The sequence below is a fragment of the Apus apus genome, chromosome 4, assembly GCF_020740795.1.
Source record: "Apus apus isolate bApuApu2 chromosome 4, bApuApu2.pri.cur, whole genome shotgun sequence".
Classification (NCBI taxonomy): domain Eukaryota; kingdom Metazoa; phylum Chordata; class Aves; order Apodiformes; family Apodidae; genus Apus; species Apus apus.
Genome location: NC_067285.1, coordinates 19,719,183 through 19,780,130, shown reverse-complemented (window position 1 = coordinate 19,780,130; position 60,948 = coordinate 19,719,183). Strand labels below are relative to the sequence as shown.

Here is a 60,948-nt window from a genome sequence, read left to right as displayed (position 1 = left end):
ATGATTAAAATAATACCTTAGGATAATGTGGTAAGACATCGATTGCAATCTTCTCTCATGTTTAAAAGGATGCTGAAGTCTTACAATTTCCAAGGCTTAGAAGTTAAAGCTTTCTTTAAGATTTAAATCTAGGTAATGAAGATATGAGTAAGAGTTCATGTATAGGGATTTCATATTTCTTACCCTTCCTCTGAGTCTGGCACGGTGTTCCTTTCTCTCAACCTCTTGAGGAGTAACTACTCCAGCAGGCATCCACACTGGAGGGAGAAAAGGTCTAGTGCATCTCCAAGGGAAAGCATAGAGGAGTCTCTCCGATCAAAGATGGGACCAGGCTTTTATAGAATAAAGTGAGCAGCTGCTGTCATTTAACTACTTAGGCATACCTCCGAAATCCCCTATAGGAGAACGAAAGAGAAACGGCGGGGGGGGGGAAAGCCTTTTTCTCGCCAAGCACACTGTTTTGTTTGTCTACCCGTTTTTGTTTTGTCTCCATTTGGCCCCGCTGTGCCTAAGCTGAGCTCCGTGTTCTTCAACACAGAGCAGCTGGTGTCACAGACATCAATTGAGGCTTTTATTTGTACTTTCAAGGTTGTTACCAGTTCAGTTTGTTATTCCCTTAGAAGCCCTCCAAGTCCAGGCTAGGGGCAGTGCAACTGAGAGACAAAGCAACCGAATCACAAAGGGAAACTGAGGCAGGCACACTGAGGCAGAGCGCTCTGCTATACACAAACTGACCTGTTTCCCGGGCTAGGTGGGTGACTCTTTCAACACAGAAGCCCAGAGCTCCCCGTGCCACCTACTCTGTGCCCTAGCCGGTAAGAAGGCAGACCTGCAATCTGGCTTGGCCTTGAAGGATGCAACGGGATGCGAAGTGTTGCTGGCATGTGGCTTTCACTTCCTGAAGCGTTCGCAGTGCTAACTGCACTGCCTCCGGACCCGAGTGGGGCAGCTGCCCGGGCCCAGCTGCCAGCGTCGCTCGGTGTGTCCCCTCCGCAAGCTCCGCGCTGCCGCCGCTCACTGGTACTTTCCGTCTTTCGGCGTTCCGCGGGAATGTCGAGACTTCCCCTGGCCCCGGAGCGAAGGCTCCCGCCCTGCCCACCTCCCCAGCGGCGCTTGCATGGGGCCCCACCGCGGCATCGCTGGAGCCTCACCTGGCGCTGACCCGGGCTGCAGGCAGCCTGGGGGTCCAGTTAATCCCAGCTGCCTCCTCCTCTTGTCCGTTCTCCCGCCCTGCCCGCCCCCTCCCCAACTCAGGCAGTCTCCTAGCAGCTTCCTCTTCCCACGACGGCAGCTGGGTCCGTTGGGAAGCAAAGAAGGTCTCCTGGACGCGCCCATGTTCCCAGGACTGCTGGAATAATAGGACTGATAGTGGATCCTAACAACGGGTAGTGCCACCCCTCTAAGAGGTGTCACAAGCTGAGCTGGTATAAAAAGAGAGGGAGGATGCATGTTGTCTGTGGGAAGCTAGTGGTGCACCCTCTCTTGGGCTGCTGAGGTGGATGAGCTATTTGGCATTGATTCTCTCTCTGCTAGCCTGCAACTCCAGCTTGGGCAGGCAATCTTCACAATTCCAGTTTAGAAGTACTTCTGCTGACAGTGACTAACCATGAGCTCGTCTTACCTAAACAACAAAGCTAAGAGCCACTTTCAAGCCTCAGAGGACCATGAACTGGAGGCAGTAGGGAAGAAAGCTTGGGATAATCCTGTTTACAGTGGCTCTCCCTCTCCCTCACTGAAGATTCGAGCCATCTACAACCCCAAATCCATCCTGGAGAATCCCTATGAGAACTTTGAAGAGGTGAGAGTTCCACTGCCCTACCAGAAAAAGCAGAGCAAGTCTGTGGATGGGAAGACAAGTCCTTTCCTCAAGTGCTGTTTCTACATCTTCAGAGGCATCCGAGGTAAAGCTCTGGTATCTCACTAGAAAGGATTTACTGGCCCTTAGGAAGACAAATGGTATGGGAGGGGGAAGTGGTGATGTGGGGATGCAGAAGGTAGAAACTCTATAGTATTTGCATAGCCCAGGAGCCTGCTAGCATTACCCCAGAGATCACCTGGCCTGGAGGGAGCATCCTCATTCTGTGTGCCTTGCTCCAGGGTCTGTCCTGTTACATTTACTACAAGGCAGGGCACACAAGGCAGTTAACACAGTGAATTTGGTGGTAGAGCTTTAGACAGAGCTGTGCTATCACTCTGAAGATGAGATTATTCTACCTCTGTGTGCATTTTCTAGATGGTGTGGTACAGGTATATAATTATAACAGGCTTGAAGACAGCTGGAAGAAAGAAGTGCCAGTTTCCAGTTTAGATGACAAAAGGGAATGAAACATAATGTAGGTTTATTCAGAGGTAATAAAAAAACTGAGCAAGTTAGGTCTCCTGTAAGGATACAGCCCTGGACAAGGGTATTTGCTGAACAGTTTCTTATAGAAGGCATAAATTCCTAGTGCTGTAAAAATGGGGAAGAAAAAGCAATAAGCTATTTCTCAGGGAAACTAGTATTTTCTTACTATTGTGTCTTTCTTCACCACTTAGGAAAAAAAAAACAACACCAAAAAAACCAAAACTTTTCTTAGAGCTGTAACCTCTAACAGTACATGCGAGTGAATAACAAAATAGCCTGGTCCTGAATTGCAAACCCCCTCTATGATCAATTCTTTCTTACTTGTTATTGCAGTTATTGTCTAACCCTATTAATCCATGTGGAAGTTAGAGCTGAGGCTTTAGAGGTTCCTCCTGGCCAAGGAACAGTGCTGGGTAGGGTTTGGGGGATAATTACAGATTGCTCAGAGGCAATGTATTATTTACGGGTTTTATTCTGATCTCCTCCCTTCTAGGCATTGTTTGAGACTTAAAAAGGGAAAACAAACCCCTACTTTAACATCAAAATTCCATTTGTGAGATGCTGGGTTTGGAATTGGAGCACGCAAATACCTGTCAGGACACTACAGCATTTGCTGCTTCTGTGACTGTTGCAGCAGTTTGTCCTGCCAATAAGGGTGGTAAATAGGGTTGTGAAACAGACCGTATCTGGGAAGATGAGATCCAAAAGCCAGTGCAGCCAGAGGAAATGCCTCTATCAGCCTCACAGAAGTGGTGCCTGCTTCCTTGGAATTACGTGTTCATAGGTCTTTGATTGCATTTCTGATCTTGTCCTTATCAGCTACTGGGCTGGACTGCCAGTGAGTAGCTGCTGCTCCTAGTGCTGCTCAGGACTGTTTCTGAACTGTGTCCAAGCAACTCTGTGCCCTCTGGATCCTGCCTGCCTCCTGCCACCTCAGCTGTTCTTGGCCAGCCTATGCAAAAACTTTGCTGGGTATGTTGGTGGCACAGTGGCTGGTGAGGGCACGCAGCTTCCTGCTGCCTTTGGAAAGCTTTAGCTAAGGCTGTGAGCTAGTGACTCACCTGGGTCACAAGTCTGGTTTAAAGGCAGCCTCGGAAGATAAAGTAGATGTTGCTGTTAATTTTTACCAGTAACTTCTTACTAGCAGGAAGGCAAGAATTACAAACAAACTGCAGTGATTGCCTGTTTTCTAGATTCTGAAGTTCTTTTCTTTGCTGTGCCTTGTGAGTGCTGGACTGTCATGCAAGATGCCCTAAGGAAGTCTTCTATTCTTGAGTATCCTTCCACTCCAAATGTCACGTCCAAAATATCTGCATCCCCAAGAGGGTAGGTGGCGTCAAAGGAGCCACAGATGAGGACACGCTTCATTTGTGATAGGGTATATTTCTATTGCATATTTTCTAAACAAACAGCTGAAACCAAACCTCAACTAGTAATAGTTTGACAATTATTGAATGCAGTCTGAAAGGGTACTAGGCCAGCCTCATGGTCCTCCAGGTATAATTTTTGGACAAGGCTCTGAACCAAGTTATCAAAGATTTTGAGTGTCCCTGAATTTAGGTGTTCCCAAGTACACTTCTACTGCCAATGCAAAGGAAGATTTCTGTAAAACACATCCTACTCTCTCCTACACACGAGTTAATCCAGATCTTCTCCAGGCTCTCATTTCTGTTGCTGGTCTGGTATGTTCTGGACAAGCTACTTGTTTGTCCAGGCGTGAGGGTGGTTGCTGCAAGAGGTACTATGGCAGCTGATGGTGCAAAAAGCTCTCTACCATATTGAGATGCCAAAGAGCTATTGAAAGGACAGGAGTGCTTGCTCCAAAGAAAGAAAGCACTTTGTCCTCTGCCAAAGGTGACTTCAAACATGTCGCCTTTGATCAGCTTTGATCCTGACATGCAGTAAGATGATACTACTGGGGATGAGCATTGGAACTTAGCTCTCTAGGAGCTGCAAAAGCATCAAGACTATAGGTATTGACATGGCTTCCATCACTAGGCTTTCAAGTGAAAGTTCTTATGCCTTTCAACTTCAGGAGCATTTCAGAAATCACAATGGAAAGCCATTACAGGAAGAAAAAACAAATACACTAATGGTATCAGGCGGATCATCAAACCCAGAATATCAAGGCTCCTTTTAAAGGAAGAGTTTGTCTGGTTTTGATCAACCCTGGTGATGTTTCAGGAGTTGCTTTCACTGTGTAAAAAAATAGATCACTAGCTGGTGCAATTTGTATAACTGTATTAAAGCCAGCAGATCTCCATTGGCAGACAACCTGATGATAATTTGGCTCTACGTTTTATCCTGAAAATGCTGAGTTGGGTTATTTGATTGAGTTTTATGACTTACAAGAAGTCTGTGAGATTTTTTAGGAAAGCAAAGGACAAATATTTGGGGCTGATGGCTTGATCTAAGAGGTCCACACTAAGAGGACTAATAGTTACAAAGCTAACATCAGATGCAGTTCTGCTATCAAAGTCCTATCAGAAGGTCAGCTGTTGGCACATGGATGACTGAGATGAAATTTGGTGGTTTCAGGAGTACCTGTGACAAAGATGGAATTTCTGCAAAGAGCAGGCTGCAAAGCAGGCAGGAAATGATGAGTCCATATTGAATGCAAACAGAAAACTGGTGAGTGACTTAGCAAAATAAGAAAGCAAATATATTTTGGTTTCCGTCAGCCCAAAATCTTTTGTTCATGCTGGAATGGTTTGGTTATGGGGTTATTTAATTAATTTCTGCAGCTCTTAGTCAAGTTTTGAAGAGAAAAGTGGCTTTGCTTTGAAAAGCAATAAAAATGCAGCTCCTGACAGTCTTCTTTGGGAACAGGACTTCAGGTCCTCACATGGCCTTTGACAACGGCCATTGAAACTCTCCAACTTCTTCTTCCCACCCAATAGGGCTGTGGGGCACTACACTGACTGAGAACACAGCTGAAAACAGAGAGCTTTATGTGAAGACCACACTGCGAGAGCTGCTAGTCTATATTGTGTTCCTGGTGGACATCTGTTTATGTAAGTAGCTGTCACATCCCATAGGTGTCTTTTCTGTGTGCAGCATGAGAGGAATAATATGAGGTTTTATTATTAGACTTCCCCACTCTGATGTAGGTGCTAAATTTCTTATACATGCACTCACTTGCAGCAAGCAGTTGTGCTACTTACCTACAGAACAGCTGCTGCACACACAAGTAAAACGGCTATGTATATCTATAGACCTAAATGATATTGGTGAAGTTTAAGCAGTATTTCTGATCTGTGTTCTCAGTTCTAGCCATCAGCTCCACATTCCTGGGAGAATCTGTCCAGGGCATTGTCTTAGTTTCACAGCAAATGTTCAAACCCCAGAGAGCAGCTCTAGAAACTTGCTGGGATCAAAGACATAGTGTTCAGTGAGATTGTTCCCCCTCTGGGACTGGAGAGGTGGCTGAGATGATAAAGCAGATGGCAGCTCACACTGTTGTTCTTGGGTGGATTTAATGCATCCCTTTACTGAATGCTGCTGGGCTTTGTGGGGGTAGAACAATGGCTGTTTGATTTTTGGGAAGGTTCATTCATTATCACAAATGAGCACCTGTGGCATGGGGCTTTGAAGAGGATTATTTTTCATGGATTCTATGGCAGGAGAGATAAACAGACAATACCAACCTGAGTTACTATCACACTGGCCCAGGGAGACAGTGCTTCAGTCACTCTTCTGAAAGAACCAAGACATACACACAGATGTGCGTGTGGTCACACGCTGACTCATGCAGAAGAGGGGGGGGTCTTGAATGTCAGCTGCTTTATTTTCACGGTACCCTTTCAACAATAGGACATATTCTTAGTGATCACCATGATGGATGCTTTTCTGCAGGGAGGAGCTCTGCAGAGAAGAAACAACATGTTCAGGGAAGTTGGAGCTTGCTCCTCTTTGAGATGAGAACATAACTGCAGCTTTCCACTTGGGAAAGTTGGGTGGTCTCTATACCTTTATGGATTCAGATCAGAGCTTCTAAATACAGATCATTTGTTCTGAGAAATAAAATTTCTTCCAGAAATTTTGTCTGAGGAAAAACATGTTGCCCAGGATGTTCAGTTGTGTCATCCAACAGCCTTCTCTGGCTTTTAAAATCTTACAGTCTGTCAGTCTAAGAGTTTAATTCTAGAACATTCAGCAGATAAGTTTGTAAATTCCTCAGAAAGCAGAACGTAATATGATTAGAGTTCCCAAGATTTCTTCTCTTGTGCCTAGCTCTGCTTAACTGTGATAGTATAAGCTGTGCAGAAAGTGACTATGTGCGTATATTTATGTCAGGCTCCAATATTCATGTATAAAGGTGGACCCTGCTCTTGTCTCTTCCCTTAGTGACATATGGAATGACAAGTTCCAATGCCTATTACTACACCAAAGTGATGTCTGAGCTCTTCCTACAGACCTCTGCGGATGGCCGTGTCTCTTTCCAGTCCATCGGCAGCATGGCTGACTTCTGGGTGGTGAGTACAGATCTGGCCTGACATGGGGAGCCCTGAAAACCTCAGCTAGACCGCGATATTCGGTTCCCTCTGAATGTGCCACTTCGTGCTTTCAGAAAGGCATGTTGCTGCCACAAGCTTTTGCCAGCTACTAGCAGTAGTTATAATGCAGTTTGCATTCAAAACATCCACTGATTTAAAATATAATTTATCCCTGTGAGCACTGTGGCTGGAATACTGGCTAGGTGAAGTGTTGTGTGTGCCCAGAAGAGTCCATTCCCTAGAAACTTACCAGGTAGACAGGCAGGACATGACAAAAAGAAGTTGCTGTAATATGATGCTCATCGCACAGATGGGGAGTGCTGGCCCAGAGAGGCTGAGTGACTTACTCCAGGTTTCTCAGTGATAGAAATGTCTTTGAATCCTACAATCTAATGTCTTCACACTGGTGTCTAAGTAGCAATAAGCCCATGTCCACTTTCATGGGCAATTATAGGAACAGCATACTTAACCTGCCTGTAACTCATGCCTGGGCTGGTCTGATGTATAGATTGTTTATGAAGAAGCCGGATTAAAAGTTGCACTGGCTTTGATAAAAGAGAATAAAGATAAGAAAAGCTGTCTAGAGCATAACACGTCTCTGTGAAATAACTGGTGAAGGAATAGTATGAGGCATAGTGAATGTTGTTGAGATCCTGCAACCACTTATCTCTGACACTCAGCTGGAAATCATTTGTTAGTGAGCTTTGTCTTAGCCAAGAAAATTCCTCTGATAATGTGGACCATGAAGAAGTTGTTCTCCTCTCCTCTTGCAGTATGCACAAGGTCCCCTTCTGGATAATCTTTACTGGACAAAGTGGTACAACAACGAGTCCCTGGCAGCTCATGGCACTCAGTCATACATCTATTACGAGAACCTGCTCCTGGGTGTGCCACGCATGCGACAACTGAAGGTGAAGAACAATTCCTGTGTGGTCCATGAGGACTTTAAAGAGGAAATCTCAGGCTGCTATGATGCATACTCGGAAGACAAGGAGGAAAGGGTCTCGTTTGGGCTCATCAATGGAACCGCGTAAGTACATTTTCTGCTGTTCAGGATTAGAAAATCTGTGTTTTCTATGATTATTTTTCTTTTCTATAGTTGCCCCAAATTAGTTTCTTCTCGTTAAAATAAGAGCTACTGAGCCACAGGATGCCATGGTTGAGTTTTTCAAATAAAGCTGGAATTCCCCTTATAGCCAGTGGCAGCAAGTCCTTTTTGTCTGTCAGTAAGGCCACGTGTCTCTTTGAGGAAAAGCACAACAGAATTGTTGTGTGGCAGAGTGGGACCTGTTGGGAAAGCTATGGAAAATCCAGTGGAGAAATAGGTAGAGATTGTTGTCTGGTTTTAAGAGAATAAGGAGATATCCGGCCTTTGGAAACAGATCTATAAAAATCAGTGGTGCTATCTGCTTTCCTCCTGGATGTCAGGAGCCAGAGATAAAGGAGAGCATCTCTTTCATCTTGAAAACCTATTTCTCTGTAATAATGTGAGGTCGTTGCAATTTAATAACTCTTTGCTTGCTGCATGAATCTTGATCTGTTAATGAGAAAGTATTGTTCATAAAGAAATATGAGAACAAGCATGTTCTAAGCAGAAGGTTGTGTGAAGCATGGTAGAAGGCAATGCAGCAGATCCTGGGAGAAAACTCCACGCAAATAAGACTGTGCAAACAGTCAACGAAGCTGCAGAATTTGACCTCCATAGTATTGCAAGTCATGTTGTGTTTCTGCTGGGAAGCATTGGATCAGAAATCTATCAGTAATGAAGAGCTGTGTAGGCTCAGATCTGGAATAGGAATTAAGTGCCAACTCTTTTATTAAAAACTGCTCTGTCCCTTGAAGATATAGTCTAATTTCTCCTGGCTACCAGGTCGTATCCAAGCCTGGGCTGGTGATGCTTCTGCTTAGGGCTTGTCTGTTGCAGGTGGAGGTACCATTCTGAGGAGGAGCTGGGTGGCTCATCTCACTGGGGAAGATTAACCAGTTACAGCGGGGGAGGATATTACATAGATCTCAAGTTGACCAGAGAAGAAAGTGCTGAAGCACTGCAAGCCTTGAAGGAGAATTTGTGGCTGGATCGGGGGACGAGAGTTGTCTTCACTGATTTCACTGTGTATAATGCAAATATCAATCTGTTCTGTGTTCTGAGGTAAGCCAAGTCGCACTGGATATTCTTCTGTCTCTTGCTTCTTCCTCAATGCCACAGTTTCTTAAAATGCAAATATTTTAATATGGTCCACCAGAGGGGTAGGAGTGACTGGTGTCAGTAGATATTGCATAGATTAGTAAGAAGACTTGGTCTTCCTGACACAACCAGTCAAACTTCTCTTCAGTGTTTACCCTTCCTTATCATGGGCAGTGAAGCAGCAGAGATAAGGCTGGGTAAACACATGCACAAGTCTTCTGCTCATGGTTTGGTGGATAGCTCACACTCAGGCTTGATGCCTCTCAAAATTATCTGAGTCTCCTTTTTCCTGCTTGCAATTGCCAGAGTTTCCTTATTCCCTTCAAGGTTAGTGGTTGAGTTTCCAGCCACGGGTGGTGCCATTCCCTCCTGGCAAATCAGGACGGTCAAGCTTATACGTTATGTCAGTGCCTGGGACTTCTTCATTGTTGCCTGTGAAACTGTCTTCTGTGTCTTCATCTTCTACTATGTGGTGGAGGAGATTTTGGAGCTGCGTATACACAAGTTTCGGTATTTCACCAGCATCTGGAACATCCTGGATGTGGTTGTCATTCTGGTGAGGATCCTGGCACGCTGCTTTGGGGGGAGCAATGGCAGAAAGCAATGAGAACCAATACAAAAGAAGGAATAAGGGAACTGGTCTAGATAAGACAAAAGCTGGCACATGTTTTGTTCCAACAGCAAAATGAACTAGTAGAGTAAATGCACCCATGTGCTTCTAACAGCTGTTAGGAGAAAATTATTTCCTTAAAATATACTTGAGAGTCTGTGAAGTCAGGGCCTCATTCAGTGTATGAAGACCTTCTTTCCATCCCGCACCAGTAGACTGCAGTTGTGGAGTGTGATACCAAGGAATTCTGTGGCACTTTAGTTTCTGCAGAAAGGATGGGCACAGAGGTCACTGCAGACTCTTCCTCTTTGCAGCTCTCCATCGTTGCTATTGGGTTTCACATCTTTCGCACCATTGAGGTGAACAGACTGTTGGGAGAGTTGCTGAAACACCCCGACACCTACGCAGACTTCGAGTTCCTGGCATTCTGGCAGACACAGTACAACAATATGAATGCAATGAACTTATTCTTTGCCTGGATCAAGGTATTGTAGGGAGGTGCCTATTGTAGGTCTGGGAGGTGTCAGGCCCGCAGTCTCAGACTTCTTCCTCTAGATAGTTTGGGCGTTGAGTTTTCCATCCCTCTGAGTGAATGAGGGTAACAGCTGTATAACAGAGAAGGATTTTCCTCAGTCATATGCCCTATTTTGCAATAAATCCAGAAAACCTTTCACCCTCTATTCTGAGGCCAGTTATTTGGAGATAACGGACAGGGAGATGAGCTCAGGTGTTGCAGTGTAAGAGTGGTTTTAGAAAATGCTGAGTACAATATAACTTTGTACAATACAACTCCTGTACTATTTTAGTATTCTGGAAGATAAACTGGCAAACTGTGTTTTCCTTTATACTGGCCATGGAACAACTGGAAATGTCTCATCTGTTGACATTTCAAATGAAGAATCTTGGCATGGTGGAGAGCCACACTGTACCTGGGGTTCCTCATCAGCCTCAAGACATTTGTCCTTATTGCTGTCTTGCTCTATTTTCCTTTGATACAGAGAACAAAGGGTTTATATGTTTATAATCCCACAGGAAGATGGTGGCACACCTGACACAAATATCTGGAACATTAAGACACTGTTCCCCTAGCCCAGCTGTCCTCTTGGTGCTTTGGTACTGTAGTGAACCTCTTGTCTTAGTAAGCCTAACTAACCTAGGTGATGGTTTGACCTAACTTTGTCCCTGTTCTTTCTTCTTGCAGATATTTAAATATATTAGCTTTAACAAAACAATGACTCAGCTCTCCTCCACACTGGCACGTTGTGCCAAGGACATCCTGGGATTTGCCATTATGTTCTTCATTGTGTTCTTTGCCTATGCCCAGCTGGGTTACCTTCTTTTTGGGACACAAGTGGAAAACTTCAGCACCTTTGTTAAATGCATGTAAGTGTAGAAGTCAGAACCATGTTTCCATAATTTCTCAAAAGAATTTTAGCTACTTGCCATCCTCTCCTTGTGTAACTCCCCAGTCAGACTGAGTGACTTAGACTCTGCTCTGGCTTGTGCCTGCGACCATCAGGACTACAGGCATGTTAAGGGTTCACCTCAGGACTGCCTGAGGAGATAGCATAAATGTATGTGGCCTTTGTGTAATCCTGTGTTCTTCCTCTCCTCCAGCTTCACCCAGTTTCGCATCATTCTTGGTGATTTTGACTACAATTCCATTGACAATGCCAACAGGGTCCTTGGGCCAATTTACTTTGTCACTTATGTGTTCTTTGTTTTCTTTGTGCTCCTGGTAAGTAAGAAAGCCCTCCTTGCCCCTTTATTGACAGCAGTGCTTGAGAGATCCCTCCAATAATCGCTGAATTAGGTGCAGCACAAACGATTTGACAATCAGGGTAATTAAGGGCCATGTTCACATTCTTTCAGGTGAAGACTAAAACTGACTGTGAGTGCCACTCAAGTGGTAGCTGAATTCAGGGGGAGCAGCTCAGCTGCTCTGTAGCAGACAGTTAACAAAGCATGGGAGGCAGTCTCTGGCTTCCTAGGCAATGGATGCAGGGGAATGCTCATAATGACCAGGTTTAATGCCCAGTGCTAGGCATCCAGACATAACTTAGGATCTTGCAAGGAAAGGCTACCAAAGATGGTATTTGAGCTGGGAACAAATGTACCTTTGGCCACTGCTTTAACTGCAAGGATCTCCTCCCCACTGAGAAAGCATGATATGGTTGAAGTGCACCTTTCCTTCACCTACTTTAATTTGCCAAAGGAATACCCCATATGCAAATAGCTCTTTGTTTAGCTAAGTCCTGCACAGTTATGACTGTCTCTTACAGCTTTAGCCACTGCAGCATGCAAGATGTCCCTTGCTTTTTCATCTCTTTTCTTCCCCTTTTTCTAGAACATGTTTCTGGCCATCATCAATGACACCTACTCAGAAGTCAAGGAGGAGCTTTCAAGCCAGAAGGATGAGCTGCAGCTCTCAGACATTTTGAAGCAGGTGATGAATAGTGAAAGCTATGCTACTCCCTAACTAAATCCTGAAGCACTTTCTGGAGGTCCCTGACTTATATGGAGTTTACTAGAGAGAAACTATTGTTGCCAACACCTGATCCACCTTCTTAGTGCACACAGGAGTCCCGCTTCCTTTCTGGGATAAATCAAGTTCCTAGATCCTTTGGCAATGGGAAGATGAGAAAGGATGGGTTGGGGGAATCCTGTTACTTGACTGTGTCGGTAGTGTTTCTGAAGTCAGCGTTTCCCAAGTCAGCCTCTGGACAAAGCTCTTTCAGTCCTTGATAGAGTGCACTTATATCAATAAAATGGCAAGTCCTATTTTGCTAAGCTGAAGATGTTACAGTGGTACAAATGTAGTGAGTTACATCTGGATTTCCCAGAGATAAATTCCATAAAAGGTCCCAGAAGTCTGTAGGACAAATATTCTGCAAAAAAATGGTATTTGAGACTATATCTTAAACAGCTGGTGACTGAGAGCTCAAAGGGAGAGTCAAGAGGAGAAAAGCAGAGCAAGCTTTGTCATGGAGACCCTTGCTACCATGTTGGTCTCGCTTTGAAAGCATGATCTGAGTTCAGAGGTGGGGCTCATTCAGCAGTGTTGTATTTTGAGTTCTAGAAAGCTTTAAATCTCCCTGTATTACTTAGCATCTGCTCACCCATACTCACCCATATTGCATTGTCCGCTCTGTCCTATTTTTCACTGCTCTGCCTGCATGATTCCGTATCTGTTTGCACCTTTGGTAACAGAGCTACAGTCGGACACTCATGAGGCTGAAGCTGAAGAAGGAGCGGATTTCTGATGTGCAGAAAGCACTGCAGAATGGCACAAAGGAACTGGACTTTGAAGACTTCAAAAACAGCTTGAAGGAGTAAGTGAGCCGGCTTAAGCAGTACCCACTTATCCTTTTCTCTTGGTCATACAGGTAATTTAAATTATCTGGTTTTCAAAGCTAGGTGAGCAGTTTGCTTAGATCTGGGCAATGTAAGATTCAGAAATAAATATCATCTCTCCTCATGTTTAATCTGTTGTTCTAAATGGGTTTGTCTTGCTATCTCTTTCTCATTTGGGTTGTTTAGGTTTTGTCACTGGCAGGGGGAAACAATACACTGGTTGCAAAAGGCTTGGTCCTGCACTGTTACAGCCTATCAGTGTAATTCAGTGCCTTGAGCTTTCTCTTTCTATTATTTTGCAGACTGGGACATGCAGACCATGAGATCACAGCAGCCTTCTCCACATTTGACAAAGATGGCAACCACGTCCTTGATGAAGAGGAGCAACAGCAGATGAAGCATGACCTAGAGGCAAAAAAGGTAAAAAAGGGCAAGGAACCCTACCCTCTGTTCAGTAGACATCACTCCAAAGTGGCCTCAGGAACCTTTGGGTTTGTGGTATAAACTAAGCAGGCAACTCAAATACAGCTCCAACCATCTGAGTATTCACTGCCTGTGAAGCCCTGTGTTATTCACAGTGAAGCTGAAACAGAGTTAGTATCCAAATTTGCAGGAGTTTCTTTATATATCTTCTAGGTTGCTCTGAATACAGAGATTGAAAATTTGGGGAAATCCTATGGTGACAACCTGGATGAGAATCTGACCTGTGTGGAAGCAAGGAATAACCAATCCAACAAGGCCATCTGGGTCTCCAAAGAAGAGTTCCAAGTGTATGTTTGTGCAGTACTTTAATCCCTTTGCAAATGGGGGGTCTGAATCCCTTCTGCTTCCTTCCCTGATATAACTGCTTACATTGCTGCTGAGCAGTATCAGTAAGATTTTGTCCCTTATTGACTTGCACACATGTAAATGATCATGTCAGGAGAGAACTGAGACAGTTCTTGTGATGTAGTTTGCTTGTTCCTGTAGAAGTTTAGGTTAAGAAATGTTGGGTTTTGCCTCTTGAATAACCTCTGCAGCTGTCAGTTAAACACAGACGATATGCTGTCATGTTCCAGGTCTGAAGGTAGTCTGGATAACTGGGCCAGGGGAAGTTAGTAGCTTTACAGAAGGTCCTATGGGGATACATATTCTTGATTTATAGCCTAGCTGACCTCCATCCTCCAGGTCTGAGAATAACACTTTGCTGTCTCTTCCATAGGAAGAGCATGGGATTAATACAGCATAGAGAATCAGGAGATCCTGATTCTGCTACTGAAAAACACTGAGCAATCCACATAGGGCCAAATCAAAGGAGAGGCAGGTGCCATATTTAATAATGGGATTATATTGTGATCCCAGTTGGGATCCATCCTACACAGAATCACTGATTACAGATGAAAATACAATGTAGCAGGGAGTTACGTCTTCACTGGGTATGAATCGGTTCTCTGACGTGGAGCTTTCAATCCTGTTTGAGGTTTGGCCCATTGTCCATAAGATTTCTGCTACAAATCCTGCTGTTCATCACAACAAAAAGTTTGCAAATGCTCTCCGTTTCTTTCTCAGCCTCTTACAACGTGTGCTGCAGCTGGAACAGTCTATAAACAGCATTGGCTCCAAGATTGATGCAGTGGCAAGCAAGCTAGACATGCTGGAAAGAAACAAGCTGAAGAGGATGGAATTGTTGGACAAGCCACTGGATAACGTTAGCAAGGTTCGTAGCCCTCCACCATGGATTTGAACCAACTTCAGAATAGGTGACCAGACTTGCTATGTGAATGGACCTGGTATCATCTTTGCTTTCCCAGTCTCGATTGACATAAGAAAAAAAGGGTTGGGCAGGGTCAGCATTTTATATGCCCAAGCCTCTTTGGTTCAAGCACAGTGACAAAAAGCTTCTTGCTTTCATGCCCTGCCCCCCGCCCCAAGTTAACCATTAAATCCACCTTCCCTTAAACCTTAACACACCTTCCAGCTCCTTTGAAGCCAAGCTTATTCCTATGGCAGGGGACAAAATTCACTTGTATTCAGTTTCTACTTATCCTCAGATGTCAAAAGAAATCATACCGTCCTTCCCAGCAAGAGCAGCTCATGATAGTGCTGTGGAGTGTGATCTTCACATCTGGGCTGTGGATTCTTTATCACACATGAGGCAGAAGATTGTTAGTGGTGTGCCCATAGCTCCTCATGGCAGGCTTGTGACTTTTGCTAAAGATTGCCTGTATTCAGTCAACCAGCATATTTTGGGTCATCAGCTTTGAAGTCAAAGGCAGAACGGCATGTGGGAGCCATGTCATTACTTGAAGTCTTCATGGCTTTCATAATGAGAATGGTCCAACACCATACAGTGGCCTAGCTGAGTCTGAAAGAAGCCTCTCTCTTTTGCAGAGTAGTTTTGTGATCCCTTGCAGATTCACTTCATTCTGGGATTTTTTTGAATGTTGTTTAGTGGGTGAAAAGGGACATTCCTGTCTAATGCTTGAATGCACATTCATCAGTGTATTGTAGCAAACAGCATATTGGATCTTTAATAGGCAGGCTGTACTAATTTCTGGAAGAATGTGGAAAGATAAATTTAAGTATCATGCACATCTCGTCTCTCTCCTGGCGTGTTGCTAGACTTCTTGGTAGCTTGCTAACAATGCAGGTCACTCTTTTTTCTGGTTCATAGGAGGAAGAACTCAGTCAGGAAGAGCTGCTCCCCCAGAGCCTTGACCAGCTGGGGACAGAAGAAGCAGAAAGCTGGAGGATGGAACGTGTCCAGGGAAACAACCTGAGTGGCAACTCTTCTCAAAATGGGGGCTACCCCATCTTGCCCACGTCAAGTGTGCTGGGATCTCAGGTGCCCAAGAACATCCAGCCTCAGTCTGATGTCCACTTCTAGCAAATAGCCCTGTGCTCCCAGTCTGCCTCCCACAGCACTAAGTCACTGTCTGTTGTTTCCCCCCTGCTAGAAAAATTAGGACAGCTGGACTCAGATACCATGGTTGCTAGGACCTGGTAACATGAAAAATCAGGGATGCTCTTTTCCAGCATAACGATATGTGATGTCACAGAGCTAGAACTTCTGCCCCCTGTATCTCTGGAGTAAGCTGAAATTTGGAACCAAGTATTTGCATTAGTTTTCTGCCTCTGAACAGGCCAATGTAAAGTCTTTTGTCTATCCTTTCCCAAAAAGTAGAGGCCCCAGAAATCTTGGGACATGTATGTGCAATGTTGCTTCTTGTTCCAACACACACGATTATCTGCAGGACAGAGACATGGTAAACATGTAAACAAGAGTGTAATAATTAGTGTGAGATGGAAAGGAGAAAGTTAGTTATATGTGCCTACCTGATTCCTAGCAGTTTTTTTCTGTTGTAAACTGTTTCCAGAACCCTTTGGTAACCCTCTCTGTACCTCAGATTCAGATGCTGAGAAAGAGGAAACTAATACCTTATTCTGGATAATTAAAATGAGAGCTGGGAGGAGATTTCAAATATCATAAAAAGAGAAGCAGTTGCTACTAGTAAGATTCTGAGGTCTGAGTGTTAGAGAACAGATCTCTGGTTATATAGTTTCTAACACAGCTATTTACACTAAGAAATATCTCTCTCTCACCATTTTTCACTTTGCTGAGAGTTCTCTTTCCTCATAGTTGGTTCACACTATTGCAGCTATTACAGGACCACTCTAATGTATTTAAAATACCGTAAATGCTGGTGTTCTACAATAGTTAACCTCAAATAGGCTCTGTAGGCTTAAAGCCAATGGAAATGAGTGCCCCAGACCACTGCTAAAAACTCATAGTAATGCTTCACTGTTCAGTGTCCTATGCAGTGCAGTGATAGGTTTAGTTGGGACATTGTGGAGTGGCATTTTCTATTGCCACCTTTTCAAGACGGATGTATCACTGTTTTGTGGGGGAAAGTGTCCCTGGGAATGTCTGAAGGACCTAGAGATCTGGGCTGTCCCCAGGTGTTCCATGCTCCAGGACTGTCCCAGCTACAAGATATCATTGATAAACTGAAGCAGAGAGTAATTTAACTGCCAGAGCCTAGAAGGAGCTGTGAGACCCTGCAACTCCTACATCCACAGCTCTTGGCTGAAATCTAAGCTCCCTATGGGCTGCATGACAAGGTCTCACAGCTCCCTTCCCACCAGCTGCTTCTGCTGTTGGGGATAAGACTTGGCTGTGAGATACTGCCATGGCTCTTGACTTCCAGTTCCACTGAATTCAGAATTGAGTGGGAGCTTCTTCAGATTTTTCAGCTTTCAGAACAAGAACATTGCTTATTTCTTCCTTTAATAGCATTAAAGCTGTTGGCTTATTCAGAAGAAAATGGCCTGTCAGGAGAACTTCCTGGAATAGGCCTTCCCCCCTCAAATTTTAATTAAAAGAAAATCCGTATGTTAAATTGTAATTGAACAGAGCAGCTACATGCTCTCTAGAAGGCTTGAAGAGTGCACACAGCCCTTGCTCTGCATGTTGAAAGGCACAGAGTAAGGTTCTTCCTTAAATTCGTATGTAAACCTTGCTTTAGAATCCTGGCCTAATAGCAGACTCTGGTTATTAAGGCCTAACTGCAAAATCAAAAATACAGGCTGCTCTTTTGAAGTCTCTTGAAGGAATACCTGACTTTTCCAGAGACTCAGAATATTGGATGAGATTCCTGAGTCTAAGTTACTGCATAGATATCAAATACTTGGGGTACTGATCTGTGAAAAACTACGTCTAGCACCGTAGGAGAGATCCCAACAGGGGGTAGACTCTGTGCTGGCAGAGTCAGTGGAAGATATGTTGCTCGCTGAGGCTCAGCTTCTTAACGTAGCAACAACTACTGTCATTGCAACAGGATCCTGACTTTGAGACCTGCCAAGAAAATGGAGGCAATAGTGATTATCTGTAAAGCCTGGCTTTATAAAGCCTCAGATTTCTCACAGGGAGAGTGTTGCTTGGTTGTTCTGCTCAACTGAAAAGGTGACACAAAACGCCCCTCTTTGCATTGCCTGGTGTTTATGTGCCAAACATCTGCAGGACCAGTGCCACGGATAACTCACCCAATTAGGCACGGATGCTGCAGCCACGCAGTGCAGCACAAGAACACCAGGAGGCAACCTCCATCACTCTGCTGCTTTCTGCACAGGGAGCTTCGTAAGCCCCTTGGAAAGTAGGTGAGGCAAGAGGACAATGTTGCAGCAGCTGGGCTCAGATCCATGAGACAGTGACCATTACCCTCAGGCTGCCAGTCTGGGATGCTCTTTAGACCGGCAGGACAAGCAAAACAGTTGTTTGTGCTGCAGGGCTTGCTCATGCCTGAATCCTGAGAAGCCACTTTTCCTCAGCAAAGGGAGAGCATGGAGTCCCCACGAGGCTGCTGCAGCTAGGAGAAGTGTCTGTCCCTCATTCTGCCTGTCTGTGGCAACCACAATAGCAGCAAGCCCAGCTTCCCAGCTCTTCCCACTGACAAGAAGAGCCTGGAAGCCTCTTTGGGCAAGATGCAGCAGCCAGCCTGCCCTGTTGAGGAGCCCTGAACCAGCTCTGGCTGGGATCAGACAAGAACCACAGGATGCAGGGGAATTCTGGGTATCATCAGCAGCCTGGTCAGCGAGTTCTTTTCCCTCTTTCTGGCAAAAAGAGCAGTCCCTTCACTCTGTGCTGTGTTTTGGTGATGCCAGTGCCGCTCAGTGTAAAAAAGTTCTGTCACCTGTATATGCCTGTGCCTGCATTGGTGTCTGCTCTTACTTGTACATCTCCATGCAACTGTGTCTTGTCTGTTCCTTATTAACATGCTGTCCTGTATATGATGTGTCCTAGAGCAGGGCAAGGCAATTACTTGTCCCCAGCAGTTGCTTGTGTGTAGTTGTCAATCGTGTGTTCTAGCTGGTTGAGAAATAACATCAATACACTCATGGTAAGTTCATACCGCTTCTCTTATCAGATGTGTGTTGTCAGGCCTCCTGTCAGGAGTTGGCATTACTTAGATGATATATGTCTCCTGGGGAAAGTAAAGTATTTTTTCCTCAATAGCAGGTGCATGGCTGTGTTTTGTTCCAATTTGGAGAGGGTCACCTTCCAAACTGCCATGTCTGGCTGGGAAGCCCGTGTCCTGTAGAAGACAGCTGTGCCCTGAGGTGGTTAAAAATCCTCAGGAGGAGGTTTGGAAAAGTACAAGGTGCTCTGAAGAGATATCACCACCATGGTTCTTTGTGTTGGCAGTCACAGTGGCCAGGATTCAATCCCCAAGGTAGCAGGTGTTGTGCATGCTCTGAAGGAGAGGCAGTTTTAAGGTGCTCTTGGATCCAGCCAAGGGGGAAGACAGCAATGCCCTAAAAAAGGTGTCAAAGCCCAAGTGAGGCATGGGGAGACTCTGGGAACAGGGAGGGGCATGGCAGGGATGCCTGAAAGCAGGTTCAGGGAGCCAGCAAGGGGCAGCCACAACCAGCCATGGCCAGGAACATGAAAAGGTGCTAGCAGAGTCTCTTCTCTGTGTCTCTCCAAGAGTGTGATACATTTTTCTCAACAATGAGCAAGCCTAACTTTTCATGTTTAAAAGGAACATGTAAATCCCCAAACCACCCCATAAATACAGTCCAGTTTCTGAGGTTACCTTATCAACCCTGTTCAGTTTACAACCACTCACAATCCTCCACACCTACAGAGACTTCTCTGTTCCGTTTTCAAAATAGGTGAGTAGTAAATTTCCTGTTTGTTTTACTAACAGAAGCTGACACAAATTACTTTTTCAGTGGCAAAAAGAAGCAGAATCCACTTTTCCAAAACACACTTTTTAAACTAGATCCTCCCACTCGAGTATTTGTTGCTAACTTCGCTGATCTTTGGCAGGTTGCAGTTCTCTCTCCAGCCTTTCAACAGGGTTAGTACAGGTTTTGCTCCTTTTTTTTGCAGGCTTGTGAAGAGTCCTTAATAAGTGCTAGTATTAGCTTACAGCTGCTGGTGACTGGTCAGCCTTTAGCAGATGAGATTGCTGGGTGGAGACTGCTGTGCTCCTGCCTGTTTTACAAACACAGGGTAGCAGGAGTCACTTAAAAAGTATAGTGCAACATCAGGGAACAACTATCAGTATTCATAGAGTTTATTGGTAACTAGGAGAAAGGGAGGAATCATCCAGCATCATATGATGAGCCAGCTCAGGGCTTTCACGTTTGGAAGAGCCCAGCACTGGGAGAGCAGTAGGAGGAATTTCAGTGGGTGCCAGGTCCAGATCCTCTCCTGAGCTCAGAGGTCAAAGGATACATTAAAAAGAATATGTCAGGCTTTGGAAAGGTAGCAGAATTAGGTGCTTGAGGAACTGATTAAGAAGTCTTGCTCACGGGCCAGTTTCAGAGGTGGCAAATACCAGGCGTAGTGGATTGCCAGCCAGCCATGCTGTGGGTGGCAGAAAGGTGCCAGCCCCAGGGTGTGGTGAGCTAGGGCTGAGAAGTGTGGAAGAAGGAATGCAAATGCTCAGCTGACAAAATAAAGTGGGTGTCTGGTGATGGGTCTCCAGCCTGAAGTCACCCCAGGCTTTGCTGAGGCATGCCACAGCAAGTCACTAAGAGAGCCCATGTGCCTGGTAGTGACAGGGCTCTGTGGCTCAGGATGTCCCAAACCAGCTCTAGATGGTGCTGTATCCTGACCGCTACTGTCCCCGGAAGAGATCAGTCATTTCTCTGCTGGCATGCTCACCTCTAGGTGCAAGAAGTCACAGCAACCTAAGAAACAGCTCATCAGAGCAACATCCAAGGTAGCAGCTTGAAGCCAGCTGTGCTTGTGCTGACTAAGAAAGGGCTGAGGATCCATCCCAAGCCATCATTTCTATTGGCTGTGACTACCTCTGCGGTCCCCTTCTGCAAAACACAGCAGAAATAACAGCAAACGGCTAGCTCAGACGTAGGAAAAGTCCATATATGTGTATGCACACATATTCCTGTCGTATGCCAAACCAACCAGGTTGTTCAGATATATGTGGAGTTCACAAAGCCAAGCAAGCTTTGAAATCACGTACCAAGATTCCTGGGACAAATGAAAGAGCAGAGCTTTTTCTCACTTTCCTACAGAACAGACAACTGTTAGGGCAAAGCGAGATGTCAAGTCTTTCTGAATCCTTTCAGGAACACAGCCTCTTCTGTCTGAAAGGGTATTATCCTATACAAGCCCAGAAGAGGCCATGCCACCACTCTGCAGTCTACAATATGTGGATATGCAGGCAAAGGCAGTGAAAGTCCTGTAGCACCAGAGTCTGATTCCTGAGCTGCTCACTAGATCACATTTAGATATGTGACTGGGAGTTTGCCTTCAAAAGAGGCAAACAGAGATGGAAGGAGATTAGTAACGTTGAGCCCATGTTTAGGCTTTGCAAGAACAGCAAAAGTAGAGGGGAAGTGCACAGAACAGAACTGAAAGTGCCACCTTGCCTACCTTATCTATATGCTGGACATGCTTGTTAAAAGGCCTTTCCAGCTCTGATTTTGCCATGTAAATTTGGCAGGACTTGTGAGAGAGGGCTCTCAGGAATGAAAATCTCAGGATCTATGTTGCATGCCACTCTGGTATTCCACACCCAGATTCTCATTTATTCTCCATTTAGACCTATCTTAGCTTTTCTGTTAAGATTCTCTACTCCCCTGCCTCTCCAGAATTACTGCCAACTGTCTCCTGTCCTAGGATACCTGGATGCCTTTCAGTGGTTCCTGGGTAGCTCTGGACATCCTCTGCCCCTTTTTGCATACTATAGTAGTCATCTCTGTTTACACAGCAGTTTTCAAACCAGGAGAGAAAAAATAGGTCAGGAGAGGAGCAGAGCAGCACTGTCAAAAAAACCTGAGACACCCCAGGCAAGAGAAACACCACATAGAGGCTCCACTAAAAGAGATGGCTAAGTACTGAGAGGCACATGGAACCTGTGGAGCATGACCAGTTGGGCAAGCTGGAAGGTGAGTACAAAGACCTCTGGCATAAGTAACTTAGGAGTGTGGAGTTTCTTCCTGGGGGTGAGCTATGCAACCAAGAACTTCCTTCTTTCTGTTCTTCCCTTTGTCTGTGTTACTGCCTTCATCTCTAAGTCAAACATCTGGTGTCACCTACTGGTTTGTGTTCTCTTTGATAACACTTGCTACTTGGTGATCCCCTGACTTTCTGCCTCAGTTTCCCTACTGGTGAATGTGATTTTCCCACAGTCTACATCAGAGTAGGGGACAGCCAAAATTACTGAACCTTTGCCCTTTGCCTTGTTCTTTCACCTAATGTGATGAGCTGCCCTGTCTTGGAAGGACATGGCATGGTAGTTCTCTGTCAAGATCATATAGCACCACTAGGCATCTAGGAAGGCAAAAAAAAAGGGGGAAGTTACAGATGAGACCGAACTAGCTTCTCACCTGTCCTGTTTACTGTCCCACTCTCTCACCGCCTGCTGTCGTGCAGTGTCACCCTGGGGAAGCACACTCTGCACCTCTGGGCATAAAGCACCTACTGCAAAAAAAGTCTGAATCTGTTCAGGGCTACCACAACAAATACTAATGGCAGCAGCTCAGGCTTTGGGAGTGGATAAAAGTTAAACAGTTTGTAGGAATGGCTGGTGAAGCAGTCTGGACTTTGCTCCTGCAGAAGGAGGCAAAATGTCTATATAACATTGTGTATGTCAACATTCACGTTGAGGGAGGGAGCTGACCTCTGGAAAGCTGAGTTGGGACAGTTAAAACACACTTTAATCCTGTTAAACTCCTGTGAGCATTGAGGCCCTCAAAAGGAAAACAGAAGGATGGAATCCCCATTCCTGGCTTGCAAATACTGATACAAACTGTACATGAGGGAGTTCTGTCCCAGGACCTTGGGCTGAGTGTGAGAGATCTTCCACTGGGGAACTTGTGTTGCTGCCTTAGCTTAGCTTGGTGCTGCTTCTTAGTCTGCAGTACCAGGCTTTGTCCTAGAGGTCTAAGAACATGGGGCAGTCATGACTGGTGTCTTTCTAGATCTGCTTTAGATCTAGCTGCCATACAGAGAGGCTAAGATAGCTCTCTGGTCTAGCTCTCTATTCCCAGCATTCTCATTGCCATTTCTGCTCCCTCTACCTGTGTTATCTCCCTCTCTTCATCTCTCTAGACTATGAGGGAAAGAAGTACCTGTATTTTTGTTGTATATCTCATGATAGTCCTACCCTAGGTTCTCTGTAACGTTACTAACAGCAGCAAGTTGGAGCTATAAATATCTGAGCACACTTAATAGCCACTGAGTAATTGCAACAGTGGTTTAGATGCATGAGGTACTTTAGAGTACAGATACATCCTTGTCTTACTTGCTCTACCCAGATAACACCCATGTGTAGTTCTGTTGATTCTATAGTTTAGCTATTTGTGATTTCTGTCAGAGTCATGCCCACAATCTAACTAAATATTTATTTCCTTTACTCTTAGATTTGCTTGAATCCTTTCCTATCTTTAATCAATTAAGGATTTTTTGGTGCTATGAATTTAGATAATGCACTAAAAGATTAACAAAATTTGACATAGTCAGACCTCATCTACTTAATCTGCAAGTATTGCAAAAGCCAACTTCCCCAAGGCAAGCAGCACTTTAAGTAAGGGAGGCCAGTCAGCACTAGCTTTGACATGATAAGCATTCAGAATGGAAAAGGCAAGATGAGATTATTTTTTTTTTTGCCTAGGATGGTGAATTTGTATATGCAGCACATTCAGCACATGTACACATCTGTCCAGGGTGTGTCTTTTAGAACAGTGTATTGGGGTTTTTGGAAAATAAGAGCTAGGATATATCTGTCATGCACCGTGACTGATATTGCTATTGTCTGCATTGATCTTACAGCTGCTTTTGTACAGAGAGCATTGGGATCTGTTTCTTGCTGTATTCCGTAGAGAAAGCAATAGTACTGATCAGAATGTAATTTGTCCTGCACATATTTCTCATGCACTCTCTTGCTGGCTCAAGTCCCTGAAATATTTCACAAACTTCATGAAATTCAGCATGAGGCAGGATTTAAAAACAACCTGGATTCTCAGGGCAATGAAAACAGCATCCTAAGGAAAGCAGTGGAGAAACAAATCTGAAATTTTTGTGTCCAGCAGTTCTGCTAGACAAAGCCACATCTGAGATGATCAAGTGCTGGCAAGTCAGCCCATGTGAAAAGCTGGGACTAAGGCGGAACCCTCAGCATCCCCTTCATACAGATGTTTTTGTGATGTTGTTGCTCAGGTTGTAGGAAGATGGGAAGAAGAAACCAGGACCTCCAGTAGAGGGTGGAACTCATAGTTCTCAGCAAACTCTTATTCACTCTGTGTGCTGGGGCACATGCGGGACATGTCTAGTCTGACCAAAACCCGTAGGAAAGGAACAATGTTCAAATCAGCTGCAAATGAGAATTACGCTTTTCAACAGGGCTCCTCAAAGCCTAACTTTCTTCTATGTCCTTTTCCCCATGCCCAGGACAGTGTCATTGCCTCTCCTGTTCTTCAACACTATAGTAACAGATGGATCAGAGGCTCCAAGGCAGCAGGGGTTCAGGAGCAAGAGCAAAGACCCCAAACCTGTGCTAAATCCTGCGTAAGATCTGAAATATGACCTGGTTTGCTCTTGTCTTCCTATCACAGTGTACCAAGGCAAGGCCTATAGCATTATTTGTTTAATGTCACCTAGGAAAAGCAATAGGGCTTCATAGCTTGGTGCCTGATGAAGCTTTATGCTGGGGTAATGCTTTTGTTGTCTTTCTGTGAAGACCATGTGCTTTAATCAGGAGCAAAGGCTGACAGTTTACAAGGCAAATGCTGCCCTGTCGACCGGCAGCAGAAAGCCCTGCTGGCACCCATGGACCTGCAGAGCAGTGCAGTGAGACAAAAATACTGTGCGTAACGCCAGGCTCCCCTCAGGTTTGCTATCAGTATCTGTCTTTAAAAACCAAGCCCCTGGCCACTGTTTTCTACCCCTGTACTGTCAGAAATCTACTTCAGTAACAGTATGATCTAGACCAACTGGATCAGTGAAATTACGCCATTAAAAAATACTCCCAGCTGGGGGAGGGGATACAACAGGCTGAGGTTCAAAAAGGCCCAGAAGGAGCCCAGAAGACTTGCTTCAGGAATGGGCTAGAGGAAAGCCAGAGCCTCCAGTCACATGCTGTAGTTGGCAGATGTGGTTCCTCCCCGTAACTCGAGTCGGTGTCTTATTTCTGTGTTGTAGGGATGTGCTTAGGCACAGGGGGCAGAGAAGTGATTTTCCATTTCATTAAGTTTGGGAGGAGCAGCAACGTTTCCCAAAATCACCAGCATGAAGCCATCTATCACCTCTGTCTGAGGAGCAGCTGAGCAACTGAAACTAACTGCCAGGAGTAACCTGAACCTTTGTGTTCCTTTAGCAAGTGCACCTCCTGCATCACTGTGCAGGCACTATGTGGAGCAGCAAGTTCATGACTCAGAAAATGCTCACCTCTGCCCCTAAGCACAACAACTTTTTTTTCTCACTTGTCCCAGGCACATGATGAGAGGGTTGTCACTGCAGCACATTGGGGGACAGTGAGCATTCAGGTTTGAAATACACTCAGAAACAGGCACGTGTGTGCTTGTTGAAATACTAGGGCAAAAGTCTTAAATGTAGGCAGATTTTCCTCAGAAAAGGAAGTTAAATCACAAATGAAACATGAACTCAAGTCTGCCTCTGACCCTTAGAGTGACTAAAGATAACATCCTTATTCAGCAAGCCTGATCCTTGGACATAGCTATGGCAAAACTTGCTCTCCTGAAGGATCTCGAAGGCTATTTAATTTCCTTCATAAACCCACCTGCTCTGGATTCCTCTCAGCCCTTTAGGGCAATGCAGCTGCATGAGATGAGTGCCTTCTGTCCAGTGCCTGGGGGGAGGTGGGTATCAAAAAAGGGACAGGTGAACCTTAGGAGTTTTTATTACTGCTATTGATTGAGTAGCTAGAGGTATGCTTTGGCTTAGCTGAGCCTCAAATAGATCTAGCAAGACTTGTTGCTAGAAAACAGCAATGCTGTACAGAACAGGTCTGTGACTGGTGGAGTCCCTCAGGGGTCGGTACTGGGACCAGTACTATTCAGTATTTTCATCAACGACCTGGATGAGGGAACAGAGTGTGCCCTCAGCAAGTTTGCTGGTGACACTAAAATGGGAGGAGTGGCTGACACACCAGAAGGCTGTGCTGCCATTCAGTGAGACCTGGACAGGCTGGAGAGTTGGGCAGGGAGAAACTTGATGAAATCCAACAAAGGCAAGTGTAGAGTCTTGCATCTGGGGAAGAACAACCCCATGTACCAGTACAGGTTGGGGGCTGACCTGCTGCAGAGCAGTGTAGGAGAAAGGGACCTGGGAGTCATGGTAGACAGGAGGATGACCATGAGCCAGCAGTGTGCCCTTGTAGCCAAGAAGGCCAATGGCATCCTGGGGTGTATTAGAAAGGGTGTGGTTAGTAGGTCAAGGGAGGTTCTCCTCCCCCTCTATTCTGCCTTGGTGAGGCCACATCTGGAATACTGTGTCCAGTTCTGGGCCCCTCAATTCAAGGACAGGGAACTGCTTGAAAGAGTCCAGCACAGAGCCACAGCGATGATGAAGGGAGTGGAACATCTCCCTTATGAGGAAAGGCTGAGGGAGCTGGGTCTCTTTAGCTTGGAGGAGACTGAGGGGCGACCTCATCAATGTTTACAAATATGTTAAGGGTGAGTGTCTGGAGGACACAGCCAGGCTTTTTTCAGTGATGTCCAGTGATAGGACAAGGAGCAATGGGTGCAAACTGGAACACAGAAGGTTCCGCGTAAACATCAGAAAAAGCTTCTTTCCTGTGAGAGTGACAGAGCACTGGAACAGGCTGCCCAGAGAGGCTGTGGAGTCTCCTTCACTGGAGACATTCAAAACCCGTCTGGACACCTTCCTGTGTGATATGCTCTGGGTGACCCTGCTCTGGCAGGGGGGTTGGACTGCATGATCTTTCAAGGTCCCTTCCAACCCCAAAGATTCTGTGATTCTGTGAACTGCAGAGTAGTCAAACTGGAGGCAGTTAATATGGTGACTTGACTGCACTTATATAAATCATGTTTATAAACTACAGAAGCAGGCCTTTCCTGCATTCACAACACCATAGGAGTCAGGGGAGAGCAAGCTTATTTATAAAGACAATAGTGCTTGGAAACAGGAGGCTGAGAAGAAACCTTGACAACAAGCTGAAGGAAATCCGATCTTCCTGCTTTCACACATTCTCCTAGCTGGGAACACATGGCAGTGCAGAGAGGCAGCCCAATGGACAACGGGCAACTCCAGTGGGCTGCTGGGACCCCTTGGACCCAGTGCGGAAACACCTGAGGAGCACACAGCCTTTGAAGGTGTGAGATTGGTGTGGCAGAGACGCCCTTGGGAGTGGTTCCCAGCACAGCCTCTGCCCTCAGTTGACTCAGCTGGACTTGAACCGTCCCCTGGGTGTGATGGCCTTTCCAGAAGGTGGAGGGGAGGGAGAGGGTATTGCCTCTCGCCCCCCAGCCGTACTCCTCTGTACCAGGAATATGCAGGGGCCGCGGACAACTTACTGGGCACCTCGTGTCCGACGCCCGTTCCCCCCTTCGGTGGTTTCCAAGGGCAGAACAAGGGTGTTTTCCCTTCTGCTCCTCCTCTCCCCGCCCCACGAGGGAGCGCAGCAGCGCGGGGCAGCCGCACCACACCGGCGCTCGGGGCCTCCGCCGCCCGGCACATCCAGCTGCCCCTGCGCGCCCGCGCAGCCGGGGGCGGCCCGGGGGGCGGCCCGGGAGGGGGCACGGCCCGGGGGGCAGCGCAGCCGCGGGCCGCGCCGGCCGGGACAGCGGGGCTTTATCGCCACCGTCGCTGCCTTCGCCTGTGTCCCGGCGGGGTGTGCGTGAGAGCGCCGGGCACTCCCCGCGCCGCTTTATGTAACCCGCACCCGGTTATAAAACCGCCGAGGCAGCGCTGCCGCCGCCACAGCATCGCCGGGAGCGCCGCGGCACCGCGAGGTAACGGCGCGGGGAGTGGCCGAGCCCAGCCGAGCCCTTCGGCGCCGCTCCCGGCTCGGCTCGGTTCGGTTCGGCTTGGCTTGACTTGGCTTATCCCATCTCATCCCGGGCGCGGGGCTGCCGGTTTGGGGGGCAAAGCGGAGCGCGGCCGGGGCGGGGAGCGGCTCCGACTTAGTAGCGGAACGGGCCCGTGGAGCCAGGGTGGAGTCGAGGGAGAACGAGGTGCTTGTGAAGTGCTGCTGCTTGGTCCAACCTGTAGCCTCTGCTAAGCTTTTCTCATCCTCCTGCCATCCTTGCACATACCCGCAGCAGTGGATTAGCTTGCCAGTGCTAATCAGTAACTTTGCCAATTAAAAGGTTTATGGTGTAATAAGCTACAGAACCTATTGAGAGCAGATGTGAGATACAAAAGACAGTGAAATGTTCAAAAGTCTAACCAGGTCTTTGCCCCTGGTGTCACTGTCATCTTGACTTTTTTTTTTTTTCTTCTGATCTGTTGTGCAACCTTTCAAGCATATAAGCCTTCTCTTGCTGATGTAACCAGCATATCCTTTCTTGTTTCCCATAAGCAAGGCTTTCCCAGGGCTGACCAGTCTTAGAGTTCAGGATGTGTCGAAGCTAAGCAACCCTTCCTTCTTCCCACCAATTTGATTTTACTTCTACAGGCAGGAAACTTCTGCAACTTCGTGAGCTTTAAGTGATAGGCAGAGAGGAAAGAGTGATTCCTGTTTCTTTTAAGTCTGGCTCTTGTATTTCCAGGTTTTTAAAAGTATGACTGACTCTTCCCTGAGAAGTTCACTACTTCTGCAGTGATGGATATTATTGGTCCTACTGATTATCACCCTCTCAGTCCTGGGAGGAAAGAAGTGTAGATGGTGGGTAAAGAGTGACTGGTGAGATACATCTGCCTTTCCACCGAACTCCAGTAACCAGCAGTGGATGTCTGTCTGTCTTTGTGGACAGTTCTCATGCCTTGCTCTCTTAGCCAATGACTGCCTTGGCTTTCTGCAACATCACAGTAAATTTTTAGCTTTACAACAAACACCTTCCTGCCAGCAGCTAGAAGGGAAGTAAATGATTACACTAACTTGTGTTAGTCTAACCTGTCATGTTCAATTTCTGAAAGGGGCATGTACTAATTCCTTGTTGTAGTTCATGGGAAGGTGACAGGAAGGTTTACTGTGTAGGGGGAACCTGGCTAAAAGGCAGAGTATAAGTTGTGCTCAGGCCTTGCACAGGCTGCAGAACTTGGTCACTGAAACGTTTCCAAGTTCTTCACATGCAACATCACAGCAAGAACTGTAAACTTTTTTTTTTTATGATCCAAATTTGGTCTCCATCAGTTCCAGCAACGCTTGTAAAAAGAGCTCTTCTGCTATGAGTAATAAGTGAGTAAATATTAATGGTGATACCCATATTGATATATTTCCTACTATGTATGCTTGATGCATGGATAGGGAGAACAGTTCCTTCCCTTCACTGTTCACGTGTCCTCCCTTTCAGGTTCTCCTATCCTGAGTTGCAGAAGCAGTTTATCTGCTTGAACCAGAATGCTTTATAACTTTGCCTGCGGTTACAAATAGAAACCATATTTAATTTTCCTTAATGTACCAGTTTGTACCATGTTTTTCCTTGCTGTGAGGTGTCCCAGATCCCTCTCTCTGTGGGAGGGGAAACTCCTACTGTTCCTCAGGGTAAATAGTGCCTACAGACAAATCCGAATTTCTCTTTGTTGTAGTTGTGCGGTATCTTCATACTGGTATGCCTGAAACATCATAAGCAACACATGTAATTGCTATTTTAATCACAGTGGCATCTCTGAAACAAACTTGTGCCAGCAGACAAGGTGCATGTGGCTGTCCTTCATTTTCATAAGCACAACCATTTTTCTTCCACTGGTTTTTCATACAGGTTCATCAGTAGGTTTTCTCTTCAGGCTTTGTGGGTGTGTGAGGGAAAGCAAGCACATTACAGCTGAAGGAGGGGATCTTGAGTCTCTTTAGCTTCAGTGGTAGCAGTTTGCATTTGTAGTTCCCACTGTGTTGAACAAGATGGTGACCATCACAAATGAGCTTGGTTTATACCTCATTAGATGTTCTTTTATCTAACATCACTTCAAGAACCTGTTTCATTCTTAAAGGCTATATGTATTGTTCTAAGTCTGTGGGTTTCCATGCCTTTGGGAACTACTGGATGTCTTCCAGTGTGGATGTCCATCCTTTTGGAAACTTGGCACTTGTGAGGATTGGTGTGGTGTGTGTGAACTTGCTTTTTCAAGACACTTCCTGCAGAAATTTTTGCTTGTGTGTCTCCTTCCCTGAGTGTTTTTTTCTTGTCTCAACAGATGGGAACTGCTCCAAACAGTGACCTGAAAAAACTCCATGCAGTGGAGCTTGACTTGTGTAACAAGGACATGATGGCAGACACATTCGATCACAGCATTATTTCTGTTGGAGAAGAGGAAGGAGTGGGCAATTTCCAACGTTCTGTTCCAACACAAGAGTCCCTCCGATTGCCTCGGGGCTCTGTTGTGAGTTTCCATAACATCCAGTACTCTGTTAAGCAATCCAGTGGATTCCTGTGTAAACGGAAAACTATGGAAAAGAAGATCCTTCATAATGTTTAGTAAGTTCTTGCTTAAATAAAATACCAGAGGGTAGGAATTAATCTGCTATTGTGAATTGGTGACTTCAGTATCACCCTCCAGATCCAGCTGTGCAGGTGAAGAAACAACTACCCTCCTGCCAGTCTGCAGTTCATTGTGAGCACTTCATAATTTGCTTTTAGGCAAACTAGGCAAAAATGTCTGTCTTCTGTAGATTGCTTTTTTAGATGCCCAGCTCTGGTCCTGTTCTGACTTGCAGCCTGAGGCAAGAAGGGAAAAATGTGTATTGATTTAAGATTTAAGGAGAAGGTTTTGATAATCTCTGAAGTTTTTCTTTCAACAGCATTTTGTTCACAATTTAACTGTATTTTAAGCTCCATGTGAATAGCCCTTCATTTGGAAATAACTCTTTCCTTCTTCCAGTGGCATTATGAAGCCAGGCTTGAATGCTATCCTCGGGCCAACAGGGAGCGGGAAGTCTTCGTGAGTACTTTCTTATGCTCCTTCACCTGGACAGTCAACTGTGCACAGAGGATTTGGGACTCTGTGGGTTGGGGAAGATGTAAGGGATCCATAACCTCACATCTTTGCATGCATGTTAGAAACCTGGTGATGCAGTCTGCTCTGGTGTCCCTCTGTGGTTGGCTTTGCTGGAGCTCTTGCCCACCAGTGGTGTCACACCCCTCATCTGCTCCAACTGGTTGTCCATATTACTTCAGTCACCTTTAGTGGTGGCCTGAGTTCAGATACCAGGCTGAACTGAGATGACTGGAGCTCAGGTATAGGCTCTGTTCAAGACCTGTCATGGGGTGGGGAGCAGGGGGAGGGCAAGCTCCATTGGAAATTAGGAGGGATGTTGTCCCCTGTGATGTCACTGCAGCAAGACAGAAATATGGTGTAATATAAGTATGTAGGATGCTCTGGATCCTCACCCTGGCTTGGCCATGGCCTGGTGGTGGGGGTGCACTTGTGCTTGAGATCTTTGAATGAAAGCACAGAGAAATACCATTTGGAGTATCTCCAGTCTGTGCCGATGCTGTTTTCTCTCCTGTATAACCATGGTACAAGAGTTCTTTGTCACGCTCTGCCTTTGAGAATGGCAGAAACTGGCAAATATGACCAGCATTCACACTGGTTTGTCTGTGGTGACCTTTGATCTCCCTCTCTAAGGAGACTGACTGCTGGCTAATCAGGAGGCTTTCAAGCACAGCACTTCATCAGGACAGTGTTTACTTAGCCAGCAGACAGGCTAGCCTCTGCATTGGCAGTAAGGAGAATCCAGTGATATGTTAAAACAAAATTTCTTTATAGAATTAATCTTACCTCTAGTCTTGTTTATACCCATTTGGATTAATTTCCTTGAGATCAAAGCGGGTACTTCTGTGGTCTCCCGGCTGGAGAGCAGACTGCAGCTGCTCGGCAGGGTCCTTTTGCTTGTGTACACTTGAGGTTAGCTGTTAATATGGAGGCTGAGTCAGTGTCTGTAGGGGGTTGACTGCTGTGAATTGTGAGGGTCTCTGTGCTGTAATAGTGCTGTGGCACACCTTGCACTGGAAAGCCTGTCCACCAGCCTCAACACCAGCCTGTCTGTACAAAGAGCTAAAGCCACCCAAGTGGAGGAAGCCCCTTTCTGTGCCCTTTGGTTTGCGCCAGGCTGTGAGCAAGCTGTAACTGCAGTCCTGGCTGGTGGTATTTATCCAGTCAAAGGCAAAAGCAGCTGTTACTGCAAAACCTAATGTCTGGTGCTTTTCTGAAGTCTCCTAGATGTGCTGGCTGCCAGAAAGGACCCAGCAGGCCTGTCTGGAGAAGTGCTTATAGATGGCATCCCACAGCCTCCAAATTTCAAGTGCATCTCAGGATATGTTGTGCAGGTGAGCAAATGCTTTCAGTGGAGGCTTGGAAGCCCTTGTGAGGGAATTCTGTGTCATCATAAGCAAAGCATGAACCGTTAGGTTAGGTAATATTCAGTCATCCTTACAGAGTCTAATCTGATAACTCAGATGTTACAGTATTGAGTATTTTTCTGCGATATGGAAGACAGAGGATCAGACTGTCACTCCAATCAAGTTCAGGAGGTTTTTGTCTTTCTAAAACCACAGAGATGCACAAGCCACTGGGCTTACTGTGGCTTCTTTGGGCTCTGCACTGAAGTTCCAGTGAGGGTTAAAAATAAAAAACCAAACCTGAGGAAAAAAAAACAACAACCCACAACACCCAAAATCTCTTGTTGCAAAAGTAGAAGGAGCAGTTTTGGCTGGCAGAAGCACCTTCAAGCTATCAGACAATAATTCTAGGAAGTAAATAGATCCCTGCTGTTCTTCCTTTGATTCTGGCTGGCTGGGACAGAGCTTCATTCCACTCAGAGACAGGAACAGCCTGCTGAATCTGCGGAAGTGGGTGGAGGCCTGGACCAATAATAGACCCTCAAAGCCCTGGGGTAGCTGAGGAGAAGGAGATTCTTGGCAGCAATAAGAGCAGCCAAATCTGGACACCATCCAGGTTTCTGACTGCAGGCAGATGTGAATTAGGCAGCTTTTCTGAAAGCTGCCAGCTGAGGGGTGCTGGGAGGATGCATTTCATGAGACTGCTGAGTCTTGATCCTGCAAGTCAAAGAGCCTCAAATTCTCAGTGTTTCATGAATAGCTGGGAGGTTTCTTGCAAGTGGTCCCAGTTTGAGACATTTGTCTCTAAAGTGTCTAAAGCAACCAATCTTAACCTTGAAATGATAGGCAACTAGGTGAGGAATTAAATGGTCTCTGTCCCCTCCCACCCCTGTGCAGCACTTCCTGGATCAATAAAGATGGCCCAAAGACTAAAAACAACACTTAAGACCTAAGTATACATAAATACATACATACTTAGTCAGTTTTATGCAGATGGGCGTACAGACCTGCTAAGTCCTGTGTTATCCCTATAAAACTGCTGGTGGTCTCTCCGCTCGTGTCTTGTAAGTGAGGGTGTTGTGCCACACTTAGTTACTTTTGCAGGAATCTGCTTCCCTGCAGGGTAGGAGCTGTGTCTTGCAAAAGGGCACTGGATTTGAAGGGTGCCTGATAAGCAGGCATGTTTCTCAGCAGCTGCCTAGTGTTGCAGCCCTTCTTGCATCATATGGTGGGATGCAGAATTGGCTTGAATATCAAAGCATGGGTGATGGAGAGGCATGAAGCTCTGGATGGACCTGATGTCAACTCTGGCTCATGGTTGTTACAGATTGGTGTAAGCTGCCCAGATGTTTGTCAACTGGATAGATTTGCTTACTTGAAACGCACACAACTGTTGAAGCTTTTCTAAAGGTTTAGACCTGAGAATAAAGTATTATGCTCAAGGATTTTAAATAGTTGACACATGGAAAAAATCAGGATTCTCTGAGAAGCTGCTGCCAGTGAGGAGCTGAGGAGAGCTCCTTGTTGGCAGCTGAACTGGGCAGGTGCTCTGGACCACAGCAAGATATGGCTTGTTACTGGGAAGTTGACTTGAGTCACTCCCCGAGTGTCTCTACCCTGAATGCTGAGCACTGGCAATGTCTATTGGCTTCAGCTGGACTGGCAGGATTTTAACTCCTTAAAAACCACTACCTGCTATGCCTCCCTTTGCCTGGTTAGGAAAATGCATGTGCAGTACAAAATGGTACTGTCTGTACTTGGAGTCCTGAGCCTGAAAGTAGGCTGAGGTGGTGCTTGTTATAAGCTCAAAGCCTGCAGAATTCCATTCTCCCCTTGACTGCTACTGAGTGACCTTGAATTTTGTGTCATAGAAATTTTGAAGGAGGGGTTGTTCCTCAGTCCAGTTTCTACTGTTCACAAACAGCTTATCCAGCAATTGCCACTACAGGGACTCTGGTGCCCAGCCAGGTAGCTACAAAGGGGGCTGTCCAACTGTCCATTTGTATTGGTTTCAGGATGATGTTGTCATGGGCACAATGACGGTGAGGGAGAACCTGCACTTCTCTGCTGCCCTGCGACTCCCCAGTTCCATCAGCGTTAAAGAGAAGGAAGAAAGAGTCACCCAGATAATCAGCGAGCTGGGATTAAGCAAAGTGGCTGATGCTAAGGTGAGCAGTGAGAATATGTTTCTCAGGAATTGTACTGCCTCTGCAAACTGAACTGCTGGACTCTGGGCAGCACAATGTACACAGTGCAGCTACACTAAGCAAAGCAGGAACCTGACTAAACTATCCTGCCTGCAAGAAATCAGTTTCCAGCTCAGGAGGTGACTTGGAAAGAAGTATGAGTATTTGCTACTAAAATGAGAAGATTTTGGCCCATGTACAGCATGTTGTGTAAGTTCAGAGGTGAAAAAGTCACCTAGTCATTGCACCTTGGAAAGTGCTCAGTCACTTCCTGACTTTGTAGGACAAGACAGGGAAATTGTTTTTACAGTGCTGAAAGCTGTGAGGGATGGAAAGCTGGCTCTAATGGAGAAGTTCTCTGCAGAGCTTGTTCATTACAGCAGCATTTTTGCTCTTACTTTACTTTAAATTTACTTACTCTACTCTTACTTGAGCAGCAGGCAAACTACCAAATGACATCCCTGAACACCAATGCCACCTCTGACTGCTGTGGCCTCATTCTGGCTCTTCCTTGTCAGTGTCAGCGTTGTTCCCTGAAGTCATAAGGTGCCTGGTATCTCTGAAAAACAGACTCTGCTTGCTGCTGCACAGTTCCTCACACCGAGTCAGACCCATAATCTGCTGTTAGCCCTGGAGTTTACTAAAGGGACTCTGAAAATGAGAAGGGCTACTGGGTGTGGAGAGCCCTGAACTCCAGAGCTTGCACTGACTAGGTCTTGTTGCAAATACCTTATTTCTTCTGCTTGTAGGTAGGAACTGAATTGATCCGAGGAGTGTCTGGAGGGGAACGGAAGAGAACCAACATTGGGATGGAGCTCATTACAGAGCCACCAGTCCTTTTTCTTGATGAGCCAACAACCGGCCTTGATGCCAGCACAGCCAATGCAGTCCTCATCCTCTTGAAGAAGTAAGAGTTAGCTCTTCAGAGCTCTGCTGCAATTTTGTTGTCAGCTCATTAGTCAAAAAGGAATGCTGTTAGGACTGAGTAGCTACAGTGCTCTTTTTTTATTTAAAAAAAACCAAGCCAACAACAAAACTGTAGCAATTATTTGTTTGGGTCTTTTCCAAAGCCCTTTGAAGTTCATGGGAATCTTTCCACAACAAGCATTGGATTGGAGCCCAAAAACAGATGTAGCTTGGACAGCTTTACTTTGCCACAGAGAGGGGTGGACTGGGAGGTCAGGCCTTGTAATCATAATTTCTTGGCCTTCCAGCTGAGTCTATTACAAAGTCTCTTCCTCCACTCTAGGAACAGCCTTGAACTCAAATCAGACTTAACCTGCAGATTTACCCTCAGTGTTTATGGTCATCTCCTGTATATTAGAGATGAACTGTCTTCTGTTACAAAGAGTACCAAACAAGGTTTATTTAGTGAGAACAAGTTCCTAACTCTCTTCCTAGGTTTATTGCATGTTGTCTTGTTTTGCCTGGGGAGGTGTTTTGCTCTGCTATTTTTCCATAGAGGTCTTTGATTGGCCAAGATACTTGGGCATCAGTGATAAAGCACTGGAAGGAGCATCTGACAAACCTGAAGCTAGTTTTGACTTTTCTAGAGTGAATTTTCAGCAGAAGAGCTAAGAAATCTCAGTTGAACAGTCTTCCACAGTCTATGTGAAGCTTGGTACTGTCATTGAGTGCAATAGGACTGTTCCAGTAAGTCAAGTTGAAGCCTAGTATAGAAAACATCTAAGGAGTGTTTATACACAGCTGTGGCCTCAGCCTTTGCTAAGTACAAACAGCATTGAGCTTTGTCTACCTGGACTGCAATGATGGTCTCTTGTAAGGAGGGGTGCTGTCGAAGGGGGAACTACAGCTTTTCTGGGTTGAGACCCTGAGAAGTTGACTAGTATTTGTCTTTGATTTGGATGCTTGCTTTTTGCTTGGGGTGACATGACCTTTCTGAAATGCAGAATGTGGCGTATTTTGAGAGATGTTTTGGTTCTATTTCAGACTCTCAAGAAGAGGGCGAACCATCATATTTTCCATCCATCAGCCCCGCTATTCCATATTCAAGCTGTTTGACAGTCTGACATTATTAGCTTTGGGAAAGGTGCTGTACCATGGTCCTGCAAAGGAGGCCCTGGAGTACTTTAGCTCTATTGGTAAGTCTTCTGTGCCACGAGCAAGGGCAAGTGGCTAATGAGTTTAATCTGTGGGTAGATTCTTACCCTAGCACTGGATTACAGTCCTGTGCTCTTTTATCACTAGGATACTAGAGGCTTTACAAATACAGTCTGAACAGCATTATGATAGAACAGGAGAAAAACAAAATGATAAACCAAAAACATGTTTCAGACAACAAAGAGCACAGCTCTCTCCTGCCTTTGTTTTGCCTTGTATCAGAACAAAACCCCAGAATCACTTGGACATGTAATAGCACGATGCACAACAGACAAGATGATGCCTGTTGTTCTGCCAGGCCTAGGCAGCAGACCCAGGTGTTTTGAACCACAAACTGCAGACTGGCAGCAATCTGTAGGGGCTGATCCAAGCATCTGCTCTAGTCTGAATGCAGGTGGGTGACTGAGAAGACCAAATCATGGTGTGTCTTTAGATAATTGTGCTGTGGGGTGGCTGTCCCATCTCCAAGTAGGCAGGATGAGGGTTTCTGACTCTTAATGGACAGCGAATGGAGTGAATTTCCAGTCTAGTCTAGATGCAGCCATGGACACTTTGGATTGCAAACTTTCCCTGGTTTTCAGGGAGGAGTTTTGACCAATCTCACTACTTCTGCTCCTCTTAGTATCCCACCTCACCTCCTCTCTCACAGGAATGCTGTAGATAAAGCATCCTTGCACTTATGTTTTTTTACTCCCTCATCCCATAGCTAGAAACACATTATAAGAAGCTCCTGTTGGACAGCCCTTCCTGTTCCTTGTGACCACGGAAACACAAGCAAGAGTAGCACTTCTAGAGCAAGCTGTAAAGCAGACATCCAGCAACATCTACTGAAGAACTGTGCTTCTTCCAGAGCAGGATGTAGTTAAACAGCACTAGGAAGGAGGCAAGAATTATGCATGCTGAACTGTGAGAAGCAAGTTACAGATTTCTCCTCACCTGAAGTCAATGGAGCCTAAGCATATTTGAAGCTCTGTATTAGATACCTTAGATTCACCATCTCCTAAATCCTGTCCATTCTGCTACAGTAAAGTAATGCTTATGGAAAGCAGTGAAGTTTTCTTGTAACAGGGTTGTGGAAGAGTGATACAGTGGTAGACTTGACCTTCTAAGCTGTGGTCTGTGCAATACAAACGTTTCATGTGTGGTTTTTGTTGTTTTCTTTTTTAAAGGATATGAATGTGAACCCTTCAACAATCCAGCTGACTTCTTCCTTGATATCATAAATGGTGATTCAACTGCTGTGGCAGCAAGCAAGGAAGATCACAGATCTATGGACATAGGAAAAGGTGAATTGTGAAGGAGAAATCCGTTCTTGGCTGGTGTAGAAGAGAAGTCCTGTGTGGTGATGGCCAGGTCTTATTCTCTGGGTTTCTTCTCATCTAAGGGCAGTTAATTATCTTTTTACTTTTCCTACTGTTAGATACACTTTGCTTTGGGCTGCTTTAAAGAGCTCAGGAAACTTTTAAAAGTAAATATAGGAGAGCAGTGATAAATACCAGTAATTTACAAAAGCTATGTGGGACAGACTGAAAAACTAGAACTGTTTAGTTTCAAGAGACAGCTGACAGAAGACAGAAGTTTTCAGTCACATAAGAGGCTGCTGCAGAGAAGACAGGATAGATAGGCTAAGGAGTAATGGATTTACAGGGCAGTGAGAAAGATTAGAGCTAGCAAACTCTCTAACAGTATAGTGAGTAAAATGTTGAGAAATATTTGTTTGGGGATGCTGTAGCATATCTCTGACAGAAGGATAGTAGGGGAACAGTTTTCATAATGGTGCTTTTTGGGGGTGGGCAAATGGATCAAAGCAGGCATTGATTACTTGAAAATTCAGTGAAACGAGTTTTCTGGTGCCTCATTATAAGTTTATGATCATTTCTCTGCCAAAAAGAACAGGCAGATCAGCCAGGTTCAGTTAAAACTCTAGGGAAACCCTCTCACTCAAGCTAGCTTCTTAAGCTCAGAGCTAAGGCTTGAGCAATTCAAATTGTCTGGATGTTTCTGCTTTTTTTATTATTATTTTTTTATTCAGCCTCTGAAATGGCTGAGCATGTTGATGGGCCATATCTGAAGTCAGAAGAGTCACAAGCCATATCTTGTCTTTCTCAGAGGTGAGCAATGAAAATGGAGTGGCAGAAGATAATGTGGTCAGCAGTGTGGTAGATGTACTGCACCAGAAATATCTCAACTCCAGCCTGTATCAGAGCACAAAGGAAGCACTGGCGAAAGTGGAGCTTGGACAGGGAAGCAAGCAGAGAGTATCCAAGCAGGGGCATGAGATTACCTATGCAAATGGATTCCTCACCCAACTGTACTGGGTGTCCAAGCGTTCCCTGAAAAACCTTATCAGGAACCCACAGGCCTCCATTGCACAAGTAAGTAACCATTGCTAAAAGTCTCAAATTCCCTCTGCCCTCAGTCCCACAATCTGAAGTTTGTAGGACAGACTTTTCTTTTCAAAGGCAGCTAGGGAAAGAGGAAAATTCTGTGCCACTGCCACTTAAGTAGGGTGAGATGCCCAGCTACCTTTGTTCTCTTTGAAAAAATAAATCTCTGTGTTAGTTTAGCACAAGGACTACTGCACTGAAGGCTGGGAAGTGGTGTGAAATGCTCCATTCTGTGCTTCACATGGGAGCTTCTAGGGTGATGATAATATTGTGCCTCACTTGGAATTTTAAGCTGGGTTATTCTTTGAGTGTGCTTCTACTAACCTTTCCCAGCCAACGAAGGTCAGAGGAAGGATAAAAGTGCAGAGGATAAACTTGGAAAATTTGCCATAAGGCTTTTAACTGTGTGTCATAGGTATACCTTGACTCACAGCAGGAAAGTTTTAGGCAGGTGTGTATCTTAAATCCTGCATATGCCTTATTAAGAAGTTTGTCCTGCTTATCTGAAGGACTCTGTTTTCTCTTTCCTCTTTCCACTTCTAGATTGCAGTGACCATCATTCTAGCCCTGGTTGTGGGTGCTATCTTTTTTGGTGTGAAATCAGATCGAAGTGGCATTCAGAATCGGTAAGTTGGAAAGCCACAGCTTTGCTCATTTTTCTGTTTGTAGCAGACAGGTTTCAGCCACAGAGAAGGCCCGGGGATCTGCTTGGACTGCAGAGGAGGGTTGGGTTCACAAACCTCAGTGCACTGCAGCATGGTATTGCTGAGGCCCTAAAGGGCCTGCAGTTTTGTCAGGCTCTCACATGTACAGAGGAGATGTGAAAGGGAAGATAAAGGAATAAACCTGGTTTTACAGTTAAGATCTACAGTAGCACAATTAAATTTCTCCATTCTGTGAACAGAGACAGAAGAGCACTGACTTGATAGTATGATGATGTCAGAGGCTGCCAGTGTTGATCTAGGCTGTTTCTTCAACTTTTTGACTGTTCTGCTTTGCCTTCTAGGGTTGGGTCTTTGTTTTTTGTCACCACGAACCAGTGTTTCTCCAGTGTCTCTGCAATTGAGCTTTTCATCAGAGACAAGAAATTATTTGTGTAAGTAGCAGGGCACTTAGACTCTCTTATACCCTGCAGTGAGGCAGGGTGAGTATCTTACAGGCTAAGCAAAACTATTTCCACCAAATACTTGACTGCTCCCTTGCACCAGCAGATGGTAACATTAATGTTAAATTGGTCTGTAGAGGAGGGAGCTGAAATGCATGAAGCAGCTTTTACTTGCTTGTTGTGTCACAGTTTGAGCAGTGCTTTTCCTACCTTTTGAAGTCTGCATATGAATACTGCAGACCGTGAACCCTGCCTGCCCTCTTGCTGACAGGGTTGAAATGCTGTCTTGCAGTGGTCCTAAACTGGTAAGACTGTGCAATGATGAAAAGAAATTTCTGGGAAAAGCTTTGCAAGGGATGCTCAGATGAAGAGGGCTGCTGGCTGACTTACAAGAGCTCCCTAGTAATCAAGTGCATCTCTGTCTATATATATGTACATATATGTGTTTGTATGTGTGTATATGTGTGTAAATGGGTGTACATATTATATACACTCATGTATATATACATATATGTTGAAAATGTAGTTTGGAATAGCCTCCAGCTCATGTGATGAAAGGGTAAGAGACAGATCCTATGCAGTAATTAACAAACTGGAGATTCATGCCTGGAATGCACATGTCTGCTCACAGATTGTTCTTAGCATCTTAAAATTGCCCCTAACAGCTGCTTAGGAGTGAATCTCTCTCACACTGACATTTCTTGCCAGTCTGCCCTGTTTACCAGTTTAGCTAACCAGCTGTGTCAAAGGGGACTTTGGCACCTCACCAATTAAAGCATCTTTTCATGAGCTCCATTAAGCAGCAGAACAATCATAAGGACATTTAATTGCCCTGTGAACTGGAGGTGAGTTGATGTCCTAAAGGTGTTTTCCCATTGTGGAGTATTATTCCTTCTTCCCTGGAAAGAGCTGTATGAGTTAGCTGTGGATAGTTTTCCTCCAGTTAACAGCAATCTAATACTTTCCTGTACTCTTGTGTTAAGGATCATTCGCTCTGAAAAGAGATTTAGGAGCTTTTTTCCCATCTGTTACTTAGCGGTCACATAACCTTTCATTCACTTTCCTCAGAGGGCTCTCAGCTTGACTGCAGTCCCTGTGAGATAGATCAGCCCTAACTCTGCACAATAGGAAGAGATAGCATAGAGAATATATGCAACATGTGTATAGAGGAATCAGTGGTACAGTGAACAGAAACAAATCTGGATAAACCAGGCACACAGGCTGAGCCTGCTTCCCAGATAGCCTCTAAACCTGTCCAACTCCCCTCCTTCCTGTCCTCACAGCCATCAGTACACCAGTGGATATTACCGTGTGTCTGCCTACTTCCTGGCCTTGATGATAGGAGATCTGCTGCCCATGAGAACTGCTCCAGCCATCATATTCTCATGCATCACTTACTGGATGATTGGTAAAGAACTGATGATTTTGTTCAACCTGTCATCTTCCAACACACTTGATTTCTGACTTAGCTCAAGTTTAATTCCTTTCTAAAATGAAACTAGTTGAACCTTCAACTGATTTAAGTGTTGACATCCTAACTTTGAAGGACTCAGATTGCTGGTGTCTCTGCCCCCGCCCCAAAGACAGGGACCTGCTTTACCACATCTTTTGGTAATGTTCTTGGGCTTTTGGAGCAGCATAGACCAAACTTGGTCTTTCTTCCTGCTTTCTCTGACTTGTGTAGGAATCCAAGTGTCCCTCTCTGAGATTCATAATGTGTTTGTTTACTGGACTCTTGCCTTCCTGTTTTTTGACAGGATACCAAGCTGTTGCAGGTCGATTCTTCTTCTTCATGCTGAGCCTGGTACTGGTGTCATACACTGCCACAGCCATGTCTCTGGCTATCAGTGCTGGGATGGATGTGGTGGCTGTGGCCAATCTGCTCATCACTATTTGTTTTGTCCTGATGCTTGTAAGTATATAAGGGTGTGTCTGCTTCTTTGGAGGTGAGGAAGCAGCTGAGACAGGCTGAGAGGACTGGGTTGAGACAGCCCTACGCAGGCTGAGAATCCACAGTCTAGTCAGCCCCATGCCTGTTATTTTATTGTCACTACAGTCAAAGAGGTAGTCTTGCCAGCTTGTGATCTAAGGATCAAATAGTTGCTCAGGTGCAATTCTGTAGGTGTGATTCCACCAGAGATTTGCAAACAGTGTACCCCAAAAAACTGTAGGTTTTTTCAATGGTCTTTGCAAAAATAGATTAAAAAAAAAAAAGTTGCATTTCCAATATTAGAAATCTAAGTGATCAACTAGATCATTAAAAAGGAAAAAATATCAAAATAAACGTTAGGTCAGTTGATTTTATTGCATTAATTTTTGTTGCTCAGTGGGATTTGCAGGAGTATACCCTGTCTTTATTTTAACTCAGTATTTCCCTTGGGTTCCAGAAATTACTTTGCTACTCTTCTTCAAGGACTTCTAAGGAACAGAGCAATTTAGAGAGAAAGGAATTTTGTCTACTCACAGATGAAAGTTGTGACTTCTTTTTCAGAGAGATGTTAGTGATGAAACTTCTTGACTGTGAGGCCTATCAAGTTACCTTAGAGTAAAAAGTACCTCCTATCAGGTGTTACTTGGTTGCTGTTGGTGTACATAGTCTGAGCCCACATTGCATCCCTTCTTCAATTTGCAGCTTAACCTGCTTTTGCAAGGAGTGATAGTGTATCACTTCAAACCTTTACTGTGGGTGAGAAGAGTGCATGTATAGCCAAGGGCAGCTGATGTACATTGAGCTAAGTCACGGTCTATAAGGAATGGCACATGTATATTCTGAAAGACAGCAGGGTAAGCACAAAATATGATGAGGCACAGCCTGAATTGTCGGATTTAGCTATAAAGTCTGATTGTGCTAAGAAGTAAAAGAGCAAACTGTGTTCCAGGCAGGAGCACAGATAAAACATGTATGTCCAAGGAGAAAGCTGAAACAGTAACAGACATTAAGGCTCCCCCATGGTTTCCTTCTTGTTTCTCTACCTTCTCATCTCCGTCATCCTTCTTTAGCCTCTGGCTAGCTCTGCTGTAGGACACAGTCCTCCAGAGTAAGAAGCTGTTGGCATGCATGCATCTTAGCTCATACGTGGATGTAGAAAACCTTTCTGACCTCTTTGCAAGCAGTTCAGCTGGAATACTTGGGTGTGCTATTGGGCCAGCTGGCTGAGACTGCTGCAAGGTTTGAACCTCACGCCTGTGGGCACAGCAGTAGGGCCATCTATCCCAGTGCACCTCTGCTGAGCAGCTACCCATCTGTGCAGGAATGTCCTTGTTTGCAGTAAACAGAGTTTGTGATTCACTAGCCTCTTCTGTTCTATTTCAGATCTTTTCAGGCCTCTTAGTAAACCTCCCTTCTGTAATGGCCTGGTTGAACTGGCTCAAGTACTTCAGCATCCCCCGATACGGCCTCACTGTGAGTAGAAAGTACCATCAGTATCCTGTGAGTAATGTAGTCACACTGCTGCTTCCTGAAGAGGTTTTGAGTCTTCTTAAAAGTCGGATTTGGTTTATTCCTTGCGTGAGCATGGTAAAAGAGGAAGAAACCAGCCAACCCCAAAAATACAGCAAAAGTTAACCTCTGTGAGAGGTGGAAGTCTCCAAGACTGAACACAAAATTAGTGCCACAAAATTAGTGCTGCTTGGACAGCAGCAGAGTAAGCTGTTCAGTAAGGCACTAGTTCCTAGTCTGAATAGCTGATCCCTACAGTTTAGAAAGAAGTCAAATACTGTATGGATTCTCCATGGGCTGCTGTTTGGGTGGCCAGTCTGTGGTTAATGACTGTCTAGCTAGTTAAAGGACTTACCATAATGCCTTAGTGTCTCAGTATTCGGTGTGGCTTCCTCTGAAGTGAAGTATGACTTACTGTCATTTATGAATAATAAGGAGCTGTGGTACCAGAAAGCTAAGGGGGTGGCTCCTTCAAACACAGTAGCTAGACGTGGCAGGTAACAGGTGGGAGTTATGCTTCCATTTCCTGTCTTCATCCTGGCCAAGCCTGTTTGCAAGGAATAGTTTCCTACCTTTGAGTTAAAATGAGTAAAATGAATGCTGGAGCTGGTGCGGGGTGGTGTGGGCAGGACCACATTGACTGGCAGGGGAAGAGAAAGGTAAGAATAGGGAGGTGGGGAGATGTGTGAAACCTCCCCTGCTTGGGTATCACTGAGGTATTTTATCAATGTTACTGAATGTGGGTTTCCCCTGAGACTGCAGTTATCCCAGGATGCCAGTGCAAGGGAACTCTTCCCCTCTTGCCTTGGCTGCGTGTTCCATCTGCTTCAACGTGCTGGTGCTGGGGTGTCTGCATGCAGCCACACGGTTTTATGGGTCAGCAGATTGACCCAGATGAAAGGGGATGAAGAGAAACTTGTAGCTGGCAGGACATGGCTAAATCACTGAAATGTAACCAAAGACCCAGACACCAAACCATCCTGCATGTAGAACTTGGAGCAGTTCCTCAGAAAGGCAGTGATTAAGAGCTTCAACATAAAAAAGGAATACAAACATACAAATCCAAGAATTTGATAAGAGTCTTCTAATAATCAAGTTCCTTGGAGGTGTTTCAGTATTAGCACCCCATCACTATATCTGTAAAAATATGTCTGCCTCTTTCCCTAGGCTCTTCAAGTGAATGAGTTCAGAGATCTCTACTTCTGTGGTGAGAAGAATCCAAATGTTACAGCATCTGTGGGAGATGGAAGCAGTTGTCCCCCTGAAATTTCAGGAGAAATGTAAGTCTCTAACTCATGGTGGTTCTTGGGCCTGAATTGCAGTGGCTTGCTTAAAGAGAAGTGTGACTGTTCCAAAGTTTTATATTATTCACAGAATAACCACTCGAGGGCCAGTCTCAATAATATGTGCCAAAATAATGTATTTTAGGATTTTATAGTAAAACTTCATGGTTACTTTAGAGTGAAGTAGGGATGAAACTTTACTCCTAAAAATAGACAGATGAGTTAAATTAAATTTTGCTTTTGATAACCTGGCCTTGACTTATAGTTTTCTTAAACAAACTCAGGGTCATTTAGCAACGTGTGGACAGCTATGAAGTTGCTGGGAAGCTGGTCTGTGATCAGAAACATACTTGCCCCTCAGACCTTGCTTGTAAATATTAATCTCCCTGCAGATACAGTAGAGAGCCAAGTTACTTATGGGCAGTGTAACTGCCCCATTTGAAATACCCCTTACTTATCAATGTCTGAAGTTAAAGCAATGCAAGTATTTCAAGACACATGCTGGAGGGCTGGAAGACTGAGGTTCACAGAATCACAGAACTGTCAAGAGTTGGAAGTGACCTCTAGAGATCATCTAGTCCAACTCCCCTGCTAAAGCAGGATCCCCTAGAGCACATTCATTACTCAGGACTGCATCCAGGTGGGTTTTTAATGTCTCCAGAGAAGGGGACATAGAACTCCTGGAGAAAATCCAGAGGAGGGCCACAAAGATGATCCAAGGGCTGGAGCACCTTTCCTATGAGGACAGGTGAGAGAGTTGGGGCTGTTCAGCCTGGAGAAGAGAAAACTCTGAGGAGACCTTATAGCAGCCTTCCAGTACCTGAAGGGGGCCTGCAGGAAAGCTGGAGAGGGGCTTTTCACCAGAGAGGGCAGTGATAGGATATGGGATCCTAAAACAAGCTGCAAGAGGGCAGATTTAGATTAGACATTAGGAAGAAATTCTTCAGTGTAAGGATGGTGAAACACTGGAACAGTTTGCCCAGGGAGGTTGTGGATGCCCTCTCCCTGGAGGTGTTCAAGATGAGGTTGGACGGGGCTTTAAGCAACCTGATCTAGTGGGAGGTGTCCCTGCCCATGCAGGAGGGTTGAAACTGGATGGTCTTTAGGGTCCCTTCCAACCCAAACCATTCTATGATTCTGTATTTGTCCCTTAATTTTTTTTTTTAGTGTTAGGTTATGAAGTTACTCTATTTCTGTCACTGGTTTTGCAGAGTTGAAGGGAGAAGAATCTTTGGGGAACAGGGATGAAAGTAATTACCTGAAGACTTGCACCACGTAATACCAGCTTCTGCCCCTTGTTTTTCTGCAGGTGTTCTGGGGAAGCATACCTGTGCAGCCAAGGAATTGCACCTACCGACTGGGCAATGTGGGAAAACACAGTGGCTCTCTTCTGCATGACTGTTATTTTCCTTGTCATTGCCTATGCAAAACTCCGGTTTATGAGGAAGTTCACATGAGTGAACACTCCTGTGTTGCCTTGCTCTGCAGCTTCTCCAGTCTTAAAAAAAACCTGCAGAATTTGCAGCAGCAAATTTACAGCTTGCCAAAAGATTTTACCTTACTTTATTGGACTTGAGATGGGAACCCTGTCCCCTTGTTTCTGGATTGTACGCTTTTGATTTTTAAGAAGAAATGCATTAATGTGCATTATATACGTGATTTTTTTAAATATTTTTTTTTTAAGAAAATACCATACTCAGTATTTCTTAAGTACATGTCAAACTGTATGTTGTAAAGCATTATTCTTCTGTGGCCAACTTACACAGGAAATATCCAAAGGGAAACATTTCACAAATAGCATAAGGTGATGATGGCATTTATGCATTGACACGTTGTCCCTTGTCAGTGCCCATCACATCTGAGGAGAGCCAGAAACCATTCACAGGATGTTGGAGATGCATTTGAAGTCAGTACAGGGAGCAACCACTCCTTGCCAAGCAAGAACAATTTTACTTCTAGTAGCTTCTCAGCAGAAGCTACTTGCAGAAACAACTTTTTGATTAAAACCTAAGCAGCCGTGGTGTGAAACATCTCATTAACAGTGAGAAACAGATACTGTAAAAAAAACCCCAACAATCCCAAACTGAACCACCTCCCTCAAAATTACTACTTCAGAGGGGAGGAAATTCCTTTTATTAATGTTTTTAAATAAAGTTTGTATATGTAGCAATGGTAGATGTTTCTAACAGACTAAACGCTCAGCTGCACTGTCTGTATATAGTGCTACTTACAGTACGGACTGAAATAACCCTCCCTGTGCAGACGCTGCTGCGCAGCCCTGGCCCGTGGCGCGGCAGCCGGGGCGGGCTCGGGCCTGCGGGCAGGACCGCGAGACCGGCAGCGCAGGGCGCCACGCACGGGCCCTGCTCCTCCCGCGCCCTCCGCTGCCTTCTGCCGCTGGGAACGCGTAAACTCTGCCCCGGTGTTTGTCCTCCTGCTCCTCCTGCTCCTGCCGCGGTGAAGCCCGTTTGTTGCTCCTGGTTCCCGCAACTGAGGCTGCCGCGCATCAGGCACCTGCGGTGCGGAGGCCCTGCGCTCACGATGCGACCAGAAGCGCTCGGGGCGCCGGCCCGAGGTGCGGGGCGGCTGCCGGGCCCAGGCCCGAGGTGCGGGGCCTGCAGCCCCAGCGCGGCGGCCCGGCCCGCGCCCCGGTGCGCATGCGCGGCAGCGGAAAAGGGCGGGCCCGGCCGTGCGCGGGGTCGCGGCCGGAAGCGGGCGGCGCGGGAGGGGGCTGGTCGCCATGGCGACCGCGGCGGAGGGGCTGCCCGAGGCCGGCGCGCAGCCCGCCAAGCGTAAGGCCGGGGCGGGGGCCGGGGCCGGGTTCGGGTTCGGGTTCGCCCCTTGGGCACCTGGCGGCGGTCGGGCCGGTCCGGGCCGCGGCCTGCTCCTGGCGGAACGCACCGAGGAGCTTCCCGGCCGGGCGGCGGGGCGGGCCCGTGGCTTCGCGTCTGTCGGCCGGAGGCTCCCCGGGAGCCCCGTGGCCGCGTCCCGCCAGGCGCCTGCCGCCGGCCGCCTGGTAGCCTCCCCGTTCCGCTGCTCCGGCCGGCTGGAGCCGCGGGGCTCGGGACAGCCTTGTGCTGGAGTCGGGAAGAGCTGCCGGCAAAGGAAGGGATGACCGGTCGGGTTGAGGAATAGGCGCTGAAGTGCTCCTGGGAAGAGCAGAACAAGGGCCCGTTCTGATAGAAAGGGGTGATTCTGGGTTTCCGGAGCCTGGGATCCGTGGTCGCCCCGGGCGGGGGGGCTGCTGTTCCGCTCCGGATCGGTGGCCGGACACGAGCGTCGGTGGCTTCGTGCACAAAGTCACGCAGGAGTTCTCCGTGAGTTCCTGACTTAGCGTCTGAGCCCGGGACGGGGCTGGTGGTTGCGAGTGCGGCCAGACCGGGCGTCTGGCCCTTCCATGCTCCCCAAAGTATAATTTTGAAATAATATTGATGCTACTTCAAGGAAACTGCCTCGGTTTGTTACGCTTTAGTGCAAAGAGGACAATTTACGTGGAAAGCTGGTGTAGTCAATTTGAAGGGGAAAAACAAAGGCGCCGTGTGTAATCTTTATGGTTTGTTTCTGCTAATTTTCCCCTAACCCTGTAATGTCTGTACCCTGATCAGAGGATCCTGCTGTTGAAACAGCAGAGGAAGCTAAGGAGCCAGCAGAGGCAGACATCAATGAACTCTGTAAAGACATGTTCAGCAAAATGGCCACGTATTTAACAGGTGAACTGACAGGTAAGATACCACAATACTGACCTGCACGTAGGTTTTTCTCTTGATTTGCTTTTAAAGAAATCTGTTGTGTAGTTTGCCTAAACTACACCCATTTAGATCATATTTAGCAAGGCTGGCAGTTCAAGTCTGGCATGTTGCTACACTTCTAACAATACTGAGATTAGTCATATTAATGAAATACCAGAATAGCACAAATATTTTCCAAAATAATGTAGTATGGTATGAGTGACTTAATTCTTTTTAGTGTTGCAGAAGAAGCTTGTACATGGAAAAGCAAAAAGGGTCTAGATTAAGAAGGATTAGAAGAGAAGCAATACCAAGTGGGACACGAGCAGCTATTTTGTTTCTGAGAGAGAGCAGGGACCATACACGTCATTTCCAACATTCATACTTTAGAATGAAGTTCTGTGTGACATGAGCTGAAGCAAAGCAAACTGGTCAAAAAGCTAGTGAATTCCATAGGCTCTACTTTTGAAAACACTCCACAGCACTACTGATTTGCATGGATTTGAGAGGTACATGGTACAGATTACCAGTGTGGATTTGTGCTATCAGTTTTGTCAACGTGTTTAACTGGCAGAATTAAGAGTAGAAACATAAGGAATGAATCAATTTTTCTGTAAAAAAAAAAAAAAAAAAAAGTAAATTGCAAATTTATCAGTCCAGTTAATTTTTACAATTTACAAAATGTCATCTCTTTTTTGTAGAGTTTTATAGTAATTACCATCTAAAGTCTTCTTTGTTACATTGGGTATGGGTTTGAAGTCTCTTGTCTTCTTGAAGCGTTTGCACCCAATTCAAACCTCATCAACTTTTAATTAAAATAAACTCTTATTCTTTTTAAGCCACCAGTGAAGACTACAAGCTCTTGGAAAACATGAATAAGCTGACTAGCTTAAAGTACCTGGAAATGAAAGATATTGCTATAAACATTAGTAGAAATCTGAAGGATTTAAATAAAAAATGTAAGTAAACCAAATAAGGTAGGGATATAGTGACCAGTACACGTGTTTGGGAAATGAAGCATTTAAGTATCCATTAGTTCACACTCCCCATTAGGTGCTGAAGGAAAGAAAACTCATTGAAATAGACATGCAGCTACATAGTGCCTGTCTTGTCTATTTCTTTCCAGCTATAGGCTGTGTAGACTAGCAAGGGAGAAAACACATCTGAATGTCCTATTTTACCCCAAATTTTGGATCTGATAGGAAATATTTATTTTATTCACATTGTATTGTTACTTTCGTTGACTCTAGCCAGTTCTCTTAAACATTTCATACTTCCCTGGAACATGACTGTCAGTATCACCATTTGATTTTGGGGCAGAGGAAGGAAAAAGCTTTTAAATTGTTCTATCTGAAGAATGTAGTAAGAAATTCTTGTGTTTCAAATGTGAACTGTTTCTTGGAATTGAATTACTGAGAACTAACAGCTGTGATTTTTCTGCTTTTTCAAGATGCTGCTCTTCAGCCATATCTGGAACAAATCAACCTAATTGAGGAGCAGGTTGCAGCTCTGGAGCAGGCAGCTTACAAATTGGATGCATATTCCAAAAAACTTGGTAACTGTTCTCCTTTACTGTTAAAACCTAGCAGCATAGTCCCTTGCAAGGAGATTTAAAAAGTCAAAGTGAACTCTTTCTCTGTTTAACAACTCTGAGCTGCAGAGTTGCCTTTGCTGCTTTTGAGCAATGAACATTCTATGTGAAGTGGTAAGCACTGGGAAAAGATGAATGTAACAGGTTATATGGGGGTGGACTTGTACAGGTATTACTGAACTACTGCTTATTAGGGGGCTTGATTTCTCTTTTACAATATTCACTGACTCAAATTTTAAAGACAGATGTTTAATCTTGCAAATAGATTTATAAAGTTCCACCAGGCACCCAAGTCCCCTTGGCTTAAATTAATTAATATTAGTTGTCTGACTTGGGCACCTGGTTCATAAAAATTTTATTTTGCAGCTGTATTTCCCTACATGCTATAATAAAAAATTACACCAAGAGATACTGTAAATCAACCTTAATTTTACAGGATTCAAAGCATTTACCTCTTCAGTCCTAAAATATTTTTATTTTTCCTTCTGCAGAAGCCAAGTACAAAAAACTGGAGAAACGATGAATTTACAACAGTCTTTTAAGTTGGAGTTGGACTATGACTCAGACTGATTTCTGTTTATGTTGCACAGCAGCAATTCTGTATATTGACAAGGATTTGATTACAGCTAACATCAAGACTGGTAACTTTTTTTACCTATTGAATACAGTTGGCTGTATTCAGGCTTAAGGCTGAATAATATTTTCCTCTGCCAAAGAGGTTCTGTTGCCTCAGTGTTCTGCCCCTAACCCATGTGCTGAGATTAGCTGTCTGTGTTTTAGTCCTGTGTCCCACATGAAATACTCTATCTATGGACAACCCTCCATAACCCATGAAGACATTTTCCCTTAGTAGCAGCAGGACCTAAACTTCATTTTTTCTTCCTTGAGCTCTGCATTGGGAAGATATCCCAGGCCTTTGGAGTTACAAGCATGGTATTGAAAACTATTAATTTTGGTATCCACCTTTATCTGTTTAAAATAGAGAGACTAATTTATTATAAATTTACAATAAAACAACTTGCTGCATTTGTCTCTCTGGAATCTCAGATTCCCATTGGAAAGATTATGTAAGTTGTCTATTTTTTTCAAAGGCTCTGTTAATAAAGACAAACTCCTTCCAGCTACTGGAGATCACAGAAGATGATATGTTTTAAACTCTGCGTCAAATATTCTTACGATTATGTTCTTTGACTGTCTGGACCTCAGGTGAAATTGCAAAAAACACTGCTTTATCAAATGCTCAGTTAACTTAGCAGATTCTTTCTCCACTTTACTAATGAATTTTGATGCTAGTGGTTTTTGAAGAGGCATGGCCAGCACAAGAAAGCTTCTGCTCTACCAGGTTAACACTTTAAAATTGCTAATTCAGCAACTAGTCAGCAACCCTGATTAGTTCAAGCTGGTTTTTGAGTGAGTTGCAGGATAATTGAGGATAGACTGGAAGAATGTCTAGTCAGGTGCTAATATGGTAAAGATCATAATGCTGTCAGTCACTGTACAGCCACTGTAAATAGTCAAGATGGACACTTTTCCTTAGTGCTGTTTAAAAGCAGTGAAGCAGATGACCTTCAAAAGCCTTCACCATAATTTTAAAAATCCTGGGTTTAAAAACGAAAATGCTATTCTATATGTCCTTGATGCAGGATTAGAGAGAGGGTTGAGTTTGCTTTGAAGAAAGGCCTTTTTGAAATTAGCTTCTTTAAAAAATAGGTTTAAGTCTCTCAGAGGTATCCAGCCATTTGCATCTGTATTGATTTTATCTCTAGTTTGCTCACTGATGACTTTTTTACCTGTGAAAGCAAATTAGGCATTTTAATATTGCTATTATAGCCACATTTTCCAACCCAACAGAAATAGGTACCAACAAGTGAGATATAATTTCTGTGTTGGAGGAAATTATACCATGTAGTACAGCAGCCTGTTTAAAATCTAACAGATAATCATCTTCTCAGGATTCAGGATGTGTTTGCAGCTCTGCTGGACAAGAGGATCTAGCCTGCCAGATCTCTGTGCCTAGGAACAGGTATTTGAGTGGCAGACTGAGCAGTGGCCTGCTTGGTGATCTCTGATTGTGGGAAGTGGTACCACAAGGTGCTGAACAGTCTAAAAGTCCTCTTTTCTCCAGTGTTTCATGAATCTATAGATTATACAAGAGCTGGATGTGATTCAGCCAGACTTACTTCTCTTTGCTATTGTGGAGGACAATGACAGATGTTTGGCTGCTGATGTAAAAGCTTAAGAGTGCTGCTCGGAGCTCCTCTGTTCCCTGGATCCGAGGATTCCCTGTTCCGTGGATTTTCATTACAGCATATGGCACTTGCATGAGTTCCTGATGTCCTGTAAGTTTCCTCCCATCTCTTAAGACCAGTAAGTTATGGATTCATATCAGGTTGGAAATGGTTCTGGATAGGTGGATATCATGTAGGGCTGGCCAGCCACTGAAGTACTTACCAGGTTGTTCTAGGATTGAAACAAGACCACTGATCTTTCAGCCTTGTGTTCTCTTGGATTCCTGGCTCTTTCTGGGAAGATGATGCTTGAGGCACAGATGCTGGCACACAAAGGGATTCTTCTCCACTGCAGGGATGTAGCTGGTCCTGCACTCTGGCTAGGTGCAGAGGCCAAGATGAAGGGATGACAGACCTGTATCCCAAAGGGTTACAATGGAGAGCTGACCATCTGCTGTCTAGAGAACTGCAATCATCTTCATGTGGTAAGAATAATACTAAATCCTAAGTGCCAGTGACTTGTCCTGTCACATGGCAGCAAGCCAGGTAAATTCTGTTTATGGCAGATAGGCTGCAAATCAAGTATTGAACACAGAACATGGCCTGGGTGCCAGCACACTGCCAATGTAGTTGCAAGTCCACTCCCTTACCAGATGTGGACTGTAAATACACTCAGACCCTCAATGGGAAACAGACTCCAGAGATGGAAGGTGGGTCCAGAACTGGATGTATGCTCTGTCTTAAGATGAGTCCCAGTCACCCTCCCTTTTCCTTAACACATGCTGTGTGCATTCCAGTTGGGATGCCACAACTGATAGTTTTGAAGGATTAGTAAGAAGGATTCCCCATCACTGGAATCATAACAGCAGCCTTGCTGTATACGTTTCTGAAGTGGCTGAGAATAGCATGGCTTTCGTCTCCTCTCTGTTTTGTGTTCCTGTCCACTAGCACTTCCAACTGCCTTGGACTGAGTTGGGCACCTTTTCATCTTGAGACATGGAAAGGCACACAATAGTGAAGACATTTCAGAGTTGCTCATCTTAAAAGAGGAGACATCTAGGTGCCTCACCCTTCTTAAGCATGGTTTAATGTATCGAGTTCACCCTTGCAATAGCAAGACTTTCCTGTGCCTGGAGCATGCTGTCTTGCCAAAGGCAGCTATGGACATGACTGCAGTCCAGCAGAAAGCTTTTCTAAATCAGAAGTTAGATATAAGGATCGTCAAGAGTGTTTGGGCAGAAGGGCTAGAGTTTTTCCTCTGCTCAGCAGAGAACTGTAAATTTGTGATTGAGCAGATTGTGACTGTACAAAACACCCCTCTGGAATACACACATACTAGCTGTAAGTCCTAATCGGCACATCTCAGGTCTCCTAAGACATGTCTGAAAGCAGAGGATGATGGTCTCTAAGACTGCATCCATGCAGCTCTTTTTAACAGGTTTTGCTCCTCACTCTGCAAGGCCAAGGGGACTGAGCAACAGCGGACAGGTAAACCCAGGCTCGTGAAAGTAAAACCATTATAGCTTGTTCCCTCTGTGCTTAACCTCAACTGGAGAATGCTCAGTCTGCATGGAGCTTCCTGGCCCACCCCAACCCACCTCTCCCCTCTAACTTTTCACAGCTAGGGGGCCAGTGTGTGGTTTGTATGTTTACAGTAAGGCAAAGAGCAGGCACAAGAAGTGGTTGAAGTATACTCCAGTGACACTCCTATTTGGATCTGGTTTTGTAGAACTGCTGGCTTAGCTGTATCTTATCGTAATCACTGGTGCATTTGATAGTTGCTTTAATGAAGAGATACACTCACCACATGCAAGCCAGTGTGCTCTTGGAAGGTCTAGGAAGCTGTGTGATTGGGGTCATAGAAAATTTCAAAGAAAAATAATACAGCATTTCCCCACAGTCTCTCCTTGACAGGCCTGCAGGAGGGCCACGAGAGGGCGATGTGTTAGCAGAAAAAACTTCCACAACGCGCTAAAGGCAAAGTAAGGACCGAATTTTGTTCCTGTTGGAAGAAAAAGATGCTTTCCTTCATATGGCAAATACGATGCTGTTTTAAAACTACACAGATGAAATCCTCCAGGAACTCTGAAGATGGAAATCCATCTAGCCATGCATTGCCAGCAAGCGCTTGATGTTTTCAGGTAAGGAAGCTAAGAAATAGCAAATTGCTTCACAAATTCCTAATATCCCACCTCCAAGAAGCAGAAATGGGAAGAGGAGCTTGTCCCACAAGTGGCTTTTTACTGGGAGGAAATTTTAGAGAAGGTTGAGTGACAATGGCATGTCGGTTAGGCCGAGAGCTGGCAGCTGTTTTCTTGGTTGTTTCTGAGCAACCGTTCCCCTTTCCACCAGAGGGCCTTCTGTGTGACTTGTAGAATTTAAATCGTGGCAAGGGTGGCAGTCCTTTGAGCACAGCAACACGGAAGAGACATAGCTAGATGTGTGCAAACAGCATTGTACTGCAGAAATATATGGTCCAAAAGCAGAGGCACAGCTTGGTTCCTGTTCAAACATTTCGCCTGGAGAGTCTGTGACAAGTTCTAGAGGAGGTACAGGGGAAGACTAAATCTCTTTTTCCCTTCTCTTCTGCAGCATTTCATTTGGGAAAAGATAGTAAGAAAGCAGCAGCTGATTGAGAGGAAGAACACAGAAGAGAACAGAGGGAAGGGAAGGCTGACAGGTGAGAGTCAAGGGGCAAAGATTCTTACCAAAGTGGTCTATGCAACTGCTTCAGAGCTGAAGCAGTTCTTGAGGACTTGGACTGCAAAACAGGGGCTGAAATTTGCCTGGCAAATACAGTTCATTTAGCAGGAACAGAAGTGTTCTGTTCTAAAGCTGGATTTTTCCCTGGCAACATGAGACAGTTCTGCCCAGCTGCTCTAACAGGATATTCTGAAGTTATCCAACTTTCAGAGCAGTAGTTTGTGAAGATGTACAGAGTCTTCAGAATAGGCTTTTAAATCATTAATGGAAGCTGCAACATGTCCAACAGCTTAAAAACAACTATTCTAGAATGGAGTATATTTTTTAATACAGAACAGAACTCTGTGTTCAATATAAATGTTAGAAGATATCAAATGGAATGTTAATCACAAGTGTTTATAATGGCCTGAAGATAAATATATTGTCGTATTTGCAGCATATCATTAGAGGGCAAAGAATATAAGCAACAGTAACAGGCAGAAGATAAGTGTCCTGTGAAAGTATGACAAGGTTTGTCAATCATTAACATTTGTCCCTGCTTTCTGATATTATAGTAGAACAAGGTTGACTTTTTTAAATTTCACAAAGACTTAAAGCAGTTCATCCAGGTTTGTTGGCAGCAAGTGATTTTTTCTAACAAGTATGTTTAACCCAGAGGAAATGAGAGCAGCTGTTGGTTACCTTTGCACTTTGTCTTTACTGTAGGCTTCATAAAGTGAGGCTTCTGGGATGCAGCTTAAGCCCTTTCTGATCCCACATCCCTTTTCCATATTGCAGTGGAACCCCTGGGAGTCACAGTCATTTTCTTGCTGGTTTGTATTAGTTACCTCCTTGTCTGCTCAGCATGGAGGAAGATGTCTGAAACAGGGAAGCTGCCTCCTCAGCCATTTCTGTTGCCTCTCATAGGAAACACGCTGCAGCTGAAGGATGTAACTTAAAAGTTGTGTTCTTTTTTGGTAACTTGTTTCAGCTCAGTAAGAAGCATGTTCCTATGTTCACAGTGTGTTTGTGCAGTGGTGTTGTAGGGACTTAGGCTGTGAAATGGGCTCTGACTGATTGACAAAGGTGTAGAGTTCAGTGGAAAAGGACTTATACCATGCTCCCAGAGGTTCTTCAGAGGAACAGGTACCTGTGAGATTCTCCCTAGGCAGAGGTGTTCTTTGGAGAGCTTGTAACTGAGAAGTCAGATGAGGGAAGAGCTGATGTTTCATTTAGTATTGGAGCAAAGCCTGGCAGAATCTGGAGAGACCTTTGGCTCACTGGCATTAAATAGTCCTAGTCTCTTGCTGTCATTGATGATAGCTGTAAGGTCTGGGTTATGGCACTGAGAGCAGATGGCTGTGGTGGCATCCTCACACAGCTTGCCACCCTAGTAGCTGGATGTGTTGTCCCAGTGGGACAAGTGTGTTCTAAGACAGCCAGGACTACTTTTCTCAGTGGCCTATTGCCCTCATTCCCTCTTTCTCTCCCTCATTTCCAAAGAGTTGGACAAGAAACAAAGGAAGTTCAGGCAAGCTGCCAAAAAAAGGTGAAGCATATATCTCTGACATGATAGCAAGATGAAGAATTTTACTTAAAGGCACTGCATATGGAGTAGTCCAAGGGAGCAATGCTGTGCAGACATAATATAGGAAATCCATGCAATAAAATAGTATGAACTGTTCACAGTTTTAAATGTGAAATGAAAATAAGAATCAATCTGAAAAGAGTGAATAGCTGTTCAAATTTAAAGGTAAAAAGTTGATTTGAAAGATGCTAAAAATAATTTAAGCTGGGAATTATGGCTGGAAATATTTTCTACCTTACCTAAATACAGAGGCCAAATTTCAGCTGAAGGGTGAAAGCCAATGGAAAAACCAGTTCATTTTTGCCTTTGGAAGTTTCCTACAACTAATGTTGCATGGACTGTGCAACCTGAAGCCTTGCAAAAGCTTAACTGTCCATACTGGTTACTCATGCTTCTAACCTACATGTACAATCTCTAGCGGTTATCATATGCTGTTTCCTATAAAAGAGGCCACATTTTAGCCTAGGAAGAGAGTTCAGATTAGCCTGTGTGGCTCTCAGAGTTTGTGAGGTATACTCCTTATTAGAGCCTGAAAAGGCAAAAGCACAAGTATGAAAACTCTCTTTGGGCCCCTCAGCTGCAGAAAGTTGGAATCTTTGCTCTCTCTCTGTGTATCCAACAGCATGCAAGTGTTGTGAATTACCATTTTGACCCATGTGAAAAACATCTCTGGTGTATTTGTGTGCCAAACAGAAGATCCATTTAGAAATACAAGTCCCAGAACTGAAGTTCTGAAATGTTCATCAGTAATCCAAATAGAGAGCTTCATCCTCTGGATAATGCAGCACTGGTGAACCTTAAATATCCTGTGTGATACAAAGCCACTTTCAACTCTTTTGCCTCTTGACAGTCATATATAGCTAAACATTCTACTGTATGGAGTTGTCAAGGGACCACTGACATCCCAAGAGGTCAAAATGTATCTTTGAAATTGTAACTGGGAGAATTGCTCAGAGCCTTGTTAGCTGTGGATAAAAACTGTTTTTTCTTTTAAATGCAGCTTCTACGTGGAAATTCACGAATGTCTCAGCATCATTCCCTACAGCCTTCAAGGGGTATGTAATGTGTATGTGCACATGAGGCTCTGATATGTACTCTGCCCATGATATTTTCCTCTTCAACAACAAAAAATATATATATATTTGAGGTGATGTTATACCTGACTACACCAAATTGCTCGTATCACCTTTGATCACCCCATCTCCCTTGACCCTCATCTGTCCTTAATGTCCAGACATACAATTAATCTATGTACATCTTGTTAATTTATAATTGTAGCTCAGGCAAGTGTTATTGCCCTGTTATGGGGAAAGTGCTCAAGTACATTTATTTACTTCATGGATTGTTTCACTGAGTTCCTTACTTGGGATGACTTTAGTGGGTTTGAGAACTTGCCAGCTCTTTTCTCCATTAGTGCTTGTCTAGCTGACTGCTGCTTCCCAGCTGCTTAGGAGCATCTTACAAACTTGAGCTCAAAGAGGTCTTTATGTTCTGTGAGAGGTATTTGGGAACTAATAGCAACAGTGCATCAAATGGATTAATCTAGTTTGAAAGCCACTTCTTTATGTGACCAAGTGACAGGACATTGTGTCAGGTTTGCCATAGAAAATGCATATAGCCCTACCTAGCCTTGCACGTGAGCGAGCTATGCATTGTCTGTACAGCCCCAGCAGAAGAGAAAGTCTAGGCAACAACTGAGTGCCAGCAGGCAGGGAGAGAGCGAGCAGTATGGCTTCAGGGAGATGTAGCATTTTTCAATGATGGTTAATTTTTTTTAAGCAATGATTTTCTGTTTAGTGGTTAACGGAGGTTGATGAGCTAAAAATCCTATTCATTAAGCAAATTTTTAAAAAATTTAATCCTTAGTCTTCCAGGAGGTGGCAGTATTACTTGGTGCTAAAGCAAGTTAACCCAAAGGATCTGTGAGCAATTTTTGGTTACCATTGCATTGCTTTTTGTACCACAGATGACCAAGTGAGTCTTCCAGGACACAGCTTGAGCTCTCCTCTAATCTCAAAGCCCACTGCTATCATGGTGGAGTCTCTGGGAGCTAAAGCTGTCTTCTTGCTGATTTCTTTTGGCTGCCTCTTTGTCCTTTAAGCATAGAGGAAGTTGTCTGGAACAGGGAAGCTGCCCCTGGGGCCATTTGCTCTGTCTGTTTTAGTCATGGCACAGCTGAAGTGTCAGTATGGAGTATTTTTTTTTGTTTTCGTCTGGAGAGAGGACTTTTAATAGTTGATCCTCTTCAATATGTAGTGATAGAATGGATGATATTTTCATATCTCTTTCATTCATTCATATTACTGTGATTCTGTGACATTTTTTTGCTTTTGCCTTTGCAATGCCATGCTACCACCTCAGGTTATATCTAGCTTATGAATATGTTGAAAGGAAAGAAGCCGTGCCCATTTCACATAAACAGGTAAGGCTGTTGTGGTAATATTAGAGTTGCTGTCTTTTTTTCCACAGATCACAGATTCAGCTCTGTCTTCTCTGTAGTCACTATAAATTATACATTGCAGAGAATGTAGTAAAGTTAGGAAATGCCAGGCTGACATCTGTACGTGTGCTCGGCAACTCATGTAAACTTTTTAAAATCTGTTTTTGCCTGATTGCAACATTGCTGTAGTGATCTTTATGTCCTTCATAAAGTGCTAAGAGGCTGCAAGGTGCCATTCATGCAGTAAATGGTACTGGCAGATCCCAGTGTTATTTTATTTGGCCTCTTTTGCCACACGGACAGCTCTGTAACTGCAGTTGAGGTTCTGGAAGGTCTCATAGGATCAGTACAACCTTCTCCCACATTGTTGCTGAGAGTGGAAGTTTTATAGGCCAGTTCTGTCTTCAAGCCATAATATATTTCATATAAGTGAGTCAAATGAAAGTCAAATATGTACAAGACTTGGAAGACATTTGGGAGTATAAGTTTTGTTCTGGGATCTCAGAAAAACAACAATTCAGTGTATTTCTTCTTTATTTTGCAATATATATTTTAATTTCACAAACTCTCATTATAATCAACCAGGAGAGGACCCATCTGCCCAGCTGTTGATCCATCTCCACCACAGGGGATAATATGTACTGGGACAAGAATACAGTAGATGATACTCTTCTAACAGAAAGAAACCACTGATTTATGTTTACCTTTACAAATAGACCACAAACAAACTGAAAATTCAGAGGAGAGAGGTACCTCAAGCAGAGTCTGTTGGAATCCAGGAGTACAAGCATCTTGTGCTGAGAGGATTAAGTAGCAGCAGCAGCAGGGCTCTCAGAGCACTAGTCCACACACCCTGATATGTCAGGGTGTCAGGAGCCAGATAGGAACCTGAGCTGGGTGAGGTAGAGGAGAGGTGAGCCTGCAGAGGAGAGCCTGTATAATTTTGTACAGGAAGCTGTCTCCTTCCCTGTACAATTGCCTACTCTGTTCAGAGCCAGCTGTGGTGATTGTAAAAGCACCACGCAATTTTCTTTTGTAAGCATGTTTCTCTCCATAAGTGATCCATAAGATCTCCATAAGATCTCTATAAATAGCAAATGGTCTAAGTGTTTCAGTCTCAGCAGACCAGGAAGTGACTGTCATTGAACCAGAGCTTTCATGAGCTTGGTAGCTGGCAACTGTCTTCACTTGGCTAACGTGGAAGAAAAGAGACCTCATAAGGTCGAGGCAAATTTGCCAGAGCTCTGTTTGATGGGGAAATGTCAACATTCTTGGGATCCACAACAGATTTCAAAGTAAAGTTCTGCAGGATGGATGTTAAAAATATGAATATCTCCATCCGAGCCAGACCTTCCCCTGCACAGACGCGTTTTCCTGCAAGCAAAACATAATAAAAAGTGAGGTGACAGTGGAGTGTTTTGTTGATAACTTATTTTAACCAGTGTTCCATGAAAGTTCAGACATCTCAATGTGGACAGGCAGCATTGCAGCATTTTGGGGACACAAATGAATGTAACTAAGGGGTGTCTAGAACAAGATGAGAATGCTCAGTGGGCAATGACATTTTGAAGGCTTCAGTTTCTCATGTTCTGCTGCTGTTTGATGGTAATTTTGGAAAGAGAGGTTGCATGGCTGAGTCCCACTTCAAATTACTCTTCTTGTAGAATGCATTGGAGGAGCTTTTGTGATTGCTAAAAATGGATGTAAACTGAAACTCTAGTACAGGGGTTAGAGCTGCCCAGAAGTGATG

At 44.8% G+C, this 60,948-nt stretch overlaps 4 protein-coding genes and 1 long non-coding RNA gene across 9 annotated transcripts in view; 4 read left to right on the top strand and 1 right to left on the bottom strand.

Moving 5' to 3' along the window:
- The first annotated feature begins 1,606 nt into the window (after positions 1-1,606).
- PKD2L1 (polycystin 2 like 1, transient receptor potential cation channel) lies at positions 1,607-15,855 on the top strand. Its single transcript, XM_051618037.1, has 15 exons — positions 1,607-1,901; positions 5,245-5,358; positions 6,692-6,819; positions 7,614-7,870; positions 8,765-8,989; positions 9,353-9,581; positions 9,950-10,120; positions 10,837-11,018; positions 11,253-11,373; positions 11,983-12,081; positions 12,846-12,967; positions 13,292-13,409; positions 13,626-13,759; positions 14,538-14,685; positions 15,643-15,855. Exons 1-15 carry the CDS (start codon positions 1,607-1,609, stop codon positions 15,853-15,855), a joined length of 2,556 nt encoding a protein of 851 aa, XP_051473997.1.
- Positions 15,856-27,686: 11,831 nt separating this feature from the next.
- Positions 27,687-47,111, top strand: LOC127384935 (broad substrate specificity ATP-binding cassette transporter ABCG2-like). 3 transcript variants are annotated; one of them, XM_051620045.1, is made up of 17 exons: positions 27,687-27,932; positions 28,692-28,807; positions 30,277-30,557; positions 30,961-31,020; positions 32,294-32,408; positions 34,436-34,588; positions 35,356-35,513; positions 36,557-36,708; positions 37,897-38,013; positions 38,837-39,102; positions 39,658-39,740; positions 40,121-40,210; positions 41,503-41,627; positions 41,977-42,131; positions 43,533-43,622; positions 44,826-44,938; positions 46,251-47,111. In XM_051620045.1, exons 2-17 carry the CDS (start codon positions 28,805-28,807, stop codon positions 46,396-46,398), a joined length of 2,109 nt encoding a protein of 702 aa, XP_051476005.1. In that variant the 5' UTR covers positions 27,687-27,932; positions 28,692-28,804; the 3' UTR covers positions 46,399-47,111. The 3 variants fall into 3 exon arrangements, with proteins under 3 accessions (XP_051476005.1, XP_051476006.1, XP_051476007.1); XM_051620046.1 differs by lacking the exon at positions 28,692-28,807; XM_051620047.1 differs by lacking the exons at positions 27,687-27,932; positions 28,692-28,807 and adding an exon at positions 29,075-29,320.
- A 513-nt stretch (positions 47,112-47,624) lies between these two features.
- Positions 47,625-51,384, top strand: BLOC1S2 (biogenesis of lysosomal organelles complex 1 subunit 2). Of its 2 annotated transcripts, none has more exons than XM_051620048.1 (5): positions 47,625-47,733; positions 48,547-48,663; positions 49,509-49,628; positions 50,120-50,224; positions 50,752-51,384. In XM_051620048.1, exons 1-5 carry the CDS (start codon positions 47,682-47,684, stop codon positions 50,781-50,783), a joined length of 426 nt encoding a protein of 141 aa, XP_051476008.1. In that variant the 5' UTR covers positions 47,625-47,681; the 3' UTR covers positions 50,784-51,384. The 2 variants fall into 2 exon arrangements, with proteins under 2 accessions (XP_051476008.1, XP_051476009.1); XM_051620049.1 differs by lacking the exon at positions 47,625-47,733 and adding an exon at positions 48,221-48,258.
- Positions 51,385-54,198: 2,814 nt separating this feature from the next.
- Positions 54,199-60,252, top strand: LOC127384937 (uncharacterized). The gene is made up of 3 exons (XR_007889536.1): positions 54,199-54,629; positions 55,081-55,168; positions 57,759-60,252. It is a non-coding gene; the product is annotated as an uncharacterized LOC127384937 (long non-coding RNA).
- Positions 60,253-60,278: 26 nt separating this feature from the next.
- Positions 60,279-60,948, bottom strand: part of LOC127384934 (cytochrome P450 2H1-like) — a 7,488-nt gene continuing 6,818 nt past the window's right edge. For both annotated transcript variants that reach the window (XM_051620042.1, XM_051620043.1), the window contains one exon: positions 60,279-60,572. In XM_051620042.1, the coding sequence (XP_051476002.1) occupies positions 60,391-60,572 (182 nt within the window). In that variant the 3' untranslated portion in view covers positions 60,279-60,390. The remainder of the gene's footprint in view (positions 60,573-60,948) is intronic.

Excerpts from the sequence above, each read along its gene's own strand:
- BLOC1S2 (XM_051620048.1), top strand. The coding sequence starts at position 47,682 with ATGGCGACCGCGGCGGAGGGGCTGCCCGAGGCCGGCGCGCAGCCCGCC. Across the intron at positions 48,664-49,508 it reads TTTAACAGGTGAACTGACAG|CCACCAGTGAAGACTACAAG; the intron begins GTAAGATACCAC and ends ATTCTTTTTAAG. Across the intron at positions 50,225-50,751 it reads TGCATATTCCAAAAAACTTG|AAGCCAAGTACAAAAAACTG; the intron begins GTAACTGTTCTC and ends TTCCTTCTGCAG.
- LOC127384935 (XM_051620045.1), top strand. Across the intron at positions 38,014-38,836 it reads ATCTATGGACATAGGAAAAG|AGGTGAGCAATGAAAATGGA; the intron begins GTGAATTGTGAA and ends TGTCTTTCTCAG. Across the intron at positions 43,623-44,825 it reads TCCCCCGATACGGCCTCACT|GCTCTTCAAGTGAATGAGTT; the intron begins GTGAGTAGAAAG and ends CTCTTTCCCTAG.
- PKD2L1 (XM_051618037.1), top strand. The coding sequence starts at position 1,607 with ATGAGCTCGTCTTACCTAAACAACAAAGCTAAGAGCCACTTTCAAGCC. Across the intron at positions 6,820-7,613 it reads GCATGGCTGACTTCTGGGTG|TATGCACAAGGTCCCCTTCT; the intron begins GTGAGTACAGAT and ends CTCCTCTTGCAG. Across the intron at positions 13,760-14,537 it reads TCCAAAGAAGAGTTCCAAGT|CCTCTTACAACGTGTGCTGC; the intron begins GTATGTTTGTGC and ends TTTCTTTCTCAG.